At 51.1% G+C, this 71192-nt stretch overlaps 1 protein-coding gene and 1 long non-coding RNA gene across 4 annotated transcripts; one reads left to right on the top strand and one right to left on the bottom strand.

Annotated features, from left to right (window-relative positions):
- Nucleotides 1-23752: 23752 nt before the first annotated feature.
- LOC144314838 (uncharacterized) lies at nucleotides 23753-27656 on the bottom strand. 3 transcript variants are annotated; one of them, XR_013380699.1, is made up of 4 exons: nucleotides 27034-27656; nucleotides 26493-26606; nucleotides 26187-26354; nucleotides 23753-24930 (listed from the first exon to the last, which is right to left on the bottom strand). It is a non-coding gene; the product is annotated as an uncharacterized LOC144314838 (long non-coding RNA). The 3 variants fall into 3 exon arrangements; XR_013380698.1 differs by lacking the exon at nucleotides 26187-26354 and having other exon boundaries at nucleotides 27034-27651; XR_013380697.1 differs by lacking the exons at nucleotides 26187-26354; nucleotides 26493-26606; nucleotides 27034-27656 and adding an exon at nucleotides 25185-26180.
- Nucleotides 27657-34448: 6792 nt separating this feature from the next.
- KLHDC7A (kelch domain containing 7A) lies at nucleotides 34449-41833 on the top strand. Its single transcript, XM_077899406.1, has one exon. The coding sequence runs from the start codon at nucleotides 35947-35949 to the stop codon at nucleotides 38293-38295; it is 2349 nt and encodes a 782-aa protein (XP_077755532.1). The 5' UTR covers nucleotides 34449-35946; the 3' UTR covers nucleotides 38296-41833.
- Nucleotides 41834-71192: the final 29359 nt, after the last annotated feature.

Genomic DNA, 71192 nt, shown 5'->3' with positions numbered 1-71192 from the left:
ATCAGGCTCTTGGGAGATCACTCGCACTTCTCCGGGACCCCACCTACCAGGTTAATGACACCCCAACCCTCCTCCAGGAGGGGTTTCAGGACCGGGGAGGCAGGAGGAGCACCTTGGGGAGGAGGAGGTGACACTTTTGCTCATTGTCAGCTTGCTGAGTGGCCTCTGCAAGAAGTGAGACCCCTCACCTTGGTCACCTGCTCACTGGGTCCCTGCTACTTAGCCTCATCCCGAGGGGCTTGCCAGTTTGCTAAGGGAGCCCACATCTGTTGTCTGCTGGACCCCACGACAGCCTGAGGCTCTGGGAGGCCAGAAACAATTCTCCCCACCTGACCACACCCACAGCTCAAAAAAGTGGCAGAGCTGGGGCTCACGCCGAAGCCACCACAGCCTGTGATCATCCCTGCTCTGCTCTGTGTGAAGGGCAGGGGGCTCCGGCTGGGAGGAGAGGGGGATGCTGAGGAGGAGCCAGTTTTGCTGGAGATTTAAGATGATTGAACCACTTTGACATTGGCCACCTGGCTGCCCAAACAAGATGAGGTCCCAAGGGAAGAGGGGGACCTACCTACCTTGGCCACGTGGCTCACCAGCAGCCAGCATTCAAGTCTCCAAATGAACTGAAACTAAATTTATAGGAAAAGAGGGCCCTCTCCTCCCACGGGCTCCTGTCCTCCGGGGTTTCCAGCGCTTCTCCAGCCTCTTCATGTCCTTTGTCTAGATCCTAGAGCCCAGATTCCTGCGCCTTTGTCCACTACCCCCATCCTGTGTCTCCACCCAGCAGAAAGTTCCCTTCCTTCCTGGAACCCTCCCAGGGCCTCCTGAGGACAATAATCGATTCAGCTCATATACAGCGATAGAGCATTTACCGTGTACCCGACACTAAGCTGTGACCTTTCATACATTTTTACAGTTTTTAGGACAATCCCGTGCACACACTCTGGCACTGAGATGAGACTGAGGCTAAGGGGGATCATAACTTGCCCATCCCAGCCCTTAGTCCCAGGACAAGAGGACCCGATTCTGTTGGTACCAGGTGGGAACCAGGAAATCTACATTTTTAGCAAGGACTCCAGTCAGAAATCAATGTTCATTCCCTTTCACAGCTGGGGAAGCTGAAGTTTAGAGGTGCCAAGAACCTGTCCAAGCTCACCCAGCTCAGAAGCTACAGAGCTGAGATGCAGATACAACGTCCAGGCTCCCGCATCCTTGAGTAACAGGGACACATAGCACAGCCACCGACCACTGTCAGGAACCGGGTTCTCCAGCTGGGGATGAGTGTGGCCCAGACCCCAGCAGCACGGCTCAGGCCAGGGTCCCAGCACCCCATCCCTGGGCCAGGGAGACCAGGGAGGCCCAGGAGGCCGAAGACAAATGCCCAAAGTCCTCCCCCAAGAATAGCCCACCCAGAGGAAGTTTCATTTGCTGGAATTGGAGCAGCACCGTCCACCTGCTCCAGGAGCTGCTGCTGATGGTTGGGCCTTAATGAAGCAAAGTTAGGAGCAACGATGCTGCAGATCTGAGGTGCTTCCGGAATTGAGTGCATCAGCCAGGAGCAGTTCCCAGAGCATCCTTGCCTCGGGGGCAGAAGGGGGTAAGAGACACCAAGGGTGAGTACAGATTGAGGAGTGATCTGAAAGGAATCACTGGGGATGACGGACTTCAGGCTAAAGGAAGCTGCACAGATTACCCACCCTGCACTTGACCTCGAGCCCATCTCCTCCTCTGTGTAAACTCGGGGTAGAGGACAGCGATGACGATCCTCGTGATGGCTGGCATTTCCTGAGCTCTTCCTAGATGCCAGGCACTGCTCTGAGTCCGTTCCATGTACTAATTAATTTAATCCCCACAACAACTCCATGAGGTAAGCACTCATGGCTGTTATAAAACTTGACTGCAAAATAAATAAATAAATAAATAATAAAAATAAAACCTGACTGCAAATTTTTTGACATCCAGACGCCAGCTTGTAACTCCTTCAATTAATAGACAGTGGTGCCACGTGGCTTCCAAAACTCTTGATAGAAAGATAGAAAAGCCAAAGAAAGCCAGCTTCTGCTTCATGGGTGGGAACACTGGCTCCTGGAACTCCGGTCTGCATGTAGGAAATGTAGCTCCGAGGCCGCCATGCTAGGAGGAAGCTCAAGCTACATGGAGAAGCCAGTGGGGGTGTCCTTAAGCGGAGCACCCCCAGATGAGTCAGCCTCCAGCCATTCACGTCTTCCCAGCCACAATCTCAAAGGCAAGCCATCCCCTCTCTGCCCTATCCAAATTCCTCACCTAAAGAACCCAGAGCAATAAAACGGTGGGTATTCAGTGCCACAGAGTCATGGGGCGATGGCTACACAGCAGTAGACAATCAGAACAGTTGTATTATCACCCCCATTCCTAGTTGAGAAACTGAGGCATCACTGGGATGAAGTCCGAGGCGGTCTGGTGCCAGAGGCCATGTGCATGAAAACCCTCAAAAAATGGGAGTAGTTATAATTACTAGGGCCCTGTTACTATTCCCGTTACCTCCCAGGCCTAATCCCCGAGCCACGCTGAACTGCCAAAACTCACGTTTGCCGCCAGAGATAATTAAAAGTAATTATATTGTTGACTGGAGTCTCTCAAGGTATCTTCAAGGTCGCCCCAAAATTTAGTCCTGGAGCTGATGAGCATCCCTGCTCTGCCTCCCACTCGCTCGTAGCCCGCTCTGGCTGTGGCCCCTCTCGCCCCAAATCTCCTCCCCCGTGAAAGCCCTCCAGCCCCTCCGCACCTTACTTCCACGAGTTCTTCCTCAAGAAGAAAGAGGGGCCCGGGGACACCGGCTGACAGTGTGGGGTCCTCTGCTGCGAGCAGGGAAGCGCACAGCCTGGTCATGCTCCCACCTCCCACGTGGGGCATTTTTGTCCCGCCCTGTGGTGGAAAGCCCTCGGCCCTTCCAGGTCCTTCTAGAAGTTCTGATTTATATCAAGAGATTCCCGGAACCACCTGGCGGGCTGAGGAAGCCCCAAGGTTCCAGGAAGGCAGTGGTTTTTGGGAGCCGCCACCTCCACCTGGGTGCTCCCATGGGCCCGTCATAGGCCAACACCTGCCCGCTCCCCCAGGTCCCACCTCAGTCAAAGGCCACTGCTCCGCCAGCAGCAGAGTCCCTCCGGGGGCCTCTCTCTTCCTCACTGCCACGTCCAAGCGACGGCTCCATGGATTCTCCAACCACCACCACCCCCAGGGCCCTGTGCCCTCCCCCCTCTGGCCCAGCCTCAGCGCTCCTTCCCCCATGCCCCAGCCACCAACCTGGGCAGGTTCCTTCTCTTCATCTGCATCCTCCCAGCCCTCCAGCCTCTTCTCTCCGCCCCCACTGTCCCCGCTGTCCCAACTGTCCCTGCTGTCCAGGCCCCGCCCTCTCCGGCTGGCCTCCAAGCCTCTGGCGTCTTCCCTCTCCAGCTCACCTGGCCCAGGGCAGGCAGAGAGTCTTCCTTCAGGCCACTGAGCAGGGAGTCCCACCTGTTCACTGTCATCCTCCAGGCACCTGTCTGTCCTGGAGCTGTGGCCGCACCCAGCTCTGGTCCCCGGGGTGAGCCCGCTGTCCCAGCAGCGCTGTCGTGGTGAGGCGCGGTCCCCGTCCCTGGAGCAGCCCCATCTCTGTGCCCAATCTAAGGAGGCAGAGGGGCATGGGCCCCAGCATCACCCTGATTCTTGTGTTGGAATCTTTGCCGGGAGCCCGCGGTGGCCACCCGGCAGAGGCTTTCCATCTTCGAGGAGATGATGGGCACCCCGCCTCCCCAACTCCACCTCCCCCCGAGCCCCGGTCACCCCAACAATGAGGCCCAGCTGCAGCCCACTGCGCCCAACCAGAGCCAAACATCCGGGACTGGGTGGCTTCCACTCCTCCCCCACGGGGACTCCACATCAGCTCCCCACTTGCCCAGCAGCAAGCCCCTCTGCGGGCAGAGAACCCCTGTTTACAGAGCGCCTTTGCTTGCTTGCTTTTCTTTTCTTTTCTTTTCTTTTTTTTTCCAAAAGAACATTTGTTGAGGCTCTTAGGTGCCAGACGCCGGGCTGTGCGCTCTCTCCTCTGTCCCTCCTACGTCCCTAGCGTTCCCTGGCCAGCTGGGCATTCTGATCCTCATTTACTGATGAGCATCTGAGGCCCTGGAAGTTTCTACGCTAATTAAGGACAAGAGGAAGAGGAAGAGGCCACTGAGTGGCCCGTGCTTTCCGACTGTGCTCTGGGAGGGTGAGAGCCGTTCCGCAGGGGGTTCCTGCTGGTGGCAAAGGCAAGGGCCTCCCCGACCGAGCCTCTCCTGCACCCGCTGCTCTGCTCTTGCTTCCTCTTCTGAGTCGCCGGCTTTGGGTGACCCAGGGAGAGAAGCCACTGGAATTACTGCTACGGCTGCGGTCAGTGTCAGTGCCGGCATGATGACTGTAAGATTCGTGACCCCGGACTGAATGTTCTGTGCCTGGCTGATGCATCACCCCATCTGAGTCTCACTCGACCCCCATCCCGTGATGGCACCGTGGACGTCCAACCCAGCGATCGCCATCTGCACGGCTGACAACGACAGCCGCCCACATCGGCGCGTGTCCACGGTGCGCTTTGTATCCCACATCCACATAAACGGCCTCCTGCACGTGAACTGACGCGATCATCACGACCACGTCTGAGACCGATGCTGTCACCATCCGTATCTTACAGATGACGACATCGAGGCACAGAGTGGTTGCTAAACCTCGCTCACGGTCACCGAGCTAATCGTGGTTGACGTGAGGACAGAACCCGGACAGCCTGGTCCAGACTCCAGAACCACGAGCCCGTCGCCGACCTTGAACGGGACGTGTAGGGAGCCTGAGCCCACAGCCAGGGTCCCGCTGCGCGTGGCTGGAAGGCCTGTGACCTGGTGGGACCAGCAGCTGAGGGCCACTTTGTGCGCTTTCCCTGGCTGCCTGTGCTGCTGCTGCCCGTCCGTGTCCCCATCCACTCAGCCTGATTAATGCTCGAGGAGTGTGACCAGACGATGTGACGTGTTTGACAGGTGTTTCTACAGCACGAACATTTATTTCTCTTCTTTCCTCCTCAAACTCTCCAGACGAGCAAGCACTTCCCGGCTCAGAAAAGTGCATCAGCATTAACTTACTATGTCCTCTAGTTTTCTCCTTCTCTTGATGCTCTGACACCCTGGGGGCCTTCCTGGCAGCAGAGATGCAGGTCCTCCCGGGTCCAGCTCATCCCCGCGCGGAGCGAACATCTGCCCTCCTCAGGGGGTGCCTGTCACGATGCACATGGGCGAACCCAGAGCCATGCCCCCAGCTGCCTCCTGCATGTCACCCCCTGCCCCAGTCACCCAGGTCAGGTGCCTGGCACCCAGGGGTATTCCCTAAGCCCCACAGTCTGATGAAATTTTTCCTACTGGCCAATCCCAAACCTGCTTAGCCTGCCTGGCCTGCCTCAGGCATTCCTCCCTGACCACGACAAAGCCTGTGGCGCAGGATTGCCCCTTGCCCACCTGCACCCTGGCTCACCCTGGTGTTCCCTCCCACGGCCCCGTGGGGCAAGTTCCCTCCTCTGGGAGCCCCGACTGTGCCTGCTAGCAGCAGTCACCCCCTGATCCCTTGGCCTCACCACTCCGAACACCAATAAATCCTACATCTAAAACAAAATGCCCCTGCCCGCCTTCAGGAAGGGGTGGCCTGCTCAGAGGGGGACCTACAATATCCTGGGTCTCTCACTGGGGGCCCCCATCCCCGACCACCTCCAAAGCCCCCTCCTGCCTGGGGGAACCTCATCTCCTCCCATCTGCCCCAGTGAGAGAAGCTCGTGCGGTAGTGGCTGAGTGTGCACTCAAGGCCCAGCCCTGCCGTCCCCAGGCTGTGCACACCTGGGCCAGTCAATTGACCTCTCTCTGCCTCTGTTTCCCCATCTGTAAAAGAGGAAAATAATTCCCACCTCACGTTTTTCCTCACTGATGCCTCGGCCTCCCATTGGTTAGAAACTATTACAAGGACCCCAAGAGGTAGGCGTCAGCACCCCCATTCTGCAGATGGAAAAACCACACTTCTGAGAGGTGTTTGTCTTCCCACAGGTCAGGGGGTATTACACTGTGCCTCTCCTCTCCCACTGGCAGCACCAGGACCAGCAGGGCACATGAGGCATCCAGGATATGAACCTCGGGGAGGCTCTTACCTGCAGGTTCAGACCCCAGAGAGTGGGCACCTGGGGAAACTGCAGAGCCTGGGTGCCTTACGCGCCTCACCCTGGTCCCTGCCCTGCCCATCACACCATATACCCCGCTGCCCTCCTCTCCCCGACCTGCCCCCAGCCTCAGTGGGGGCTCCCTATCTTAACCTACAAGGAAGGAAACGTGTCCTGGCGACAAACTCTTAATAAAAATGGAAAGCCAAGCCTCTCTTTTTTTAAAATTTTATTTTATTTTAGAGAGAGAGCATGTGCATGAGCAGGGGGAGGGCAGAGGGGGAGGGAGAGAGAATCTCAAGCAGGCTCCCCACTGAGCACAGAGCCCGATGAGGGGCTGGATCCCATGACCCTGAGATCATGACCTGAGCCCAAACCAAGAGTCGGATGCTTAACGGACTGAGCCACGCAGGTGCCCCTAAGGCTTTGGGGTGTGTGTGTGTGTGTGTGTGTGTGTGTGTGTGTTAGAGGGGGAGGGTCCTCAACATTTCCCAGACCCAGGTGTGAGGAAGTCAGGGTGTTGCAGAACCGGGTGGACCCCCTTCAGAGTGGTCAGCCCAGACCTCCACCCGCCACTGAGGGTCTAGAGGTGCAGGTTCCCGGGGAGTTGGTTCCGTGCTCCCCCCACCCCACGTGGGGCTGGGAAGAGCCCTTAGCGATCATACCCAGCTTACATATGTCACCCTAATAAAACAGCAGCCACCGGGGGCCCGTCTCACGGCAAGGCCATGGCCAAAGGAACCCAGCCCAGCAACCAGAAATGATTGCAAAAGAATCCCAAGCCCTTTGTGTTTCTCCATCAGCTGGACACGTGGACCACGGCAGCACTCTGGCCTTCTTACCGTCCTCAGGCGCGGAAGGAGTGCTCATCTGGCTTCTCCCCTGTGTCTCCAAGTCCCTAACTTCGAGCCAAGAGGCTCTTCTTCCCCCGTCTCTCTTCTCTTCCCACGCCACAGAAGCCCAAGGAATTGGTCTGGCCCCTGTAGAGCCCACCCCACGGGTGGAACTTAAAGAAACCTGAAGAGGCACAGCCAGGAGTCTCTGCAAACTGAAAGCCTGCAGCACGCAGTCCCCTCGGCCTCACCACACCGAGAGGGCCTCTTCGGGGCTTCTCAGCGGAAAGGAGCCGGTCCCCACCTCCATCCGGTGCTCAGGTCCGAACCCCCGAGGACTCAGTTCATCTCTTTTACTCCCTCCTACGTTCAATCCACCAGGAAATGCGGTGCTTGGGCCTCCAAACACGTCCTGGTGCTTTTATCCTCCTGTGCCTCCTGTGCGGCTGCCGTGAGTTACTGCAGGACCCTCCTGGCTGGCCTCCCTGCCTCTACGGGCTCCCCTCGAGGGCGTGCACGCTCTCCCCACAGCAGCCGGGGCCAACTCCTGCAAATGCAACGGGGAGCATGCCCTTCCTCTGTGCAGAATGTTCCACTGGGCTTCCCAGGGCCCCAGAATGAATATCCAAACCCCTCGCCGGGACCCACAATGGGATTCCTGCAGGCTTCTTCTTGTTCAACTTGCAGCCTGAAAGCTGCTGCCTCTGAGACCTGCTCTGGCAATTGTCTCCGCTGGGGGTGTTTCCCCTGCCTCGATGCTCCTCTGTCTTTCACATGTCGCCCTGTCCTGTGGACTCTGTATTTTCCTGTTCCTTTATTCATTTCCCACCTGCCTTTCCCAGCTAGAGAGTGAGTCCCATGTGGGAGCCCCTTTCATCATTCAAAGCTGTCTCCCCAGTGCCTGGTGCATTGTCTGGTTCTTAATAGATGCTCAACAAATACTTGCTGAATTGAATCAACGCAAAGACAAATGAACAGCCCGGAAAAAATGCATTTGCACTCTTTTTTTTGGCTACAAAACAGAACACAGACTCAGGCTGGCTTAAACAATGACGACTTTTCTATCTTACATAATGGGGTCCAGAGGCAGGGTGGGCTCCCGTAGAGCTTGATCAGGGCTCTGGTTCAGTTTCTCTGTAGTTACCCTCAACCCAGCCCTTCTCCAAGTGTGGGACTTATTCTTTTTCTTTTTTTTTTTTTTTTTTTTTTTTTTGTGGGACTTATTCTTAGACTGGCTTCTCCCATTGACTTGCAACGGCTGCCCACAGCACTAGAGCAAGAGGGTCCCCCTTTCTACCCAGTAGGGGAGAGAGGAATAGAGAATCTCCACCCCCTGTCTTCCACATGAGGTGTCTCCTGCCAGTCTGCCATCCGTTGGAAGGCCATGTGCTAATTAGCTTAAGCCTAGGCTCCCAACCAATTGCCGGAAACCAGGACTGTGCCTGATGGCTCTCATAGGGCCAAGTATGCCTGGTCCTGGGGATGGGGTCTATTCCCCTATAGAAATGGGCCTCATCAGGGAGGGGTGAATGCTTGAACAAAACAGAAGTGTCCTCAAGAAAGAGGAATGGGGAGTGGATTTGGGGAAGGCAGCCAACAAGCTCTACAACAGCATTAGTGTCCCCATGTCACAGACGTTGCTCTGTGAGAGCAGAGGTTAGGTTATGTGCCCAAGATCATAGGACTCATGCATGGGGAAACCCAGCTCAGACCCCAGACCTCTCTCTAACTCCAGGGCTCCTGGGGACCAGGCTGTAAGCCTTCCCAGTCTGCTTAGATCCCAGGACAAGGTTGTGTCCAGTGCTTTCCAGGCCTCAGGACAGTGAAGTGTCAGGACCCTTCTAGTGATACGATACCGGGAGCCCTGACTCAGCCATCCCCCAGCCTGCCCCTGCTTGGGAGAGTGGGCTTCTTTCTCATCTTCTCAGGGGTGCTAAGTCCTCCCCTTCCCTGGAGCTCTGGGCTAGGTCCCCAGGCTCCAGGAAGGGCATTGGCATTCATCCCAGGCCTGGAGACGTCCCACCTCTGTGCTCCTAGACTGCTGTCTTCCCTAAGTAAAGTTCATCCCTGGGACCTCTTCCCCCGGCCTCTCCCAGACTGCCATCCCTTCCAGGTAGGGGCCGTGGGGATCTGCCCCAGCCTTTGGGCTCACGGGACTCCTCCTTGCACTCTCTGTCCCAGCGTGGCACCCCCCACCTCCACAGCTCTGCACCAGCCATCCCCCCCACCCCGCTTCTCTCATCTCTCTCCCCAACCTTCGCCCTTCCTTCAGCATCCCTCACCTCTCAGTTTGTAACCCTGGCAAGTGACCTCCCTTTCCTTCTGCTTTCTCGTCTGAGAAGCAAAGGTAACAATAGAATCATTGTGGAAGTTGAATGAGAAAATGTGTGTGGAGGACTCAGAACACTGTCTGGCACATAGTGAGGGCTCATGGAAATTTCACTGTTATGATCATTATTATCCACATTGTCCCTTAGGTGTGAGGTGTGTTGTTGTGATTTTAGAGAGAGAGTAAGCATGCACATGAGCTAGGGGTAGGGGGCGGGAGGGAGGGGCAGGGGCAGAGGGAGAAAGAGAATCTCAAGCAGACTCCTTGCCCAGCACAGCCCATCTCGGAGCTCTGTCTCACGACCCTGCGTTCCTGACCTGAGCCAAAATCACGAGTCAGACACTTAACTGACTGAGCCGCCTTAGGTGTGAGTTTGAACACTATTTCCTCCAGCCAGCCCTCTCTGGCTGTCTCTCCCGGGTCAGGATTACTCGCCCTGCTGCGTGCCCCCATGTGTCACATTTCGGGTGAGAACCCATCATCACTCTTAACACTGAAGTAGCTATTTCCTCTATTATCCCCGAGAGCAGAGACGACCCTGTCTCTCTTGCTTACTTCTGCGTCTTCATTGCCAAACACATTGCCTGCCACACGGCCACAAATGAGTAGACACTCAAGAGAAAGAGAATGTACCAACCACAGCAAGCGATAGCTCCCTTGTACCCCCTGAGTCATCGGGCCATGGGTAGGTCCCCCACAGTGCTGGCAAGGACTTCCTTCTGCTTGGAGAAGTTTCTGTCCCTCCCCTGCCCGCCCCCTGGTGAGTGCCAGCCCAGAGTTTAGCATTCGCAGCCTGATTAGACGTTCTCTTCTCCCCAGCCTGCCTTTCACAACAGCAGCCCGCCCTTCCAATCAGCCCTCACTGCTGCCACACCTGGAGCTTCATCAAAGGACCCTGATTTCCCTCCTGCTGCCCAAACCCATCAGACACATGCCGGCTGCCAACAGAGGTTGACCCGCCCTGCCCTGGCAGGGAAGCCAAGCTTGGTGTCGCGGCCCCACCCTCCCCAGTCCCAAGAACCACACACACACACACACACACACACACACACCACCGTTCACACAGATACAGATAATCCCTGGGGGCAGATGGGAATCCAGGCAGAGATAATCCAAAACCAGCGGAGGATCCAAAAGTCATTTTTATTTGGCTTCCAAGTGCATTTGATGAACTTAATTTCCACCACCACCGCCACCATCACCCCCACCACAGATTCCACTTTTTAATCCCCTTTTACTTCAGCTAATATTGGAATGGGTTTGCCTTGCCCTGGGCACAGGCTGGGGGCGTGACCCCGAGGTGCATCTGATGGGTTGAACAGCTTCAGGTTTGATTGGGCAACACAAAGAGCCCCGTCGGGAATCCAGGGACCCAGGGACCCAGGGAGCACAGCAACCCCAGATGCAGTCCCTGCGGTGGTCCTCAGGTCGGCTAGGCCGCTGCCCAGCTGTCTGCCATCAGGCCCCTCTGGTTGAGCAGCCCTGTCTCCAGAGAAACAAAGAACAGCTCCTCGCCACCACCCCTATCACACACGGTGCAGCTGCATGCATGTAGGTGAGTGTACACACACACACACACACACACACACACACACGCACATATGCTGGACCAGCATTTCCCAGGAAAAGAAATCAAAATCACTTCTTACAAACCTAGAAGAACTTCTCAGAACCCTGGCTGAGGACAGAAATCCCACTCTCTCTGCCATCCATCCTTTTCTCCGGCCCCTGGGGAATATTCACTCCTTTGGGGTGGAAGAATGAATGGATCTGGAGGCACATTTTTTATCTGCTACTAACTAGCTGGCTCACCAGAAGTACATCACTTAACCTCTCTGAGACTTACTGTCCTCTGGAACATGGGTGACGGTCCCCCCAGTGCCATAATGGTATTTACTGTTAGTTGAGCTCTTACTCTATCTCAGCCTCTGGTTGCAGAGCTTAACATATATTAATTCACCAAATCCTTAAACAACCTTCTACAGCAAGTATTATTATCCCCGTTCTCTTTCTAGAAATTCAGACATGAAGGCTGACCGAGGAGCCCCGAATCTTCCAGAGCCAGGACTCAAACCCAGCTAGGCCCCGGCCTACAGTGGAATATTGCCATTCCCACAGGCCCATGAGTGGCAGGGACACAGGGACGCAGAGAGGGGGAGGGACAAGGAGCCATCCGCTGGCAAGGAAGCCAACCCTGACCTTTGGAAACGAGAGCCGCCAGCTGCTTAGGCCAGCTGGGTGATGCAGCACGGAGTGAACACACGGACCCTAATGACAGGCCTTGAAGGAGGAACTGTACCGACACTAGACGGGCATGGGGGATCTCTGCCTGCCCGAAATTCCCATCTCCATCTGCTTTGAGCAGATGTTCTAGAAACTTCCATTGGAGCCCCACCACATGCCAGGCTCCAAGGTAGGGCCCGGAGACCTGACCCAGGCTCCCCTGAGGGTCCCCTGTCCTCACCCCATTACTACAACCTAGAATGCCCCACTTAAGGCAACACTTCCTGGTGGCCAGTTGGACCCCCGCCCCCCCGACCCAGCTTCCAGGCCTGGGCAAAGCCAGAGGTGTGTGAGGGATGTGAGCATCGTGACCTTCAGTGGGGAACCTCTCGTGGCAATGTCCTCTTAGGAGGGACCCTGCAGCAGACCAGGGCACAAGGCTGGCCTCTAGAACGCAGCCAGGCAGGGAAGCCTCCTGGCGCGTGGAGGGTTCGACGCACAGAAGCATGGGGAGCAAATCTCTGTTGGAGCAAACAAGGAACAGAGTCTCTTTTTTCCAGGAGATGAATCCCTGTCCTGATAACACTCTGTTCTCTCAAATCCCTCCTCAGACAGGATAATGGCGGGTTCTCGGCAATGAAGTCGGAAGATGAGTGTTTAACACTCGAATGTGCCACCTGTTAATTAGCTGCGTGACCTTGAGCAAAGTCCTGTTTGGGGCCTCAATTTCCTCTCCGGGGAAATGCATCCGCACTGGTATGCTCCTCCGCTGCGGTGTCCACGGCAGACAATGGCTAATTCCTTCATTCAATGAAGTATTTATCATCACAGGGTACCACCTGTGTCGCAGGTGGTGTCCCGGGCACTGCCTGGAGAGACAATAATTTACAAGACAGAGCCGCTCTCTGCTCTAATGGAGCTCGTATTCACTTTATTCTTACTCGTTGAGCCCACATGTGGTCTCCGACTCCCTCTCAACACAGCCTTCAAGGCAGCCACTAAATAATCAGATTAGCTTGAGAGATGAGTCCCGCGTCGGTCAGGGCTCTCCAGAGCAACAGAACAAATAAGATATAGGTACAGATATAGACACAGACACAGATTTATAGAGAGATTTATTTTTAAGGAATTGGCTCACGCGATTGCAGAGGCTAGCACAGGTAAAATTTGTAGGGCAGGTCGGCAGGCTGAAAGCCCAGGAGGGATTTGAACGTTATGATCTTGAAGCAGAGATCAAGACAAGACACACTTGTCCACTTTTTCACTCTTAGGGCCTTTAACTGATTGGATGGTGCCCACCTGCAATTACCCCATTATTGTAGGTAATCTCTTTTACTTAAAGATAACTGATCAGAGATGTTAATCACATCTATCAAATACCCTCACAGCAACATCTAGACCGGTGTTTGGCCAAACAACTGGGCGCCGTAGCCTCGCCAAGTTGACACATAAAACCTATCGCAAACCCTATTTCCCATCCCCAGGAATCCTCTCGAAGTGAACGTTCAGCACTGAGTCTCAGGATAGGGTCTTCAGCTGGCAGTAGACGAAGTAATAAGAGCCCATTTAAGTCCCTACAACAGAAGGTGAGGAAGGAGCATTTCTGGTAGGACAGTTTAGACGATCATGTCCATAGAACCCTCTCGGGATGTTTCGTTAAAATGATTGTTATCATCAACCAGGAACAATTTATTCTTCTTTAACCTGGGAACGGACAGGCCTTGTGATTTGCAGAACGTTCCGTTGTAGGGCAACAGGATCTTTCCCAGGTCAGTGAAATCTTTCTCCCCTATACCTGCCCTTTCTGGTGGCATGTGGTTTATGCCTGAGTCACTAAGGGAGGGGACAAGAAAAAACTCTGAGCACCGCCACGGGCCAGGTCCTGTGCTAGGAACTCAAGTAGGCAAGCATTGTCTAAGTTGCATTGCAGTAGTAAATATCCCTGGTCTCTCAGGGACTCGACACAGCAAACGTCTCTTTCTCTCTGTTGTATTGTGTCTAATGCAGGCTAGCAGGTGGCTCTCTGCTTCAGGGTCACTCAGGGACCTGGGCTGATGGAGGTGCCACCACTCGGTGACTCTGCTATCCCAACATGTGGCTTCTGGAGTCTCCATGGTAGGCTAGAGGCAGTGGAGAGAAGAGACACCTGCTTTTGAATGCACTGGCCAGCAGTGGCACATCTACTCACACCCTATTGGCTCAAAGTAGTCACATGACCCTGACTGACTGCGAAGGATGCTGGGAATTGTAGTCTTCTGTGTGTCCAAGAAGGGGCGTTGAAAACCAGATCTGCTGAAGGCCTTTCTGAGCCAGGTGCGGGAACCTTAGTGGGGGGATTTTCAAGGGCTGCTTTTGGCAGCTCCAAAATCTTTTGTAATGCCCTTCCTGGTTCTCCACCTGTGTCCTGGGACACACCTGCCCCCCCCCCCCCCCGGCCCCCGCAGGGGTAGGGTTCTCCAACCTATCAGCTATTAACAAAAGGCAGGGTGTAAAACTTTGCAAGTTAATTGCTCTGCGAAAGAATCTATGAATTAGAGTAAGTTCAAGGTTAACCCCCCAAGAAGGGCCACAGTCTCTGGGAGAGTGGGAACAGGATGGGCGTTAGAGTAGGAACAAATAGGGGTGCCTGGGTGGCTCAGCGGTTGAGCATCTGCCTTCGGTTCAGGGCGTGATCCCGGGGCCCCAAGATCCAGTCCCACATCGGGTCCCTGCAGGGAGCTTGCCTCTGTCTCTGACTCTGTCTCTCTCTCTCTTGTGAATAAATAAATAAAATCTTAAGAAAAAAAAAAAAGAATAAGAACAAACATTGGTGAGACTGTCCCCCCCGCCCCACCCCGGGAATCTGAGTCCTCCCAAGTAGGCTGGAAACCACTGCTCTTAGCACTGAGGTTTCCAGTCAAATGGCCCCACAAAGCAGCAGCATTTTTATGTGACCATCTGAGAGGAGAAGGCAGCAGTCATCCCATCGGGTAGTAGAACTGTGGTCCTCTGGACGCACTCAAGGCAGAACAGGAAGGGGTGGAGAGAGAGTCGGGCAGGCTTCAAATCCTGGCTTGAGTCAGCTCAAAGACTGTCATCCTGCCCCTCAACGTCCTGAGCCCTGGTTTCCCCCACAATGAAATGGGGAGAAGAGTGTCTACCTCCCAAAACCGTGGAAAATGCTAGGGAAGCTCCTAGCACGTGCGTGGTTGTCCCTCTGCCTTCCCCCTCTCTGTCTGGTGGCCCTTTGGTGGAGGCAGATGTGTTGACCTCTAAACGTGCCTCCTTAGAAACCCGGGGAGGGGTGGGGAGCTGCTGCAGCCACCTTACCTGTTGGGGGATTTTTGAAACGCTGTATTGGAAGAAAAAAAATGAGAATGACTTTAAATATCCGAGAACAGGAGATGGGTTAAGTAAACTCATTCAGATTGATGAAGATTGTGTTGCCAAATGTTTCCAGGGAAGTTGAAGTAGCAAAGGAAATGTTTATGATACAATTTCGAGAAGAAAAAATCAGGGCACAATATGGTATATGCAAGATGGTATCAACTCGGCAAACACAGGGGTTCTGTGGCCCCCACGGGAAAAATGTGCTGTGGGTCTTCCAATGAGTCATTATCCTTTTCCTTGCACTGTGTTTTGTTTCAGGTTTATTATATGTTGCAGTTTCAACTTTTCTGGTATTTACTTTCATATTTTAGAATTTAACAAATTACAATGAGCAAAGTGTACCTTTCTTTCAAAATGTGAATGTGGGGGCACCTGGCTGGCTCAGTTGGTGGAGCATGTGACTCTTGATCTCAGGGTTGTGGGTTTGAGCCCCTCATGGGGTGTAGAGGTTACTTAAAAAATAAACTAAAATTTTTTTAAACATGTGAATGTGTTGAATCCAGGGTCCCGGGGTGGAGCCCCATGTTGGGCTCCTTGCTCATCAGGGAGTCTGCTTCTCCCTCCACCCCTCCCCCTGCCTGTGTTCTCTCTCGTTCATTCTCTAATAAATAAATAACATCTTAAAATAAAATAAAAGATGTGGCATTTCCATAGGTGCCTGTTACACCAGTGTGTCCCTGAGGTGGCTGTCAGATGCTGGATGACGTTGGACAAAGGTGGAGTGGAAGGGGAAGCAGCAGGCACCATGGGAACCTGACCTCTTCCCGACCCCTCTAACCTTGGGCTAGTCACTGAAATTCTGGGAGCTCCAGGGTGAGCGTGGGTCAAATGGAGATGAGCACCCCCACCTCCCCGCAGAGCTGCATAAACCACTTAGCAAAATCTTTGGCACAAAGGAGATGCCTACAGCCGGGGCTCCAGAGGTGTTAATGCTTTTCCTTCTCTCTGTCCCATGGGTCTCTGTGGGGTGGGGTGGGGACTGCCTGCCACCCAGGTCAGGACACTGGCAGCTGCTGCGGAGGCCTTTCACCCAGGTTCGAGAGGCAGAATTTCTCTAGCCCGTGTTTACTTCCCACCAATGTGGATCCGGCCCCTGTGTGCGTCATGAGCACTTCCCCGAGACCCCTGGCACCTGAAGCTGCATCGCAGCCCTCTGGGCGAGTCACGGGGTGTTGCTGTCGACAGCTTCACCCTCAAAGCGAGGTCGAGGACCAGCAGCTTCCTTCGCTGGAGCCTTGAAGCACAGGCCCAGCAAGCACGGTGATTGGACAAGATGACCTTGAAAGGTCCCTTCTGGCCCGAGGATCTGAGATGCCCTTGATGCTTTCATCACACTCTGCGGGAGGTCACATGCGCTGAGCAGGGCCACACGAGCTCCTGCTGCCGCGGGGATGCCCACCCCTCCTCTAACTCTGGTATTTCCTGAGGTTCCACGCAAACATCGCCCGTCTAGGAGCCTTCCCTGACCTCCCTGCTGGCTGGGCTGAGCCCTCTCCCTCAGTTCTCTTCTACATCCTCCATAGTAGAAGTGCCTTGCATGGGACTGTCACCCCCACAGACCTCCTGAAGGCAGGGACTGAGACCTGCTCACCTTCACATTCCTGAACCCAAGGTAGGATCTGGCACAGGTGATGAGTTGATGAGTAAGCTGATCCCATTCCCTCCCCTCCAGACACAGTATCTCACCAGCAGGGCCAAGGCTTAGCTGTGGCTCCCCTAAAAGGGACCAGAGTATATGACCTTATATCTCTGTGCTGTGCACCTGCTAAACCTTTCATTACCCCTTTCAATTCCCCTAAATTGCCTTAGGAGGTAGGTGTCATCATCCCTATTTTACAGATGAGGACACTGAGGCTGGGAGAGCTTAAAAGACTTGCCACATGTGTTTCAGAATGGGGAGTCAGCCTGGGGCCGTGGCCCTAAGATTGGGCTCTTCGGCGTTCCTCTCTGTCACCTCCCTGGGAGCCCTGGAGCCTCTTGCCTAAGAATTTCTTAATGATTTCCCTTTGGAGACTAGGGCTTAAAACATATCTAGTATTTAACAACTTTATTGAAGTATAATTGACATATCACAAAATTCACCCATTTTAAGTACAGAATTCAATGATGTTTCAGTAAATTTGATAGGTTTACTCCACAGTCTCCACAATCAGACTTTAGAATATTTTTTTAAGATTTTATTTATTTATTCATGAGAGACAGAGAGAGAGGCAGAGACACAGGCAGAGGGAGAAGCAGGCTCCCTGTGAGGACTCGATCCCAGGACCCTGGGATCACGATCTGAGTCAAAGGCAGACAATCAACCACTGAGCCACTCATGCATACTCTAACTTTAGAATATTTCTGGCAAAAAAAAAAAAAAAAGAATACTTCTGGCAAAAGAAATATTTCTAAATCTTTGGCACAAAGGAGATGCCTATGCATCTATGCCTATGTGCCCACGCATATTTCTAAAATGAAACCTTGTGCCCGTGATCGGTCACTACGTGTTCCCACTACCAGCCCCAAGCAGCCACTAATCTGCTTCCTGTCCCTATCGATTTGCCTTTTTTTAGGACCTTTCATATAAATGGAATCTGACCACATATAGTCCTTTGTATGGGCTTGTCTCAGTATCTCAAACGGTGTTTCGAGGTCCCTCCAAATTGTCGCACATGCCGGCACCGTGCTCCTTCTCATCGACAGAAAGCGTGCTGTCGTGGGTGTAGACTGTATTTTGCTATCCATCCACCCCTGGACGGACGTTCATGTTGTGTCCAACTTGGGGCAATTACGAATGATGCTGTTGCTCTCGATGTTCACACGCAAGTCTCTGAGTGAGTGTGATCTTTCATTTCTCATGGGCGGGTTCCTAAGAGTGGAATTTTTAGGTCAAGTGGTAAAGCCACACTTCACCTTTTAAGAAACCGACAAACTGTTTTCCAAAGTGGTTGCACCATTGTTAGTTCCCAGCAGCAGTGAATGAGGGTTCCGGGTTCTCACAGCCTCGCCAGCACTTGGTGTTACCTGCCTTTTTGTTTTTGTTGTTTTTGGTTTTGGGGTTTTGGTTTCTTATTCTAGCCATTCTCCGGGGTGTGAAGTGGTGTTTTGTTGTGGTTTTAATTTCCCTTTCTTTAATGTCGGATGGTATTGAGCATCTTTTCTCATGTCTAGTGGCCATTTGTACATCTTCTTTGGTTTGGTGAAATATCTCTTAAAAACCTTCTGCCCATTTTTAATTGGGAAGTTTTTCTTGTTGTTGGGTTGTGAGAGTCTGAGGGTTTTTTTTTTTTCCCCTATTAAAGCCACATTCCAATAGCTGCTGTGGGGAGAAGAAGAGAGGAGCTTATTTGGTAGGAAAACAGATCTGAGTTTAATCTTGGCTCTGCCACTTTCAGGATCGAGGATTTCAGACGAGCGCCTGCATTCCCTCTGTTTCAATCTCTTCTGTGGCAGCACAGTAATAACGCTCTTGAAGGGCCGTGGAGCACGTCAGCTGCAATAATGCAAACAAAACATCAGCACAACGTAGGGGCTCATCTTCTATTCACTCAAAAGTGTTTACAGACTGCAGCTCTGCTGAGCACAGTGCTGAGGCTGGGTCTAGGGCAGGGGACAAGGCAAACAGACAAGTCCCTGCCTGCATGGAGCTCGCATCCCAGAGAGGGAAACCAACAATAAATGAATTCACAAAATACATGCATAACATAAAGTCAGGGAGGGATAAGTGACAGGCGAGGGGACACAGCATGGCCAGGACTGACCTGGCACCTTCTCAGATTAAGTAGTTATTAGAATACAGATTTGTCTGAATGTATCATCCATGGTCCAACGTAATAGTGATTTCAACAGAATAAATGTTTCTTGTCTCTCACCCATCACCAGGGCGGTTCGATGGCTCCACTCCCTGAGCTCAACCAGGCACCCTGACTCCTTCTACATTGTGGCTCTGCCTTCCCTAGAGCAGAGCCCTCTTCCAAACAATCCACAGTGGCTGATCTCCTCGTCCACACTGCATGATGCCAGAAGGAAGCAAGGAGAAGGGGCATACACTGTCCCTCCAAGAAATGCCTGAAAGTTTCTCGCTCACACACCCTGCCCTGCCATTCCATCGACCAGCTCTTAGTCATATGGCCACACCTACCTTGGACTGGGAAGAGGGAGTAGGAAATAGAATCTTTATTCTGGTGCCCAGCCAGGTGTCCAGCTAAAGGCATTCTATCACCTTGAGTTAAGAGGACAGAAGATATTAGAGGATATCAGACCATCTCTGCCATGGATGGTCAGGGAAGACCCCTCTGAGGAGGAGGCAGTTGAGCGAAAATGCAAGTGAAGTGAGTGAGGGAGCGAGGGAGCCATGCAAGGTTCTGGGGGAAGAGAGTTCCATAGCAGAGCCAACAGTAGTCGCAAGAGTTGGGAACAAGTTTGAGCACTGGAAGGAAACCAAGAAGGCAACAGTGGCTGGAATGGAGGAAGCAAGGAGTAGCTTGGTAGAAACATGAGTATGAAGAAGTGGTCGGGCCAGATAATGGAGATCATGGTGAGAAGCATGGACTGCACTTCAGGGGAAGGAACCCTCTGGAGAACTGTGAGTCTCCATGACGTGGCATGGTCTGCATGATGTCATTTTACAAGGACCACTAAGGCGAGAGCTTGCACTGGGGTGGAAGGTGAGACGTGGTCTGTGTGGGGAGAGTCTACAGGGCTTGCTGAGATGAGCTGGATGTGGAATATGCGGAAGCAAGAAGAATCAAGGGTGACTCCTATTTTTCCAACTGAGCATTATAGGTCTGGCTGTGACCAACTGTGATGACACTGAGCACTACAGAATCCAAAAGTCAGGGGCACCTGGGTGGCTCAGTGGTTGAGCGTCTGTCTTTAGCTCAGGGCGTGATCCTGGAGTCCTGGGATCAAGTTCCACATCGGACTTTCTGCATGGAGCCTGCTTCTGCCTCTGCCTGTGTCTTTGCCTCTTTCTCTGTCTCTCATGAATAAGTAAAATATTAAAAAAAAAAAAAAAAGAATCCAAAAGTCAAACCATGGCACTCCTCTCCAAACCTCAAGGCATTCCCATCTGTACCAAGCCCTAGACCATGTGCCAGGCCCTCCCACCAGGTCCTCAAAACCTCCTGGGGGCAGATGCTGCTCCCCCACACCCCACTGTGGTGGATGACAAGACCAAGCTAGGAGGGTGAAGTGGAACCCAAAGTACCACACCCCGTGAGTGGTGGATCCAGGATTTGGGACAGACTTACGGTCCCACCTCTGACTTTCTAAGCCAAGCTGAGTGGGACCTTATCCCCCGTGAGGCTCAGCAGGTATCGATGGAATCGTGCTCCTCCCTAGGCTGGGTCTGGTTTTCCAACAACCATCCAGCCTCCGCCTCCACACACACGCATGCACTCATGCACACCTGCACACGGACCCACACATACATGCACATGCACAGACATGCCTTCACACGCACATGTGCTGTGTATACATGCACCCACGCACATGGAGACATATACACCTCTGTGTACGTAGTGTGCACACATGCACACAGAGGCACAGACATGTGCGTGCTGTCGTGCATCCGTGTGATGAACATGCCCGCACGCACACACATCTTCACGTGCACATACACATGCGTGTGTGCACATGCACACAGACACACCTTCGCATGCACACGTGCTGCATACAGACACGTGCACAGGACACATGCACATAGGCACACAGGCACCACACTTTCATGCACATGAATGTTGTTGTGCACACGTATGGGGCATACACAGGCTTGCATACACGCACATGTGCACAAACACACACACACCAACCTCTGGCCCCTTTCCTCTGCTGCTTCCTCATCTTTTACTCTAAGCCCAGCAGGGGGTTCAGCACGCCAGGCTAAAACAGGCCCAACTTCATCACCTTCCAAGGCACATCGGACTCCTCTCTTAGTGGCGCACAGACATCCGGAACTGCTTTTGCACGGCAGGTTTTCTCTGAGCCCTCTGCAGGGGCTGCAGTGTTCCCAAGATCCCTCGGATGGGGTCTTGCGGATCTCTGGGCCCTTCCTAAGGCTCCTTGCATGGCGCCTGGCCATTGGAGATGCGCGGTAAACACAGCGGGGGGCGGGGTGCCAAGGATCTTTCTCAGGCTGCCACCTTCGCCCGGTGGGCCCCTCTGCTGGGTAGCTAACAGTGAGGGCCCTAGAACCACACTGCCTGAGTTCGAGTCCCAGCTTGACCACTTGCTAGCTGTGTACCGTCTGGGCGAGAAGCTGAGTTCCGTAAGCCTCAATTTCTTCCATAGACCACCGAGCATAGACCCCCCAGCACAAGGGATTCTCGAGAGAATTAAGCGTTTGGATTAGTGCCCAGCACATAGAATAAGCGCTAGATCATTATTATTGTTATACTGATGAACTCTTTCTGAGGCTGATCCTGACAAAACCTCCCTCCACTCCCGTGCAAGGCAGACAAAATAATTCTTAGTTTATGGCCGTGTCTCCTCTCCTTTATCCATTGTTCTGCTTTAAAGCTTACCATGACCTACTTTGCCTTCCATCCTCAGCGTTAACCTCACTTCTTTCTTTCCACCCTCCAGCCACTCTGGCTTGCCTGCCTGCCTAAATTATATTCCTGCCTCAGGGCCTTTGCGCATCCCTCTAAGTGAGAAACTCTGGGTCCAGGAATAAGGCATCTCGAGTACGAGGGTCAGGATTTGAACCCAAGCCCCCTGGTTACAGAGACTGAACACTAAGCCACTATACCAGCAGCCTTCCTCCTCCCTCCGGCTCTCCCATGGTGCCATGGATCCCACCTCCAGGGCATGTCCTTTGGTTATATAACTATCTGATGAAGGCCTGTTCCCCTGGCCTGAGAGCCAGCTCCATGCAGGCTGGGCTGACGTGCATTTCGCCCCTGCGGCCTCCCTGGTGCCCAGCACTTAGCGCTTAGTTCAGATTTGTGAACAATGAACGTCCACCTGCCCTGCTACACACGAGCTCCCCAGGGCCAGAGACCGTGTCTTCATCTCCGCACCCCCAGCGTTCAGCCAAGCGGCCAGGCCTGGAGGTCACGACTGTGCTCGGGGGTGAATTGAAACTGTCCAGTTTCCGGCGTGTTCACCGTGTTCACGCTATCTCACTCGCGTGTGAGTAGGGCACCTCTGCCCCCCAAACACACACACATGTTCATGTCTCCACACCGTGTTCATTTTGTCCCTTCTTTCCTCTTGCTCCTTCGGCTGGAAACTTCTTCACATCTTTCAAGGCCTTGGGTAAAAAAGCCCTCCTCCACCCTCCCCTCCAGGGCAGAGTTTGGGCTCTCTCTCCTCTGCAGGCCCCCAGCACGTTGTGCCTTTTGTTTTGTTTCGTTTTCCTGCTAAACCATGAGCCTCCTGAGGGCAGAGCCTGTCTTATTCCTTTCTAACCCCAACCTGGGGGCCTTTCACCAGGGACTCCCAGAGAAGAGTGATGTGCAAGAGATGCATAGAGATGCATAGATGAACAGTGACTCAGGCTGCCTCCCCCCCCCCCCCCCCGCCCCAGGTCCTCCTTGGAGGCAGGCGTGCTTCTCAAGTCCTCACACATAGAGCTGGGGGGGTGCAGGGACCAGCTGTCAGTCCCATTTTCAGGGTGGGGGATGGAGGAGCTGACATTTCTCAGCACCAAAGCCTGCCCTTGTTGGTGGCAACCAGGCAAATTCCAGAAGGTGCAGGGGGCAGGATGGGGGATGGGGACAGGGGGCGTCCTAGGGCAGGGATTTAGAGCAGCCAAGAGGGCAGGAGAAGGGCTCTGGGTCAGTGGGTCGAGGGGAGCCCAGGTGACAGGTCACCTCCTGTCCTCATGGGGGTGCCAAGTCCCACAAAGCTCACCGCGCCAGGTTTATTTACAGGCTCGGGTGGTGAGGCATGAGGGCCTGTGCTACTTTCCAGAATCTGAGCAGCTTCAGGAGAAGCTACTTTTCTGCTGAACGAGGCAGGGCTTGGGGGGATGGGGTGGGCAGGGGCCAGGACATTCGGACACAGGGGTTGGCATCGCCGAGTCGAGCCTCGGCTTCCCTAAAGAACATGAGCCTGGAGACAAACGGAGGGACACGGTAAACCAGGAGCAACAACACAGGAGCAGCTTTGCCTGGGGCCTCCCTTGGCCCTCAGACCCCCCACGACTCCCTGCCACCTTCCATGCCAGGCCTGGAGGCGGCTCCTCCCCAGAGGGGGTGCTGTGCAAGGGCGGGGTGCCGTGCAAGGGCGGGGTGCCGTGCAAGGTGGGAACTGCACACAGACAGGCAGGGGTCTCCGTTGGGGCCCCGGGCCTCCCGCGCTCACTATTTCTCTGCATTCATGTCCTATTGCTCCTGCCCCTGAACCACGGAAGACAAAGTGGCTTTATCAATGCGGAGGTACAATCCTCTGGTCCTGGTTGTCGGAGCTCTGACACGGGTCTACTGGGCTAAATTCCAGGTGTCTGCAGCCCCCAGGGACAATCTGAGCCACAATTTTTATTCCATCTGCAGACCCAATACCCCTTTGCCGTGTCAACTATGGTCCCAGGTTCCAGGGATCAGGATGGGGACATCTTTGGGGGGCCGTCACTCTGCTGACACACCTCTCACCCAGATCCAGCCAGTATTTGGGGGGGCAGCTCCGGTGTGGCAGGCGAGCTTCACACGACGATCTCATTTCTGCCTCCTGACAGCCCTGGGAGGTGAGGACTATCACAGAAGCGACCCTGGGAGACCACCCTAGGAGACGGGGGCCGCCTGTGACTTTCAGGAGCCTGGGGGCACTCCTGCCTTCTTTCATAAAAAAAGGCTTTAAAAGCCTGTTGTATGGCTGCACTGGTATAGACACGAATATAACCAGGGTAGATTATATTCTTTTATTTCTGATTTTAGAAAGAAATTAAAACATTTCAAGAGCTCCTAAAAGTGCCATGGGCTCTCAGCACTGTGCCCAGTGTGCCAGATGGATAAGTGAACCCTGGGGACCGGCAAGGGAATGCCCAGGGTCACATGGCCAGCAGGAGGCAGAGCCAGGGGTCACGCCCAGGGTTCCCCTGACCCCAGGACAATACTCACTTCTCCAATCAGCCCCAGCACTCCATTAGTATCCAAACAACTCTGAGGAATTAGACTCCGAGCCACAGCAGCGCTAAAGATTATTGGGCCAGAGGCTCTCAGATGATGGAGACCCATGTGCCCAGAGAGGGGCTGCAGAGTTCTCAGGGACACACAGCAAGTCAGCGCTGTAGCCAGGATGAGGGCCCGGTCTCCCGGCTGCCCATCAGGGGCTTTTCCCCACATGCCTCTTTCTTCCATGTGCCCGCCTCCCTGACCTGAGAAGGGCCCAGGTCCTCCCCTATCCCACACACGCATACACTTACACACACACACCTCTCCCCGTTATCACACGCGCAATGTCAGTGTAACTCTTGACCACGGCTGTGTCGACTGTTCTTTATCCCTGAGCTGTTTAGGATCTGCCCAATGTCCTCATTTCACAGATGGAGAAACTGAGTCTGGAACAGGCGGGGCCTGGCCCAAAGCCACTCAGCAGATCCCCGGGAGAGCTAGCACTCCAGCCCAGGCCCCGACCCCAGTCCCGTGCTCTCTGCCCTGCGGCCACCTCGCCCACACGAACTCTCCGCAGCTGGTCACAGAGGCCAGGCTCCAGCCCCAGGCCCCTCCCTTGGCCCTCGCCCGGCCCACAGGAGCAAAAGAAGATCGTGTGACCAGAAGGTCCTGAAAGAGCAGTTGCTAAGTCCTCAGCGTCCAGACTTGGCACAGTGGCTGCCTCCAGCCCAGACCCAGAGCAAGAAAAACCAGTTCCCGGAGGCCGCCCTCTGGCCCAGACTTCACCTCCGCCGCGGTTGGTTGCCCCGGCTCAGGGGGGTGGAGGCCTCGCGCTGCCCCCTCTCCGGATACCTCTGGTCTCCAGTCCACGTCATTTGTCCCTTCTGAGCCTCAGTTTCTCCACCTAGGAGTGGCCATAGTGCCTACTTCTCGGGGTTGCTGTTGTTCGGGATGGGTGCCTGGCACCTGGTGAAAGCAAAATAAATGTTTCGGCTTTCGTTGTGATCGCTAGCGATGGTCAGGGGTGACACAGGGAGGAGCCAGTGCCTAAGCTGGACCCTGAAGGTACCAGGTACCCGTGGGCCGGCGAAGGACGGCGCAGCTCCCTGGTGGAAAGGCGCGGGGGGCAGAAGCCAAGGCCAGAGAAGAAGCAGGGGTGCAGGCCCCGACCGGAGACCCCCTGTGACCCCCCAGCACACAGGGAGTCTCCGATTCCCCACCTGCTGCCTCTGCGTTGGGCGAACGCACTCTCGGGACCACGACGATGCCAGGACTCGTACCCAGAGCAACCTGACTTTTGAAGGCAGTGACTGACCACAGGCCTTCCACTCAGCTCTCCTAGGAATGGTTTTTTCTTCTCTTTTGCATTATTTCCAAGTCCTCGCTGACATCGAACTCAACACAACGGACTTGTCCCTGCAGCCCCGAGGACAGCTCCAGGAGAGAACGGATGTGAGCTCGGAGATGCCCCCGCGGCCCTCAGGTCACCCCGCACAGGCCCCTGCTCCGGCTGCGGTCGTGCACCTGGCTCCCACCCCGGCCGCTCACTCCTACCTCCGAGCCTTTGCACAAGCTCTGCTGCCTCCCAGAATGCCTCACTCCGGCAATCGCTCTGTGAAGCCTCCTCCCAGCGGCAGCCCCTCCCGACGGTTCTCGGTCGGAGGATACCAGCTCGTCGCCCCTCAGGATGTCAACCAACGAAAGGCTCAATCTGGGCTGTACTCATTTGCTTTTATCAACGTGGCAGCTTGTCTGTTCCCATGTATCCATTTGTGTCCAACAAATGTTTATGGAGGACCAAGTAGGAGCCAGACACCCCCACCGCCTCCAGACACAAACCTTCTCTTGGGGGGGGGTGTCCTTCGGGACCTCCCTGTCTGTTAGGTCCGGGCGTCACCAGGGGTTGAACAGGGGCCCTGTCTCCATCTCAGGGTGGCTTCCTGGCCAGGCACCTCCCATCCCTACCCTCACTGCTTGGAGATGATGAGGACGCTGGATTTCCCGGGCCATCTGGCGTCCCCTCCTGGGCGGCCACGGGGCTCAGGGGACCACAGTCCCAACTCTGTCAGCTTTGAGCTGAGGGATTTGGGCAGAGTCTCCTCTCCTTTGGGCCTCGGTTTCTCTTTCGTGAACAGCACGAGGGGCCCCTCGCTCTTCGGTTTGCTGCGGGATGAGGGCACAGCCTGCAAGTGTGCATGGCAGGGGGGGGTCCCTGAGCTCACCTCAGTGCCAAAGCCGTGGCACTGACACGTGGCTCCCCTCTGCATGGATTTGGGGGCATCACCTCCCTCGGTGTCACCTCCGGGTAGCACGAGAGGGTGGGACCTCCAGCCTCCGAGGTCCCTCTCCACTCTGGGAAGCTCTGATCACCGACAAAGCCAGCCTGCTGCCTAGAAACCGTGGACTTTGAGGCTCTGCCCCAAGAGGTTTGTGCTTTGTCCGCCCCCCACCCTGCCAGGCTCTCGGGCAGCAGTGAGAGTGAAAACAAAACACCTCCGAAGACGGAGAATAAAATAAGCAGCGTTCACCTGTCGCCGACTAGAGGAATGTGAAGCGAAACCATTCGGCAAGCGGCCCCACCACCTTGCATCTGGGGGCGCAGAGTAGGGCTGGGCCACCGTCTTGTCTTTACATTACAGCACCTGGGAAGTGCGAACGCAGATGGAAAAGCACAGTGCTGCTGGGGGGTGGTGACAAGGGGGGGCACCCCCGGGGCACGTGGACAAGGAAACACCATGTACGCTCCCCTTTCCCTAAATTGAAACCATCCCCTCTCCTTTCCACCCTCCGTCCTGGGTGACAGCTGATGGGGGACGCCCCACACCTTACAGCATCAAGGGAAGGCCTGTCTTGGCTCCTAGCTCCATCTTTCTGGCTATAAGGCCCAAAACTCATTTGGTCTCTGTGTCATTCCCCCCCAGTTGGAGACAGCTGGTACGTCAACCCCCCCATATGCTTAGAACCACCCCCATACCTAGAACCCCTGATTATGCCCCCCCCCAACCCCAGGGCCTTTGCACCTATGGGATACTAGGATCCTCTGTTCCAACTGTCCTTTCCCTACCTTACCTGTCAAATCCCTCAAGACTCAGCTCTGGGAAGCCCTGCTCCCCCAAAGCCTTGGCTCCTTCCTTCTTGTTTCCATAGAATTGCACAATTTGCTCCGATATTATTCTCTGCCACTCGACCAAGGTGAGCTTAAAAGGGCAGACGGGAGGATACATGTCGGGGTGAGGCTGAGCCTGCTGGCTGGGGAGGTGAGTCTGTTTAAACTTCAGTCTCCATGTCTGCAAAGTGAGAACAATCCCTAGACCAGTGGACTTTACATTGGCCCAGGGAACGGACACGGACTTCTGGAACCAGCCAACCCTGAAGCCTTTGTGGCTCAACCAAATACCAGTTCACTGTCCCAATCCTAGAGGGGCTGGGGGAGGGGCAGGCTGGGACACGTGGCCTCTGAGGTCACCACTGCAGGGGTAGCAAGGAGGGGGTAAAGCACACTAGTTCTTCCCTGACTCAAGCCAGCAGCCACTGGGGCAGCTCAGCTTGCCCTTCCTAGGCCATGCTCCATTCGATGCCCCCCCACACCCATTGCAGGGGTGTCTGGGAAATGTCATTTCCCTAGGTGCCCAGAAAGATGAACCCAGATTTGGTGGAAACCATAGCCTTGTCTCAGCCACGGGGTTGTATGAAGATTAAATCATGAAGAATATAGACTTCTTTGCCCGGTGGCTGGCACATAGTAGGTGCTCAGTGAAGCTGTTCATTCTCCATTTGTTTCTCCCTCCCCAGAGCCAGGCTTGGGTGCATCCTATGGATGCTTGGTGCAGAGTCTCCAGCCCCTGGCCCTGGCTGCCCTGGGTGCTCTCTCTGCAGCATCACCCCCACCCCCTACCCCCCACCCCAGCTCTCTGCAGCTTGGCTGGGACCATTCTCTCCACCTTCTGCACCTGGGCGGCTGTCTCTTTGCAGAGCATTGATTTGCAATCAGCCCCAGCAGCTCTAATGGGCCAGTGAGGCCCCTGGCTGCGCTGAGTTAGCTCCATTTAGAGGCTCAGGACTGTGGAACACAAACCTGTCCTGCCTCTCAGGGGTCAGCACCAGCTCTCTAGTGTCTGGGAGAGACAGGAGTCAGCTGGGGACTCGGGGCTGCAGCAGCTGGTCTCCCAGACAGGTCTACCGCCCTCCCACAGCCCCTCCCTGCTGGCTCAGGGCACAGCCACACCCTGGGGGCTCCCAGCCCCTCCAGCCCCACTCTCCCCTAGGCCTGCATGAGAGGCGATCTCTGCTTCTCTCCTTCCTGGTGGTCTCTTGAGAAGAACACAGGATGTTGGGGCCCAAAGAAAAGGTTGTCCCCCATGCACTGTAACTCATCTGATTACCACGACAATTTATATAGGAGTAGGTTTTATTGGCCCCATTTTACAAAGGAAGAAATTGAGCTCAGAGGTCACACAGCAGTGCTTTCTAAACTTATCTGGCCAGGAAATCTTTTTTTTTTCCATGGAGTAACCCAAAGCACACATTTCAAAACATACCTTGAGCTGGCATATTTCTTTTTTCTTTCTTTTTTCTTTTTTTTTTCTTTTTTTTTTTTTTTTTTTTTTGAGCTGGCTTATTTCTTATCCCCGAAACCAATCCAACACATACTTCCAAAAGCTCAGGATGTGCCTTCCCCTAACTCAGGGATATCCTAACCAGGGCTCCAAGAGCCCAGAGACTTCCAGAATTTGCATACATATACATATATGCATTTATCGAATGAGGGTCTGTAACCCCAGAGGAGTCTCAGAGGGACCTGAGACCCAGAAAGAGTAAATAACTGTTGCCCTGGCTTGAGTCCCTGTGGAGAAGGCCCAATTTTGATCTGGGGTTTTGCAAAAGTGAACAGAATAGCAGAGGCGTAGGAAAGCACGCCATGAGTGGGAGAAATGGCCCGTGTGACAGCAGGGACGAGGGGACAGTAAACGGATGAGCTTGGCTGGAGCAGAACGGGTGTTTGGGAACAGTGACAGACGAGGTTGGACCATCAAAGGGACCTTGGAGAACAGGCTGAGGTGTTTAGAGTTGATAAGGGAGGCCATGGGGAGCCTGCAAGTAGAGAGAGTGGAGGGGAGTCACGGGCTGCTAGGGTGGGGCTCTGGGGACGGCTGCACCCAGAATGCCAGCTGCCCCTGATAGGGCACGCCAGGCTGGCGACTGTCAGGAATGTCCCAGGAGGAGGAGGAGGGACCAATGACAAGAAAGCATGACAACCTGGCTGAGAGCAAGGCCCTTCCTTAGACATAAGTTACCTGGTTGGAAGCTCAGGTCCATCATTTCCTAGCTGTGTGGCTTTGGGAAAATAGCTGAACCCTTCTGGGCTCCTTCCTTGTACAATGGGGATGACCCACCTGCTCAGGAAGGTGATGGAAATTTGCTTAGACGAGTACCTGCCTCTGAAGCACTTGAGAGCAAGTCACACCTCCAGGCCTCGACCAGGATGGGCTCTCTTCTGATCCATCAATATATTCTATAGACATTTACCAATCCCTGCTAGGCACCTGCACCAGGTGCCCTCCTTGGGCATCCTAACGTGTTTTCAGAAGATAATCCCATGGATGGATGGATGGCATCGCACCTATATGGGAGAAAAGGAAGCAGAGGCACAGAGATGTTGACAATCAGAAACCATGGCGATGTCTCTTTAAGTTATTACAAGAGTTCCAGCGTCAGAGGGTCAGTGACAAAGCTGGGACCTCTCTCTGACCCCGGGTGGGAGAAGCCATGTTCTCTTGAGGTCATTCAAGGTCATACAGTTGGGATCCGGTTGGCAAGAGGATTCTAGGCTGGGGAGGGGCCCGAGATCCTGCGCGCTAACGAGGGTTTCTGGAAAATGTCTTTGGGGGTAAAACAGACTTAGCCTCAGGCAGGAAACTGGGCCTCGGTGTTCTCACGTCTAGAATGGGTCTTACCCCTGCTGCAGGGCAGGTGCCGAGATGCAAGGAGACGGCGCCTGCAGCCTCAGCAGAGCCCAGGGCCGGACACAGAGTGGGCGCCCCGAGATATTGGCTTAGTGCTCCTACTGTTATTTCTGGCTCTGGGCCTCTGTGAGAGCTCTCTCACTGCTCGCAGGCAGCATATTCCAACCTCAGGATGCTCCCCCCCCCCCCCCCCCGCCTCCACTCCACCCTACCCCTGGAGCAAAAATCAGGATTCACTGTGTCATCTCAAACGGCACCCATGAATCGTTTCACGTTCAATTTCCCCATCAAATTCACAGGCACGTATCACATGCCATTATTTCACTTCCTAATGGTCTATGCAGTGGAATTGTAAGTAGGACATTTCTTCATGCCCTTGGCATTCCCGACTCTTTGAAACTCCCTTTCCTGGTGACTACAGCACTCCTTGTCATCTCCAAAATCCTGGCAGCGCCCGGCCCTGACCTCTGCTTGTCCCAGGACATAAGTGAACAACAGCGACAATGTCTCCCTAGAAAGCAGTGTCAGCCTCCCTCGGGTTTCTGTGGAGGCAAAAACTCTGGCAGCCGACAGCAGGGTAGGCTGTGGGGGGGGGGGGCAGGGCCAAGGGCAAAGACTTGACCTGAGCCTCACCTGCATACTAGTTGCAAGCTGTGGGACCTGGGCCAAGATCATCACTTCACCTCTTGGGGGCCCCGGTGCCCCCACCTACAAAATAACGGTGACAAGGCGGCCCACGCAGCATGGTCCAATCAGAAGTGCCGCTCACAGGCTGTGCCCGCCACGGCTCTTTGGAGGTCATGTGAGTAGAAGGCTTGACGGGACGTGCTGGAAGGGTCAGCAGGTAGCGTTCACCACGGCGGGTCCAGCGGGGTCCCTGTTTGGCCTCACCTTTGCCAGCTCGGATTCCTACTGTGCCCGCATCCCTAGACGGAGCTCAACACCAGAGCCCAGCAGCATAGTCTATATTTTATTGCCTGCTAAGGCGCGGCGCTGCCCGCAGCAGAGTGATGCAGGGTCGAAAGGCCCTTGCGATATTAAGCATCTGGTTACCAAGTGGCAGACAGGACAGGAGGGTCCTGGAGGAATGGCAGCCAGGCTGGTAGGGTTGGGGAAGTGGCTAGAATGGGAAGATTTCAGCATTTAGCAACCCATGTGGAGGTGGCGGTGCACGCCGGCTGGGAGCGCGAGCCTGGGGATCCTGCATCTAAGGAAGCCCATCCGGAGGTCAAGGAGAGCTTGTGGAGGACAGACCCCTGAGTAAGGGGGGGTCCACCAATACACCGCCAGATACTTCCCGTACTCCCTCGGGTTGAGCAGGAATTTGTCCTTGGCTTGAGGACAAGCCTCCTCCTGCCGAGGCCGACCCAGATGCCCTGTGCTCTGGTCCCAGCTACGCAGACTTTCCCTCACTAGGCCTGGCCTCCTCATCGAGCAGACCAGGATCCTCTTATCGCTGTGTGCGCATGTGTATGCACGTATGTGCCCACGGGTGTGTGCGTGCACGTGTACGCGTGTAAAAGGGCATAGTCCTCTCCGTCTCCCTCCTTGGGAAATGCAGACCGTTGAGCAGGCCGGCGGAGGGACCAGCACCACCGAATTGGAGGTAACACTGGCGGACGGGCCTGTTTATTTGCATGGCAGGCGGTTAGCTCTATGTCATCCACCCCGAGCCCACCCGAGACGCCTCTGCTTGTCCCACCAGCGCGGAGAAGCCAGATTGGCGGCGCGCACGCGCACGCACAGCAGCCGGATACAGACTTCCAATTATCTTTTAATTTCGCTCCCGTCTTCATCTGCTCATTTCACTTTTTCCAAACAGACGGGGGTGAGGGGTGTTGGGGGGACGCCGTAATTTACGGAGCTTCAAGCAGCTGGTGGAGTGTGGTGCTCACCTGCAGGATGCCCCGAGACCTCGAGGTAGAGCCGAGAGCTCACTCCCAGCCGCCCTGCATTGCCACCGCTTAGAGGCCCCCACGTCCCGGCTCTTTGTCTTCAGGTCTTCTGACTCCGGAGAGGCTATATCCTCTTGTTTTCTGTGTGGTGGACACGGGCAGCAGCAACCGGCTGAGCTAACGGTGAACTCCCAGGATTAGCTCGGTTTGGTCCCCGCAGGCGGCAAATGACTCACCCAGGAGCGCACCTTTCATATGCAAATGAGCTAACCCAAAGCAGAGCCACAACCACCTGCTTTATCAGACTCTCTCGAGGCACCTGTACACCAGGGCCCACAGTCCCCTGGGAATTACTCCAGGACCAGGGATGAGACAAATGAAAGACAGCCCTGGGGCCCCCTGAAATTATTCAGAGTAGCCGATCCTAAATCTCTTCACCTTGTCTTGCCCACTCCTTCCCATGAAAACCACAGTAATGTTCCCATTCTGTCCTCTTGCCCTGTCTGCCTCCTTCCTGACCCCAGTGCCTTCCCGCGAGGCCCTGCGTGGCCCTGCGTGGTGTGGCGTGGGGGACCCTCCTGGGAATTGTGAGTACCAACTCTCTCTTCTCTGGCAGGTGTCTCCCGGAAGGCAGGCTGCACCCTGGGGAAGCCCCATTGCCTGCAGGCCCGGCTCACCGTGCTCCCCATGCTCGCCGTGCTCGCCGTGCTCGGCATGTGTTACTTCGGCCCTCCAACAGGGAAGGTCTCGGGAAATGCCAGCCCAAGAGTCAAACCAGTGCCACCTGACACAGCGCCCACCCCCTCCCTCCACACACAGCCTGCATCTGCCCCACGCCCCAATCTGGAGATGTCCAGGCCCCGTCATGGTGGCCACCCCCCTGTGTACTCAGACCTGCTATTTCTCTCCCCTTGGTCTTCCCTGTTCTGGCCACATCCACGCTCTGCGCTGTCCCGGTGCCTCCTCCCACGGAAACCCTCACCAACGAGCACCACCCCCAACCATCCTCCTGCTCAGCATCGGCTCCCCGAGCTCGCAGCCCGCCGGGGTGCCCTGTGTAACCCGTGTCATCCTACCAGCAAGGGGCCTGTCCATGCTGAGCCTCTGCTGAATATTTGTTCAATCACTCCATCTGCACCCCCCTCCTTCCTTTATCAATACTCGATGCTCAACACCTGTTTCTGGAATACTCCTTTGACCTCTCTTCTGATGCCCCTGGCTCTGGCCTCCCTGGCCGTGGTACTTTGTCAATGAGCACCCGTTGACAAGTCATCTCATTAACTTTTCCTCCGTGATACAGTGTGGCTTGTCATATTTCAGGGCCCTGTGCCATCTTATGAGTCAGGATATAAGGCCCCTCAGGGCTGGGACTGTGTTTTCTGCTCCCAGGGGCCCTTCCTCCACTCCCCTGCCACCCCAGGGGACCCGTTTGGCCACACCCAGTGCCCGGGATCAAGTTTCCAAACAGAAAGAGTGATTGTCTGACTCAAAAGGTTTAAGCTGGAGTCACAGAGAGAGTGCTCCCCGCGCAGTGGAGTCTTTATTGGGTGGGAAGCAGCATGCTGAAGGGGCCGACCCCCTGCTCACTTGGTGGCATCTGGAGAGGACAAGGCCAGGTCACAGCGTTGTCACCCAAGGGGCATCCCAGAAGTCTGTCCCTCTCCAAGGGTATGGGAGTCCCAAAGCTGCCCCTACCGCTGAAATGGTAGCTTGGCCAGTGGAGGGGAGGGGGCAAATCCTGGATTCACCACTGGACAAATCATTAGTATGACCCTTTATACCTTTCCCACCTGGTCCTCCCATTCCCAGAGGAAGAAGAATGATCCACGCAGCCAGAGACCTGTTTATACGTCAAGACTCTTCCACTCACAGTCTACGTGACGTTGGCAGACGCCTGTGAGCCCATGTCCTCACCTGGAGGATGAGGGCAATGATAGTATCTGCCTCCCCCCCACATTGCCAGGAAGATGAAATGATCTTACATATGCAAAGTAACCCCACTCCCCATTTCTGGTCACTGGCCCTGATGAAACAAAGTGCTCACCCACCCACCTGCACCCCCGGTGATAAAAGGAATTCTCAGCAGCCAAGTAGCAAAGTGGGCTTACTTTTCATTCCTAGACTCAGGGAAGTGAGGTGGTTGTCAGACAGATTTCCTGGGAGACACCCCAAAACTATGAAATCAGAAAGCCCGGGAGCAGAGCATGGAGATGTGCATTCCTGACAAGCACCCCAGGGGCTCGCATGCCCATTATATTCCATCTGAATCACTATTTTGACCATAAGGAAAAGGAAAGGGGGGGGACCCCACTTCCAGTCGCCTGCAGAACAGGATGCGGAGGGCTGACTCCCCGGGAAAACCATACCTGGTGAGTGAAGTCTGTAAAACCCTGGACTCTGGACTCTGGAAACAGGGATGTGAGTCCCCATTTGCAAGCCAAGGGACGTGAGCTTGGAGCTGCCATAAAACGGGGGTGACAACTGCATCTCTCCCCAACGGGATGGTAGGCATCCGATGAGACTCATCCAGAGTGCCCACCTCCATTCTACCCGCGAAAAGGCACGGTGCACGCTGGCAGTTGTCCCAACTGTGCTCGGCCCAGCAGATCAGATTGCACTTTGACCCCCGGCCTGTATGACAAAGGCTGAAGGAGGCACGCCAGAGAGAACAAGAGACCCAGAGAAGGGGAAGCCAGCTCTGGAAGGATCGAGGCGCTGGGGAAGAAGGCTTGGGAAGCACAGCCTCGGACCCGACTCTGAAGAGCCAGAGGAATGAGGACCAGCGGGCACCAGGGAGGTCGGCCTGGGTCAGCGCTCAGATGAGCTCAAAGGGTAAGCTGAGGGTGGACGTGGAGGCTCTGAACACCGGTGTGGACAGTCAGGAGTTTCTCTGCAAGTCAAGGTTTTGGGGTCAAATTCCTCCCAGATATGTGTGTCCTTTGGCCCACAGAGTGGTGGGTTTTTGTTGTTGTTGTTGTTTTTCCTCCTTTTTAAAATTAGATACCAGCATTTAGACTCCAAGAGTGATCTGGGTACGACCTAGACTCTAAGGGTCTCCAACACAGGGGGGATGAGGCCCTGTGGGGCACGTCAGCCACTCTATGTGCTGGCCTCATAGGCAGCACGAGTCTGAGAGCCCTGCCCTGGCCTCTGGGTGCCTGGAGAGGACCTTGTTCTGGAGAGGTGCAGAATTAGAGCTGTGCTCCAGGTCCAGCTGGTGACCATTAATATGAGTGATAATGACCCCAAGAAGGAGGAGAAAGAGGAGAGGAAGAGGATTGGCTGATGTTTCCTGAGCTTTCACGAGGTGGAGGTAGTCTAGATCTGGAACCCACAGCCCTGGTGAGATGGGGGCGAGTGACTCTCCCTTGGCCTCTCACCAGAGGACGTTGTCTGTCTTCGAGGGCAAGGAGGTGCCACACGTCTAGCCCTGATCTGGGCACTAATGCCCGGTGCTTTCCCCATCTGCTCTCAGGAGGGCCAGAGGGAGGGCAGAGGCACTCACAGGCAGGCCAGGTGGCTTGGCTGCGGTCCCGGGCTCAGCCTTCCCTGCTGCTAATCTCGGACCTCCCCGCCGGGACAAGCAGACCCCATCAGGAAGGAAACAGACGGGGAGGATCTCATGCCACACCTGCCACGGCTCCACCTGTCTCGCAGCTCACCACACCCAACACTCGGAGCCCAGTGGATTTGCAAAAGAGAAAATAAAACACACACACATGTAATAACCAACCCCGTGCATTTCCTGGCATCGGGTGACTATTTGGTCAAGAGCTTCCTCCCTCTTTGTGTACCTGCTGGACACTCCTAACATCCTCCAGCTGCTGCCGGCTAGGAGGCCGATCACAAGCTCAGCCCTGGGGCACAACCCCCACTCCCACCCCCAGGAAAAGCATCGAAGCATCCGAGGAGGCCAGCGCCGAGATCTGTTGGCCCTGAGCCCGGTGGCCACCCGCTGCCAGCTCAAAGTCACCTTTGCTCCACCACCCACCGGCCACTGGCTGACCAGAGCCAGCCCAGAACCCCCTCCAGCTCGGCTCGGCAGGAACCAGGAACCGGGCCCTATTGGGCAATCATTAATAGGATTCTTGACATTCTTCAGCCCCGGGTCTGCTTTGGGAAGCATGCTCCCCGGAAGAGGAGGAGCGGAGGCCCAGGACTGGCATTTGGACATGCAGCTGGCAGGCAAGGTGGTGCTGTCCGCCGCTGCCCTGCTCCTGCTGACCATAGCCTACAGGCTGTACAAGTCGAGGCCTGCCCAGGCCCCGCCGCGGGGCAGGAACACCAAGGCCGAGGCCAAGGAGGAGGCCGAGGGCTCCGGGCAGCCTGCAGCCCAGGGAGCTGCTCCCGGGGCACCGCACGGTGCGCTGAGACGCCGGAGGGGAAGCGAGGGAGCCAGAGCAGCGCAGGGCCAAGGCTGGGAGAAGCAGGGGGACTCCCGAGTCCCGGCAGCAGGACCCTCTCCCGAAGACTCAGAGGCCCAAGAGGTTCGGGAGCCCGAGAAGGACGGCGCTGGTGAGGAAGGGGGTGGGCAGCGCCCGGACTCTGGGCTGGCACCTCCTCGCTGCAGTGGCCCGGAGGTCGGAACAGGTGCTGGCGGTAAGCCCGAGCCACCCCGGCACCCCCATTTGGGCCGCGAATCCCAAAGCTCCCCCGCAGCAGACAGCAGCGGTGCGGGTGGCAAGCCTGCCCCTTGGCAGGACGGCGGCCCCCCCGGGCAACTGGGACCCGGGCAGCAGGACCCCACCCCCGCCAACTGGGCGGCCCACGTGGAAGGCAAGACTGACATGAGCAAGAGTTGGATCTTCACCCACAGGGAAGAGGCCGGGGCCCTCCGGGCCGCCGGGGACCTGGGCCTGACCCTGCATCAGCGCGAGGGGGCCACCAGCGCCTCCTACACCTACTGGTCAGTGGCCCGGGTGCGTGTGGAGGAGGAGGTGGAGGGGATCGGGCCCAGGCTGAAGGGCAAGGTATACGATTACTATGTGGAATCCACCTCCCGCGCCAGCTCCAAGGGCAGGCTGGCCCCCAGATCGGTTGCCGGGGCTGAGGCCCCGCCCCCTGTGCCCCTGCCAGGCCCCTCGGGGACAGGGGCGGTGTCAGGAGGCCACGCCGATGACCAGGAAGGTGGAGCCCACACACCCACCGCCCCCCAGCCTGGGCCGTCACCCTCCACGCAAGGCTTCAGCAGGAAGGACAGCCTGCTCCAGATCACGGAGAACCCGGAGCTCCAGCTACGGCTCGATGGCTTTGGGGCCACCAGGCCGTCCTGCCCAGATGGGAGCAACCGGCCCGGCTGCCCCCTGCCCCCCACGTATCTCGGGGCCGGCTCGGCCGGAAGCAGCGGGGAGCCCTGCGTGCAGCTCGTGGCGGGGACCAATTTCTTCCATCTGCCGCTGGCCCCTGGCTCGGCTCCGGATGTGCACCTGGATCTGGGCAACTGCTACCAGGTACTGACCTTGGCCAAGAGGCAGAAGCTGGAGGCGCTGAAGGAGGCGGCCTACAAGGTGATGAGCGACAACTATCTCCAGGTCCTGCGCAGCCCGGACATCTACGGCTGCCTGAGCGGGACGGAGCGGGAGCTGATCCTCCGGCGGCGGCTGCGGGGCCACAGGCACCTGGTGGTGGCCGATGTGTGCCCCCCGGGGGACTCGGGCCGTCTCTGCTGCTACGATGAGGAGCGGGACGTCTGGCGCCCACTGGCCTGCCTGCCCCCCGAGGCTGTGTCCCGGGGCTGTGCCCTCTGCAGTCTCTTCAACTATCTCTTCGTGGTGTCCGGCTGCCAGGGGTCTGGGCCCCAGCCCTCCAACCGCGTCTTCTGCTACAACCCGCTGACGGGGATCTGGAGCGAGGTGTGCCCGCTGAACCAGGCCCGGCCGCACTGCCGGCTGGTGGCCCTGGACGGCCGCCTGTACGCCATCGGGGGCGAGTGTCTGAACACGGTGGAATGCTACGACCCCCGCCAGGATCGCTGGACCTTCGTCCCACCGCTCCCCAACGACACCTTCGCGCTGGCGCACACGGCCACAGCCTGCGCCGGCGACATCTTCGTCACGGGCGGGACCCTGCGCTACCTGCTGCTGCGCTTCTCGGCCCGGGAGCAGCGCTGGCAGGCCGGCCCCACGGGCGGCGGCAAGGACCGCACGGCCGAGATGGTGGCGGTCAACGGCTTTCTCTACCGTTTTGACCTCAACCGCAGCCTGGGCATCAGCGTGTACCGCTGCAGCGCCAGCGCCCGCCTCTGGTACGAGTGCGCCACGTACCGGACGCCCTACCCCGACGCCTTCCAGTGCGCGGTGGTGGGCGACCTCGTGTACTGCGTGGGGCGCCAGCGCACGCTCTGCTTCCTGGCAGACCACATCTCACCCAGGTTCCTGCCCAAGGAGCTGCAGAGCTTCCCCTCCCCGCGGGGCACCCTCCTGCCCGCCGTCCTGACCCTGCCCGGCCCCGACGTGCCGCAGACCAGGGTCTAGCCACCCCCCTGCCGCACCTCTGCTGCCAAACCGGGAAGCGGAAAGCACCCCCGACCTGCCGCTCCGTGGGCCATTTCTGGGAGAGCAGGCCGCTCAGGCGTTTGGCCAGCAAGGGGTGGATTCTAATCCTACATGCTCCACTGGCCGGGGCCCTCGGATGCGGCTTTGCTGTCGGTGGGATGCAGAGGTGCAGCATGAAAATGGAACCAGGGCCTGGTGCCCTGAGGCTGAGGGCAGCCACGTGTGCAGGGATGAGTCCCCCCTTGCTTCAAATCTAAATTGTTGGGGGAAGGGCTGTCAGAACCTCGCCAAAGTTCAGGGGTGCAACCCAATCCCAACCACAGTTCCTAGTGCCAGGTGATCCTCAATAACCTCCTCGAGCCAACCCTGCTGGAGGTGGGCCAGCTCCCTATATACCACTACGGTGCCTTCCTAAACACTGGCCACTGAGCCCCTAACTCCAGAGTTCCAGAAACACCTGGGACACACAGGGAGGTGGTTCTGGGTTGTGCCAAGAGCCCTGGGGAGCCCCGGAGGGGGCCCGGCCAGAGGAGAGATGGTTGGAGAAGTAGAACAGCTGCAGTGGGAGCTGCCCATGGGACCCTTGCCTGCAGAGTAAATTGACCCTTACCCATTTGACTTTCTCTTATTACCTGGAATTCTAGTCTACTAGGAGGAGACGCCTCCAATTAGCAGCCATTTGAAAACATACATCTTGGGACACCTGGGTGGATCCCAGGGTCCCGGGATCGAGTCCTGCATCAGGCTCCCTGCATGGAGCCTGCTTCTCCCTCTGCCTGTGTCTCTGCCTCTCTCTCTGTCTCTCATGAATAGATAGATAAAATCCTTCCAAAAAAAAAAAAGAAAGAAAGAAAAGAAAAGAAAAGAAAAGAAAAGAAAAAGAAAAAGATGCATCTTGTAGTGGTCCATGAAGAACCCAAGGGATTCCACATCTGAGGTCTCCGGAGAGGGAGGAGGAGATATGATCTGAGGGCACCATCCCCCCCCCCCCCCCCGTCCTCCTCTGAGCTCCCCTGCTTGGACGCGGTGATAAGTGACCACAGACTCCCGCCCCAGATCTCAGAGCCTGCACGAAACAGCTGTCCAAACAACACAGCCCTCACCTCGGGGAGCAGGGGCAGCCACCACCAGGCACCCGTCCCGGGCTGGTGAGAGATGATGGCATAATTTCTCCTCCCTGCCTGTGCCACGTGGTCACCTGGTCTGCCTGGTTGGACAGGAGAGCAGGGAAGGGCAGGTCCATGCAGGAGCTGAGGACCTAGAATAGTCCAGTTGCCCATTCTTCCTGGAGGGAAGGGAGAGAGACTGGTCAGATCTACTGCCACAGCCCCGTCTCCTCGCTGAGGACGACGCACACACAGATAGAAGCGCAGCGATGTTCCTGGGGCCAGCAGGAAGCCAGGGCAGCTGGGACCCCTCCTAAAGTGACAAACAGCCTGGAGGAAAATGGTAGAGATGAGGGTGCAGCAGGGCAGGCCTGGCAAGTGGGGAGCTGAGGATGCTTTGGATGTCAGCGTTCCTACCTTGAAAATGGGAAGGACGATTGGCGGCCTTCTCTGCTAGAGAAATGAGAACGCCCAGAATAAATCCTTCCCAAATTCCCCTGGGGGTCTGGACAGGCGCTCTCGTTCACTGCAGCTGCCAGGGCTGAGCCAGGGTCTTCCTGGAAAGTGTATGATTAGAGCAAGGAATACTGGGGAGGTTGGCGTGGAGACGAGAACTGTTATTGGACCACTCAAGGCCACTGTCCCCATTCTAGGGCCTAGAAGGTGAGGCTGCCTACTTTACTTCTAAATTGGAGCCTGGTGACCCCACAGCCCCTGCCAAGGCCATGCTCAAGCTCAGAGCCAACACTCAGGCAAGAGCCTCCAAGGGACCCTTGGCGGGGAAGCGAGGTAACTCAATGACAGGACTGAGAGGCGGCGTTGGCATCATGATGCTAGGCTGGGGGTTGTTTGGGAGGTGAACCCCAAGTGGGAGCTGGGGGCAGATGGAGCCAGATCCAGCCCCCAAGGGCAGGCCTCCAGCGAGGAGCCAGGCAATGGACTAGACTGCAACCAAGCAGGGAGACCATGAGGGCGGAGGGGGTGCTCCAAGCCCAGGGTGAACTAGGGATCACTCCAGAAAACTTTTCAGAGCCCCCCTGCCTGGGCCATGGTCCTGTGGTCGGGAACAGGGAAACAGCGGAATTCGTTCCAGACCCAGTGATGGTGGATATGGTCTTCAGGATGAAGGGAGGGTTGAGATGGAAAGTACGGGCACATCTCATCCACCTCCCTGTGGTCCTGGGCAGACATCACTAATCGATCACCTTATCTTTTCATGTTGAGCCTCAGAACCGGTCTGACCCAGGTGAGAGCTGGTGCGTTTCTCATCACCAGCCTGGGTGTCCAGAGCTAGCATCAGGGCCATCATGGTAGATAGAGCAAGGTAGTTCGGGGGGCCTGCAAAGACCACCTGGGCCGACAGTCAGGATTCACTCGTGGAACATTTAGGCCAGGCACTGTTCCAGGTGCTGGGTATGCGGAAGGTCCCTGCCCTAACAGGGCCCACGTCCTGGTGGAGGAAAATAGGTAATTTTTATAAACAAATGCCTAAACAAATGAATGGAACCTATGCTGCACACATGCTAGGAAGGCAGGGGAGGCAGGGAGGTAGCATAATGCCATCAAGGGCAGGGCTGCCTCCGAGGAGCTCCACCTCTGCGTGAAGAGGACAGGAAGCCAGCTATCCTGCTCTAGCCATTCCCGCAAGGGAGAGAATCCCGTTCTGCCAAAGATTAGGAAGGAGGCTCCTCGCAGGGAGGTAAGCCACCTTCACAGGAGAGAAGCAGAGAGCACGCGTTTAAGGGGAGAGTCCAGATCACACGCCACCGCCACCCCTGAGTGTGTCCGGGTGTCAGCCTGCCTGTGGTCCTCCACGGGGTCAGAGTCTAGGATCGGCACTCGGCCTCGTGTGATAGCCCTGTCTGGCCACCTCAAGCCCTCAGCCTCCCGGGGGGCCTTGTCCCTTGGCTTCTCCTTGGGTCATCCGTCCTGCTTCCCCATGAAGTTTTTGTTCTTTATAATACAACAACAAAAAAAAACCCCAACCCTTCAGTTTGGGTTGCTTTCCACATTAGGCCAACCACGACATTGTAGGAAAGAAATTTGGAAAATACAGAAGTACAAAAAAAAAAAAAAAATCTCCCTAGTTTCACCACCCAGAGACAACCCCCTCTGCAGTGTGTGTCCCTCCAGCCTGGGCATCCTTTTCTGTGGCTTGATTTTTGCCTACGTGTGATTATGCCCAAGTTACAATTCAGCTGCTTCCTTTTTTTCACTCAGCTTTCTAGTATATGCATTTCCCGTGTTGCTACAAACCCTCGGTAAACATCATTTCAATAGGAGCAGGATGCTCCATCGAGTGGCTGTACCACGGTTTATTTAAACACTCTCTCCTGTCAGGCCTGTGGATTTTTTTTCCCCCTGTTGGTTTCTTTTTCCATCATAAATAAATCGTCCTTTGTTTTCCTGTTCCTCTCTGTCTGGGGCCTCCATCAATATTTACAAGAGAAGCCCAGTCTAGGGCTGGTCTGGAATACAGGGCTGCAGAAGCGAGCTTAGAAGCCACAGCATCTGCCCGGGGCTGGGCCCGGCCGCACTCCGAATGTAGGGCATGGGGCTGCTCTTGGCAATGCCCCGCCAGGAAGGAAGGCTGCCTGAAGGGGCCGTCCCTGGTGCCCCACAGCTTGCTGGAGTCAGGATATAGGATAGGGACCGTGTTTCTAGAGCGCCTGCTCAGTATATGCCAAACACTGGACTAGATGAGAATTTTCTACACATCACTTCGCTGACCCTGATGACAACCCCATTGTACAGGAGACAAAATTGAGGCTCGTGGAGTTCAAGGAGACTCACCTTCATGGCAAAGATCCAAGACCCTCAGTTTCCTTCAAAACACTCTTGAACCTGACCTGCCCACTCATGCATTCATCCATTCCCCTCTCTTGAAGCCCAGGGGCCAAGGGCTTGGTGGGCATCAGCCATCCCCTGGGCCTCTCCCGACCCCTCCCCAACTCACACTGATCACGGATGCTCCATCCTTGACCTTTGAACTCTAAGAAAATATTCCTCTTTTTTTTTTTTTTTTTTTTTTTTTTAGGATTTATGTATTTCTTTTAGAAGGCAGGGAGGGGCAGGGGGAGAGGGAGAGAGAGTCTCAAGCAGACTCCACGCTAAGCATGGAACCCAACACGGAGTTTGATCTCACGACCCTGAGAGATCAGACCTGCGCTGAAATCAAGGCTCGGATGCTTAGCCAACTGAGCCATCCAGGTGCCCCTCAAAGAAAATATCCTTAAACTCTCCGATCCTCAATGTCTGCATCTGCAAAATAGGTTTGCCCCCACCAGCCTCAAGACGATGCTGTGTGAACTCACAAGCGAATGTGCATGAAGCACCCCGCCCAGGGACTGCTCCAGGGTGGTCTCAGAAGTACCACCGGCTTCTGCAGGGGCCAGCTGGGGGGGGGGGGGGTCTGCTGGTTCCTCCCACTCCCCTTTCTCAGCATCCCAGCTCCAGAGGAAGGTTGTCTAATATTTAACCTGCAGGAGTCCTGTCTGGCTTGACAATATCTGGGGGCTTGAGGGAGGAGGGGGCAGCGCTCAAGTTACTCATGCCTTACCCCATTCGGGTTTTGAGGCCCTGTACCTGTTCCCTCCCCTTCCACAGCAGCTGACAGCCTGATTGGAGTCTCCCCAGGCTCAAAGCCCTAAGCGTTTTCCCAGTGCGCTGGGCAGCACAGGGGAGCCTCGGGAGCTGCTCAGAGCTCCCTGGAGATCTTGAGGAGGTGCAGCGGGGAGGGGGCTCCTTTCTTTTACAGATGGGATGAGGGTCCCTCAGAGCCACCGGAGCCCCGCGTTGTGTCTGGCCTGCGGGTACTTAGAGTCATGACAGGTACACCTCACTTCAGGCCTTTGGCATCCTTGCCTGGAAGAGCCTCATGTCCCCAGGGCTCCCCTGCAACCCCCTGAAGCTGTGGCTCCAGCCCGGAGGAGCCTCCGAGGCAGACAGACGTGAGGCTGGAGTGGAGGAAGGGAACGAACACAAGGGAGGAGGTGCCCTGGGGGAGCAGGTGATTAGGCGGAGAGGCTCCAGCAGCCGGAGGAAAGGACAGCTCCAGGCAGTGTCTACAAAACAGCTCTCTTGGAAAGTGGGATGTGGGTCAAAATATGAACAAACCTGAAAAGGCAATCAAGTCTGGCTTGCATTTTGGTGTGCGAAGAAGAGGTGGAGACAGATCTCACATGGGTAATAGGATAACAACACCGGCATCCGGGCACCATCCTTCCCTCCCTCATCAAACCCTTACAAAGGGCATCGCTGCCTGAAAGTGGTTATCCTCGTGGTGTGGGGGAGGAAACAAAGACAAGACATTCCACAAAATTAAAAATCACTGAACATCTAGAAGAGAGAGGAGCGCCTGGCTGGCTCAGTCGGAAGAGCATGCAACTCTTGATCTTGGGGTCGTGAGGTCAGGCCCCATGTTGTTGTAGAGTTTACTTTAAAAAAAAAATCAGAGGAGAGAAATCTAATCTCTGTCAATGCATTTATTGAGCACTCACAATGCTAACAGGCACCTGACCCGGATGATCTTGTTTTATCCTCAAAACAACCCAGTAGATGGTATAGTTAAAGTCTCCCCTTCCATTGACTCCTCCACCCCTTGAATCTGGCTGTGGGACTTTCTCCAAAGACCTTAGGCATTGGGTTTCCTCCCTTGGGGCTCTTAGGAACCCTGTGACCGTCCCCACGTGAGCAAGCCCAGGTTAGCCTGCCAGACGATGAGACACGTGGCCCCGTTACCAGTTCCCTCAGTCAACAGCCCCAGAGACTGGCCCCCAGCCGACCCCAGGTGCCTGAATGAGCCCAAACAAGACCAGCAGACCCCCTGCCCAAACCCAGTCCAAAGTGCCAATCCACTGACTCATGAGCAAAATAGAGGGTTGTGGCTTTAAGCCACTACGTTTGGGGTTTGCAACTCCCAAGTGAGTGAGTGACACAACCGTCATGTGCTCTATCACGATTACCACCACTTTGTGCTTCCGGAAAGTAGGATTCAAGAAAGTGAAGCGACTCTCCCAGGATCCTGCAGCTACGAGGTGGAGAGGCTGGGACGCTCCCCCAGGTCTGCCTGGCTCCAAATTCCATGCTCATCATTCAGCAACACGGTCCTCACTCCATTCTAGCCAGAACCAGAGCACTGGGGTTCCTCCCAAAGGCTTGGCCATGGGGCTTGGGGCTCAGCCTTCTGCCATTCCCGGAAGGGCTAGGTCCCCACCAGGACCCAAGACCCAAGGTCTTTCGGGGAATGGTTCTGAACAATCAGATCAGCTCCTTGAAAAATAGCCACCGATACCTACTGAGGGCCAGGGCCTATGCTAGGCACCTGCCTGCCAGGAATTCTTTAAATCTAAAAACAACCCTGTGTGTGAGATACTTTATCGTTTCACGGATGAGAAAGCTAAGGCACAGAGAGGTTAGGTAGCCTGCCCGCGGTTGCACAGCCAATAATTGAGAGAGCCCGTGCAACCCAGGGCTGCTCCAGGGTCGTCGGGAGATAAATACACTGTGAAAACAGGGAGAGCTTTGCTTCCTGCCCCCCCTGCAACAGCCTCCCACCGGAACACTGCGGTCAGAGGCCTTGCCCACCTTGCTCACTGGATCTTGTTCATACAGTGGATGGACAAGGGCAGGAGCTCAGTGAACCAGAGAAAGGATAAGAGTGGCAGGGACCTCTCCATGAGGCCGCCTGCTTCCCGGCTGCTTGGACCCCCTGCTGGTGATTTTTGTGGTCACCCTGGAGCATCCTGGCATGAGTTTGGTCCCTGGGGGTGAGGGTTGGCAATCCGAAATCCTGAGGCCACTCTGCTCATCGCATTACCCAACACTTGCATTCACTGAGAAATCCCTACAGAGATTTCAAATCTATCATCGTCCCATTTCACAGACGGACTAAGGCTCAGAGAGATCTCGCAGCTGCGACAGGAGTACTCATCCTTCGGTCTTGAGCGTGTGGTATTGATGAAGTTTTGGAATATAGGTGAGGTTTGGTGGGGTGAGGTCAGAGCCAACGACCAAGAAAGAATTCTTGAAACATCTTTGGTGCAAAATGGTGGTTTTGTTAAAGCTTGGGGACAGGACCCCGGGGCAGGAAGAGCTGCTGTCCCAGGCCTGTGAGGGGTGGCTGATTATATACCTGGGGGTTGGGAGGGGGTTAGGGAGAGCATAAGTCTCTAAGGAATTTTGGAAGCGAGGTTTCCAGGACCTTGAGGGGGCTATTGTTGGGGAAAGGTCACTTATTACTGTCTAATAAAACCTGAGTCATCGGTGGGTCACTTATTAGTCATCTAATAAAACAGATGTCTATCAGTGGGTCATGTGCTTGGGAGATGATTGCCAACATGGATCTTGGGGGGTTTAGAGATAAAGGATGTTTCTAAAGGAATTTTTATATGGTAAAGTAGACTCACAGGATCCTGGGGGTCGGGCTAATATTGCCTCTTGCCCTTAGAAAAGTCTGAACCTCAAGGCAGTTGAGTCCCTAGAGGAATGTCCCTCTGCCTGTTGTCAGTGTGTGGCCCTGGGCTCGAGCTTTGTCCTCAGCTAGCCTTCTGTTCCCCCATCAGTATCAGCCCACCACCACCACCGACATTGCCCACTCCTCCATCAGGCACCCCACACTGCACACATATGTCCCCCTCATCTCACTCCTTGGCCTGCAGGTCTGCAGCCCCCGTGAAGTCTCCATGACTAGCAAGGAGGTCTCGTCTGCCCCTGTCTCGCATGCCAGCACACAGCAGCCACACAGCATGGCTCAGAGGCAGCGGAAGCTGAGCTATGTCCTTATTCAAAATGCACTGTCAAGGGGCCCCTGGGTGGCTCGGCGGTTGAGCATCTGCCTTTGGCTCAAGGTGTGATCCCGGGGTCCTGGGATCAAGTCCCACATCGGGCTCCCTGCAGGGAGCCTGCTTCTCCCTCTGCTTGTGTCTCTGCCTCTCTCTGTGTGTCTCTCATGAATGAATAAATAAAATCTTTAAAAAAAAAAAATGCACCGTCAAGTGGGGTGTTTGGGACTGCCCAGCTGAGTTGCTCTCTCATCTCCGAGGGGGGCTGTTTTACACCTTCTGTCCTCCCTGCAAACACCGCCCTTACCCTGGGGCACAATATTGAGGCACAAAGAGTCCTCCAGTCCTTGCAGCGCTGAGCACACCTGCTCTGCCACAATTGTCAGCCCCTCCATGCTGCCCAAGAGCCTTCCGACGCCCATGCTAGAGGCCAGCTGGCACTGCCCAGGGAGGTGTCACCCCTGGAGGAGCCTCACTGGCAGGAATTGGTGTATAAATACCCCAGCTCCCTTGGCCCTCGTGGATAAAGGCCTCATGAGGCCCCTTTAACAAAGTCACTGCAATCCTCCCTGCCTATCCTCCCACCTGCTCCTCCTTCCTTTTAGAAGCTGCAGAAGAGGCACACCCTCTTTTCCCCTATAGCCCATCCCCTCTTACCTTCTTTAGGACTTCACACCAGGGAGGGCCCTGCTCTGGCACCAATGACCTCCCCCTATCTGCTGGGTAGTTCCAGGCAGTGAACAAATGGGCTCCGGCATCTCCCATCTTAATAGAAGGGCCACTTTCACATGATTTGCCTGATAACACAATAAATAAAAACCACAAATACACTTTAGAAGGTTAAAAACATCACACACATATAACACATCTTTATTTGTAATGAGTGTCAAAGCGATGTGGTATCTTTGTGTTCCTGAAAACAGTTCAGCCTCTAAAGATTTGTGATTGTTTTTCCTGCAATCATGGTTATGCTATCACAGTCAACAATCCCTGCTTTGTAGAAAATATGAGGGTTAGCTTTAACCTGGCCTCAATTTGAATCATAATAAATCCTGAGTGAACTCAAAAAAAAAAAAAAAAAAAAGCTTCCTGTTACAGAATGCTTTTCATCTGATCTGAAGAGGCCAAAATCTTGGATTGTACCTAGAAACATTTAAACCCATACCTGGTATCTTTTAGCTTCTCGATTTCACGTCCCATGCCTGGTCTCGCTCCCCTGGACCACGCAGTGGAGCAGGACCAGGGGGTGATGGCAAATTAGGGCAGGATCAACCCCAAGAAACCCCAGGTAGGTAGCGTCTTTAGTACAAGTTGCCTTTGCGTTTTTAAGCACGTTTGTATGTGTTAAAATATACACAACAAGATATTGGCCATCACGGCCACGTTAAAGTATACAACTCAGTGGCATCAAGTACATTGACAATGCTGTGTGTCCACGCTTAATCTGACTGCAAAAGATACACAAGCATTGACCATAGAATATCCAACTGGAAAAATACAGAGAAGCCCAAAAGAAGACTGTAGATATCGCTCCCACTCAGAAATAATCAATTATGTGCTTTGACATTTTTTATTTCCAGCCTCTTATTTATTATGCATAATTTTATTTTTTTAAAGATTTATTTATTTATTCATGAGAGAGAGAGAGAGAGAGGCAGAGACACAGGCAGAGGGAAAAGCAGGCTCCCTGCAGCAGCCCGATGTGGGACTCGATCCTGGGACTCCAGGATCATGCCCTGAGCCACAGGCAGATGCTCAATCACTGAGCAACCCAGGTGTCCCTGCATAATTTTAAAATAAAATTTTTAAAAAGTGGGATCTTACTCTGTGTTTGCTGCATAACTGACCTTTTCTCCTATCAAAGTACTGTGCCTACTTTCCAGTAAAATATGTCACTGGGCTTCTTTTTATTGTAGTAGAGATACACAACATAAAAGTTACCTTTTTAACCATTTTTAAGTGTGCAGTTCAGAGGAAGCAGGTGCATCCCCATTGTTATGCAACCATCACCACCAACCATCTCCTGAGCTTGCTCATCCTCCCAACCTGACGCTCTGTACCCACTAAACACTAACTCCCCATTTCCCTCACCCCCCACTTCCCCCACCCTTCTGTTGCCTTTAACTTTGGAAAATATCTCTTACGAGGATGAGGGAGTTCTCTGCTCCATCAGCACAAATAACTGGGAATGTGCCTTAAGCACAAACACACACTGGTTCCCATTCATTCTAGAAAATTCAGCAAACAACACAGAGCCGGGCTCAGGGGGGATGCTTTGGTGCTAAAGAATCAATAGCGTCTTTCTCAAAGGTGCCAGGCATTCCCTCCTCATTACCACGTGGAAAGACAAAGGGGAGACTGCTTGCTCTGTTCTCTAGAAACTTCCTCCATCCTCACGCTAAACTAATTACTTGGGGTGCTTTAACAAAAATTTAGTTTGGAAGAGGCCAAGGTATAAAACATGTTAATGATTGTGTTACATTATGGGTCCTAATTATGCAATTATGGGCACTTATAGTAACGCGCAACTGAGTAGCATTAATTGCATAGTAATGATCTCCACGGGGTGCGCACACCCAGGACAAGGCTGTATTTACAGGGCCTGACACTGCAGGTGTAAGGGAATGAGGACAGGGAGTATGGAAGGTTGGAAGATCGAGGCTGGAGGTGGGTAAAGGGAGGTGTCCCTTCCGGAGGTGGGGAGGTCAGGGCACGGAGTGACAAGGCTAGCAAGTCAGCAGAGACGGGCAGACGTGAATTCTGCTCCACTCATCGGGTGTTTATTAAACTACCTCCCACGAGGCCCTAGGGTTATGGCTGTGAGTGGGTTGGGCACATTCTCCTGGGGTGGTCAGGAGTACACAGGTGAACAGCTTACGTAAAATAATGGTAGGCTGACATCAGTGCCAGAAACCGATGTAGTGTGATGGAGAGGGATGCAGGTGGGGGGGACATGCGTCATTGTTCTCAAGGTGGCTTCTTGGAGGAGGTGGCATTTAAACTGGGATATGACAGTTGAGAAGGATTCGACCAGAGGATAGGAGGGGGGAAGAGGGAGAGGGAGGGAGGAAGAGGGAGGTCGGGTGGGGCAAGAGAGAGCAAGCTCTGGCAAGAGCAGGAGCATTCTGGGAGAAGGGGACGCAGGAGCAAAGGCCCCCGTGTCCTTGCCTGAGACAAGGCCAGAATGGTCAGAAAGGTGGTGGGAGACAGAGACCAACCGGGTCCCGCAGAGCAATGTCAACTGTCCACTAGGATAAGAAATTTAGATTTTATTCTCAGCCCAACCAGAAGCCCTCAGAGGATTTTGTTTTGCTTTGTTTGCTAATAAATCTTTTCTCTCAGAAGAGTTTTAGATGCATGGAAGAGTTGCGACGTGACAGAGAGCCCCCCAGAGACCACACACCCCGTGTCCCCGGTGGTTAACATCTTATGTTAATACAATACATTTGTCATAACTAAGGAACCAACGCGGACATGTCATCATTAACTGAAGTCCATGCTGGATTCAGATTTCCCAAATTTTTACTCCATGTCCGTTTTCCGTTCCAGAATTCCATCCAAGATACCACATTACTTTTAGAGGTCAGATCTCTCGAGGCTCCTCTTGGTGATGATGGGTTCCCAGACTTTTCTTGTTTTTGATGACCTGGACTGTTTTGTTTTGTTTAAAGATTTTATTTATTTATTTATTTATTCATGAGAGAGACACAGAGAGAGAGAGAGGCAGAGACACAGGCAGAGGGAGAAGCAGGCTCCGTGCAGGGAGCCCGATGCGGGACTCGATCTCAGGACCCGCAAGCCAAAGGCAGATGCTCAGCCACTGAGCCCCCCGGGGTGCCCCAATGACCCGGACAGTTTTGAGGAGTACTGGTCAGGTACTTTGTAGCTCATCCTTCAGTTTGGTTTTGGCTCGTGGGTTATGAGTTCCTCGACTGGGATCCCGGGAGAAAGAGCACAGAAGTACAGGGTGCCTCTCATCACATCATAGCAAGGGTACATGACTTATCAAGTGTTGGCTTTGACCTTGAGCACCTACCTGGCTGAGGGTGCATTTGTCGGACTCTCTGCTGTAACATTACCTCCTTCTCCCTCTTCCCATGTCCTACCCCCCAGAAGAAGTCTCCATGAGTTCCCCCTCCTAAGGGACAAGAAGCTCTGCTCTGCCACCTTCATGCGGGAGCATCTTCATAAATAGTTGAAATTCTTCTGTACAGGTGGTTGATCTCTTCCTCCCTGTTTATCTGAATAATGACCCGAAAAATTATCTGTGAACATCAGTACAGACTCATAGATACTAATGTGGTACTTTGGGTTATATTCCAATACTATATTGTTTCTTTTTTTACCTACATTATTGCTGCTTCGGCTACTAGGACCTCCTTCAGGTGACTCCTGTGTCCCTTGAGACATGTCCCCATCATTTTGTTTCTTGAGCACTTTGTTATTCTCTGGCACTGCAAGATGCTCCAGGCTCAGCTATACTTTCCCTGCCCCGTCCTACAATCCATCATTTCTTTAAGGAGCCCTAGCTCTTTTTATTAGACAACAGTATTCGAAGCCAAGATCTGAGCGCTGGGTCTGCAGAGGTGTTTAAGCGCAGGATGGCATTATCTGATTCTGGTTTTAAAGACATCCCTCTGGCTGCTGCTGGGAGAACGTATGGGCTGGAAGCCAGAGTGGAATTGGGGAAACCAGCTAGGAGGGTATTGTGGTTATTCAGGGGAGAGGTGTGGGTACCCACGTGGACACTCAGAGTTAATATGAAGATTGTTTTAAACTGAAGACATCTGAGATTCACAGATGCAGAAAGAAGCCTTCTGTGAGCTTGCTTTATCTCGCTAAAAGCAAAAACTTCTGGGACTGAAACTATCATAAACTCCATCCTCTGGGGGAGCTTTACGGCCATGAAAAAGATGGAAAAGACCACTCACACTTGCATAAACAAACATTATCACAGATTTCCTTATCTCCTGTTTGTTCCCTTTGAAACCCGTTTGTTTTTTTCCCATAGAAGCCTCTTCTCTCCCTTCTCTTTTCCAAACTTCAGCCACTTAGAGAGCTACTTTTTCTGGAAGCTCCTGTATTACACATGAATACATTTGAGGGTTTTTTTTTTTCCTTGCTAATTTTTTTTTTGTCCATTTAATTTGCATGCTCCCAGGTACTGAGACTATGAGGTTCTTCTACCCCGACAGAGGCCACAGGCCTGAGCAACACAAGGACACAAGGTCAGCTAGAAATGAGTCCTTTTGATGGCAATCAACCCACCAGATTATTACTCTGTCAGCCCTCTTTGCCTTCCTGCTCAGCCTACCTCCAACCTTTGACCCCTTCACTACATTCCCTTTCTCTCCACTTAACCCTGAATTGACTTTTGTTGCTTACAACCCCGAATCCTAACTGATACAGTTTAGCAACCGCACATTTGACCTCAATGATGGAGCCCTAGAAGACAAAGTCTGCACCTGGTTCATCTCACCTCCCCACCTCCCAACTTCACCATGGAGCTCAGCACCAGGGCCCTGCTCCAGAAGTGCTTGTTGAGCTGGATTTGTGCTATTCAGTGAACACAACAGTTGGCTGTCCAATGGAGCACCATCGAACAAGCTACAGGGGGCACCTTGGTAACCCACTTAAGAAAATAAACTGTTTGCAAGTTCTTTCCCCATATTCATTTGCATGGAAACAATTAGTGTGCTAATTAAAATTGAGTCTTATCTGTTCCTTAAAGTAAGCCCGGCAGGACCACCAGTTGGCAAGATTTTGTTGGCAGAAAGTTCGAGGTTCTCCAGTAGTAGAAAGGAAGGGATTTTCATTTCTCATCAAATATTTCATAATCAGGTGGCTGCCACATTTGGCTGACCCTCTCTTCAATGGGCTCACACGAGTGAGGTCGGCGGGCTCGCATCGATTGACACCCCATCCCAGTTCAAATGAGTGAAAATTTGTAATCCTTCTCCCAGCCTGGCCTGGCTGCAGTTGCCATGCACCATAAAGGAAGAGTTTGTTGCCCAAATTAATAGTATAAACAAGATTTCAGAAGGGAATGTTTAACCTACTTAAGAGAACACACTATTTTCAAGCAATTAGTACCGTTTGCACACAATGAAGGAACTAATTGCAGATAAGCCTTATTTCTGCTTTGAAGAAGGATCCAGCAGGACTGGTACTTGGCAACACTTTGCCAACAGTTAGTTAGCATCACCACATGTTCTGAAAGGAATAATGTTGCAATTCACTGAAAGCAATCCCCTATATTCAGGTTTCTAAGTAATTCTCAGTAATTCTCGTTAGGCCTTAATATCGGCATCTATAAAATGGGGGTAATACCCAACTCATAGAGCTGTTGTGAGGAGTTAATGAATATGTTCATGGCCATAAATGGCAAGTAAATCCACTCTGGCCTTCCCCCAGATTTGGTCATATGAGGGGACAGATTCTGGGCTCCGCTGCTGATGGGGACTACTAGATAGCCCACTGAGGCTGAGCTAGCAGCCTCTGTTTTCCTGGAGAACAGCACACCAGCCTTCACCCAGGCTATGCCACCAACTAGCTGGGCACCTTGAAGCCACCCTGCTGTCCTTCCAACAAACGAGCCCAGTGAATTAGCTGTGTGGTTTTTAAACTCTTCTTAAAAAGAAATTTCTTTGCTCGTTTCTATTCCATTTGGGAGGAAGAATGTTTCCCCCACCTTCTCAGGGGCGTGTCGGGGGGGCCCTGTGAATTAAATTAACAAAAGACATATTAGCTGGAGAAAAAGAACAGAATTGTTATTAATAGGTACCTGCTGGGAGTTCACAGAACAGAAGAGAAAAATCAAAGAAGCTCTTAGACTCAGGGGCTTCTATATTCTTTTAACAAAGGAAAAAGGGCTTGGGCTTCAAGGGACAATAAATTGTAGGTAAGTGACTAGGACATATATGGGAGGAGCTAACAGAAGATAAGGGTTATTTTAATAAGGTCTGTTTATGCAAATTGATCTCGGTGTCCGTTCCCAGTCTTCTATGATAAAAGCTGCTCTTCTCTCCCTGGTCCTGGAGGTGAGAGGGGCGGAGGGCGGGGGGCATCTTCCTCCCAGGGAAATTTCTGTCCTGCTCTTAGGCAGATAAGGGGAGCGCAGAAAACTCTTCCTGCATCTGTGGAGTCTCAATTGCCTTCAGCTCAAAATAATCCTTATGCAAAGTGGCATGTTTTGGGGTGACATTCGGATCCTCTTCGAGGCCAAGGAACCACCATAGGTGTGACCCAGAATTTTCCTGAGCTGAGAAGCTCCAGCCCAGAAAGTCCTCCAGTTGAGTCTCTCTCTCTCTCTCTCTGTCTCTCCCATGAAGTGTAATGTGAACCTGGATGGAAAACATTCCTCTCCTCTGTCTTCATTCCACAAATACCTGCATTGATACTTTTTGGCAGAATTAGTTATTACGACGAAGGTTCTAATTCCATCATCCCATCTCCATTTAATTGACTTTCTACGGTAAGACCTTTCTCTTTTCCTCATTCCTTCATTTATTTTTATCAGTATAGACTCAGGGATTCCTATTTTAGTCAATGCATTTTAATCTGCTACTAACATCATTTATTTTGATACTCAAAATGTCCCAGATCAGGCCAGTGGTGCCCTTTCAAGATGGCTTCTATGTCCTGTTTGACATTTTCTCCTCATATTTGAGCGTGTCCTTACTTTCTAGCATAGAAAGTTGTTCTACCTCGTCCTTCACCTCCTCTGCCCCAGCTTTGAAGTCAGCTGTTTCTCCAGGGGGGTCCTAATTCCTTTTAGTAGAGAAAGGCATTTTGAAACAAAGATCTGGGTGCTAGGGTGCTCATTGCTTTTGGGGTGTTGGAACTGCCAAGCTTCTGTGACCACATGCATTTAATTCTATATTTATCTATACCTCTATGTGTTGAAAACGCAAGTTATACTGATACCTCCAATTCCAATCCAATACCAGAGAGTTTATTCTAGTTTTTCCCCCTTTCCATATTTATAACCCCTCAGACAATGAGAAACCTCCTATTATTCTCAATATATTTAACTACTGGGTCACCTCTCCTGTACACAACAATCTGCCGTTACCACTGCTGCTCACATGTGCAGTCACTACCGTCATCCTGCCAGGGCACTGTTATCCCAAGTCAAGCCCCCACGACCCGCCCCCATGCAAACACCTTCTTCTCTGCTCAGGCTCCAAAACCTCCCACCAGCTGCCAGACCATGGACCCCCATCCCTCTTGCAGACATCAACCTGATGGCTGGCACTCTAATTCTGACAATGCATTCTGCCCTAAGTTGGATTCTCTAGAAGTAGCACCTGTGAGCAGAATGCATATGTATGTGAGTTATTGAGAAGGTGTCTCAGGAGAAATCAGCAAAAGGGTAAGAGATGCAGGAGGCAAGAAAAACAAAGAGCCACACAAGAGAAGAAAAAGCTGCAGTTGGATTCATTCAGAGAAGCAGTGTAGGACCTGGGGGTGGGCAACCTAATTGCAAAAGGGATTCCAGGTGGGGCGCCAATAACCTCTACTACACATCCATTTCCTCTTATACTAAAGACAGCGAAGATTTCCACTCTGCACACACTAGGACTATGTGTCCAGAGTTAACAGAGTGTTCTCTAAAGGGCCAGATTGTAAACATGTTAGGCTTTGAAGACTATACGGTTTCAGTCACAATGACTTATCTCTGTTCTTGTAGCTCTCAGGTGGGCAGAGATAGTATGTAGGTGAACACGTGTGGCCGTGTTCCTCCATAACCATATCGACAAAAATAGGTAGAGGCCCATATCTGGCCCATGGGACATAGTTTATGAATCTCTACAGCCTCTCCTGCCAGGTACTTTGTGGTGACCCGTTGATGAATGCTGTCTCCCAAACACCAAGGTTAACCTGTCCCAGCCCTTCCCGCTATTTTTCAAGGCCTACGCAGGACCACCAAACAGAAAGTGACTTGGGGAAATGAACTCAAGAGTTCTAAGTTTTCTCCCAGTTTGGGATCTGGAACTGGATTAAGGGGCAAATTGGTTGGCCAAATGTGCCCAAAGTCTTCAAGGAGCCTGAACTTACTGAAATAGTAAGACAATGGGGGAAAATTAATCTGAGAGTAGCTCATGAAGGTGACAACAACGGATGCAAAAGAACACATGGGACTCCGGCCTCATGCCATATGCAGAATCTGACTTGAAAGGGATCAAAAACTTAAATGTAAGAGCTAAAACTATTAAAATCTCCTAAGAAAACATAGGTGTGAATCTTTGTGACCTTGGAGGAAGCAATGCTCTCTTATACATGACACCTAAAACACGAGCACTCAAAGAAAAACATTGATAAATTGGATTTCATCAACTCTAATACTTTTTTTGTGTTAAATGACAATATAATGGTTAACTTTATGTGTCAACATGGCTAGGCTATGGTATCCAGTTATCTCTGCAAATACCAGCCTAGATGTTGTTGTGAAGGTGTTTTGTAGATGTACTTAACATCAATAGTCACTTGACTGTAAGTAAAGGACATGACCTTCCACACTGTAGGTGAACCTCATCCAATCACTTGAAAGCTATAAAGGCAAAGCCTGAGGTTTCTGGGAAGGGAGAAATTCTGCCCCAAAAATACATCATCAATTTTGTCTAAGCTTTCAGCCTGCAGCCCACCCTACAAATGTCAGACTTGTTAGCCTCCATGTTTGTGTGAACCAATTTCTTAAAATACATCTGTTTTGTATTGTTTACATTGCTTGTATTTCTCTGGAAAACTCTGACACAGATATTATGAGGATAGTGAAAAAGCAATTTGCAGAATGGGACGAAATCACATATCTGATAAGGGTCTAGAATCCAGAATATGTAAATAACTCTTATAAGTCAACAAGAAAAAGACAACCCAATTAAAAACGGGCAAAGGGTTTGGACAGACATTTCTCCAACAAACATGTGCAAATGACCAATAAGCATATGAAGTGATGCTCAGCATCATCAGTCATCAGGGGAATGTGTATCTTTTTGGGAAAGTTCATTGAGCTTCTTGAGTCTGTGGGTTTCTAGTTCTCATCAAATATGAAAGCCTTTTGGCCATATTTAAGTTTTTTGCACCCTCTTCCCCTCCTCCTGGGTCTCATGTGTTAGGTCACTTGTCCTATGGGTCCTAGAGCTCGATAATTTCCTCTTAAGTCTTTTTTCTCTGTGTATTTTGTTATAAAGACTTTAAATTGCTATGTTTTCACAGTCACTAAGCTTTTCTTCTGTCATCTGATCTGCTTTTAATGCCATCTAGTGTTCTTTTTCATTTCAGATAGCCTAAGATTCACCTCCTTGATGTCCTGTCTCTCAAGGCCATCTGTGCTCCCTGTTTCCAGTACCTGAAAAAACTGAATAAATTTTGTCTGATTTTCTAGTTGTTTCAGGTGGGCAGGGTGACTCTGGCCCCTGCTTCTTCATTATGGCCAGAAGCAGCATACAGACATGTCTTAAAACCACCACAGGAAGCTAGGTAGGTTGGCGAATGAGGACCCAAGAAGTAGCTACTGGCTAATGAGCTGGCCACTAACCAACTTCAAGGGGATGGGCTCTGTTCACTGCAGGAGTCTTGCTTTGTTGAATGGGGTGCGCAAATGTAAGGCTCTGAGCAGATTTCTCAGAACAAAGACTGAGTGCCACCACCAGGAATCTTCCTCTGCCTACCTGCAGAGTTCAAATTCTCTTTGAAAGAAAGATTGGACGGGTACAGAAATAATCACCTATAAAGGGTCACCGAACTATTAGCCTGCCCAGAACATGACTGTGTCTCTATCTGGTCTGTTAGAATAGGATCCCGGGAAAGCCTGGCTTGTAGGCAACCAAAAATGATCTTTTTTTTTTTTTTTTAATCTTTCTTGAATGCCAATCTGATCATGTCACTGATAACTGTAGCCATACTCCGGGTATGCTTCAAGCTTCTGCACGGCCTACAGGAAACGCCCTTGGACATCTGGCACACCTTTGGTTCCAGCCGCACCAGACCTCCCATGCCCTCTCACCTACCACTAGTCCTGTTTGAGCAGTGTCTGCTTGCATGACTTCTTCCTTGTTCAGAGGAATTGCCCTTTATATAGCTAACCCAAATGAAAGTAACTACGCCCACTTCTGTGTCATTAAAATAAGGGGATTAGGGAGGGGAGATCAGATTTAATAACAAGGATGCTATTGCAAGAGGGACCAGGGTCATTCACAACTAAAGCATTCTGATCTGCTGATGTGGCCTTGTGGGCCTTGCTCCCTGCCATTGCATTGAGTTGAGCCAGACTGCTTGGATCCTTGACCCTAAAATCCTACTGGAAGATTGATCAGAAGTTAAGTCTCAGCTAGAAAAGGATATTATTTATGAGCCTTGATCTTTCAGAGACTTAACTCTTAACTCCTAAAATAATTAGTACAGGGGATCCCTGGGTGGCGCAGTGGTTTGGCGCCTGCCTTTGGCCCAGGGCACGATCCTGGAGACCTGGGATCGAATCCCACATCGGGTTCCCAGTGCATGGAGCCTGCTTCTCCCTCTGCCTGTGTCTCTGCCTCTCTCTCTCTCTGTGACTATAATAAATAAATAAATAAATAAATAAATAAATAAATAAATAAATATAATTAGTACAGTATAGGAGGAGTCAGAGAAAACCTGGATTCAAATTTTGAATTCCCTATTCACCAGCTTTGTGACTTCAGGTAAGTTCTCTCTCTCTCTCTCTCTCTCTCTCTGTGTGTGTGTGTGTGTGTGTGTGTGTGTGTGTGTCTCAGCCTTGGAGATTTGCCTTGGACATAAATGAAGATGACTTTAGCCACCTCACAAAGTTCTTGTAAGATTAAATGAGACAGTGGGTGTGAAGCACTCAACCCAGTATCTGGCACATGAAAACCACTTACTGAATATTAGCTGTTGTAGAAACGGGAACGGCCAGTCCACACCGGTCACAAGGCTGCAGGGTTTTATTGCTGATGTGTCCAAGAGCCTGTCATCAGATAAGACCTCAGCGGGACCTCTGTCTTCAGCCTCTCAGCACAGTTTATATAAAAAGACAAACAAATTCAAGTTTCTCTTGGGCACCTAGCACATGAATTAGTTCCTACATGGACTCCACAACATGGAACACTTTCTCTGATTAAATAAAGGAAGGGAAACTCATCTGGCTAACTGGCTGGCTGGCTGTTTCCTGAAAGTAACTCGTGCAAACAAGGAGAAGGGAAAATCTATATCTGAACTGACTTCTATCTACTGCTGCCAGCCGGGACACTGGCCAAATTTCCTGAGCTGGAAATAAAAAAAAAGGAATGTTTTTTCTCTTGTCTGCAAGAACCGGTCTGCCTTCAGGCCTGTATATTTCGCCAGGGTCAGCACTGGTCCCGAGCTTTATTGGTTTGGAGGAGTTGCAATCCTAACTCCAAATCTTTTTCTCAAGATTAACACATTGTCTATGTGAATGAAGATTTATTTTATGGCTCCCTGTTGAGGTGAGCATCTCAGACGACAATTGCCCCTCACCACTAGCTCGTCTGGGTTTGTGATATGTCCCTCTTCCCCCAAAAGTCTGATTAGCAAGAAGTTAAATGATGTTGGGAACTGGTGGTTTTGCAATTCCTGGCAAGAAAAAAAGAAAAAAAAAAAGCAGAATGTTTACAGCTGATTTCTCTTTGTAGCTGTGGTTGGACCAAGAATAAAAAAGATTTTTGGAAGTTAGAAGTGGAAGAGTGAAGAGTGATCATTATTTCCTCTCCTGTTGGCTGGGACATGCCCTGGGTGATCAAGGGGCTGGTGTGCACATAAGCCTCTCGGCTATTTCTTTGGTCAGCTGTGCACCTGGCCGATATGGGGCCAGTATGAGGACCACTGGTGACCGAGGTGTGAATGCTCCTGGCAAAGGACAAAGGCTTACCTGCTCAGAAGTAGAATCAGAAAGCCTAGAAAATGGTCTCAGGTTTGTTTCTGTATATGCTGTGTAGAGCTCTTATCTCCTAAAAGGCTGCACACTTCCCCACTTTAAGAATCTGGTAAGCAAGACCCCTCTCAGAATCAGAGTAGCCAATGCCAGTTAGCATGGCTCCTGGGCTTGGAGCTCAGCTTGAGCACTGCGTTGAGGAATTTGTAAGCAGTTTGTTCATAAGATCAGCTACCATGCCCCTGCCTTTGGTCCATGCCACTGCTGCATAAATGGTGCAGGTTCACTTCCATATACTCTGCCTAACAGGCTCCATATCTAGGGCTGGATGGACAGCATGTATGTGCGTCTGTCTGTCTCTGGTAGGAGGTGAGGTACATGGGTAATAAATAAGATGTAAAAAATAAATAAATAAATAAATAAATAAATAAATAAATAAATAAATAAGATGTAGAGACTGCCCTCCAAAACTTATCTCTGGAGACCATGAGTTGTCTTTAAGATACTCAAGGCTGAGATGACTAATAAATTAATACCAGATTCTTCCCTGGCATCCCTAGGGGGCTTAGTGCCCTCTTATGGAAGCATAGGAGACATGGAGGGAAGAAGAGATGTAGTTTGGGGGCCTGTTTGAGATGTCATCCACATCTTCCACTTCCTCCCCCCACCTCTTTTCCTATGTCATCAGGGTAATCAACACATCACCCGCAACCCCCAAAGGTACAGCAGCCAGTCGGCCGGAAGGTCCACGCTAATGAAAGATGCTATCTGGAAAACCAGTGCCAAGCCAAGCTGACATAATTAACTGTATTCATGGTCCTTGAAGTTTGGCAAGTGAAGGTGGGATGAGAGGAGATTTGGGGAGGGGGAAGGTCCTCTTCCGAAGCTTCTGGAACAAAAAGAGCCATTTGGATGGCTTCCAGTTAACGACAGCATCTTTGCGAATGGCTATCTAATTAGTGCCTGCCCAGCTTCCGAGAGATGGCCGCACATGGCAAATAAGCAGGGATGCTCGACTTCCCTTAGGTCCAGCTTGTGAACTTTCAGGATGTCGACAGCTTCAGATTCAGCCTTTGTTGCTGCTATTCCAATGCCGGAGGGTGTTTTTCCCCAAAAAAGTGCCACTTGCATCATGGCATTTGGAGTGCAGCTTAATAATGTTGTTGACATCCCAAATACCCCCAGAGCCACTTAAGAAGAGTCATTAGTTCTCTGAAGTTGATGGGGAAAGGAGGAACATGTATGCAACAATAAACATCCTTTTTATCTGGCTTTTAACTTTCCAGTGAGTCAAGTTTAGTTCTGTATGGTCTTGAGCAAGGAGATTAACCCGGGCTAGACTTGACTTCCTGTAAAAGAAGGTTAATAATACACACGTCCAAAAGGACCGTTGTGAGACTCTATGGCAGGGGTGTAGCTCGGTAGATGCTCAAGAAGCAGTATGTGATGATGGTGACATTAACAATGACACTGCTGCTTCTGATGATGATGAAGAGGAAGATGGTGGTGATGATGAAGGTGATGGTGATGGTATTTGCTTTCCCCTCAGTGATCTTGTCTCCCAGAGTGGGATGAACTCAACCACGTAACATAAAGAGGGGCTGTTGGTTGATGGGCCCATGCGCTGGTGTTCATTATACAGGGAGGCATAATAACAGTAATTATCACGTGTAAAGAATACATTTTCAAAGTACTTTCACATGTATTACCTCGCTTGTATCATTCCGTTGCTCGGTGAGGAAGTTACTATTATTGCCCTCAGTTTACAGATGAAAAAAAGGAAAGAAAAGAAAAGAAAAGAAAGAAAGAAAGAAAGAAAGAAAGAAAGAAAGAAAGAAAGAAAGAAAGAAGAAAGAAAGAAAGAAAGAAAGAAAGAAAGAAAGAAAGAAAGAAAGAAAGAAACAAGACTCCAAAGATTAAGAACCTTGCCTGAGGTCCCACACTTGGTAAGTAAAATAGCCAGGTCTTGAGTGGAAGCCTTGAAGCCACCAATCTGATATTCTTCTTGAGGCACACATATTGCCTGGCAAGCATTTCGGGGAGTACAGAGAGAAGCTTAGCTACATTGATTGAGGTCCCAGCATATGGACTTTATCAATAAAGGAGCTCAAGAGACAGAGACCTGTGACAGAGTGGGCCTCGATGGCCAATGACGTCAGCCTACAAGGGGAGGTGTGGAGCAGATACGAAGGCAGAGAAAACCAGAATTCCAAAACATTTAAAGAAATTGTTTTCATTATCTCTTACTGCATAATGTAGTGGCTCATAATAACAACTATTTTATGTTGCCTCACAGTTTTGGGAGCTGAGTGGACCTAAGTGGTTCTACTCCACGTGTGTTAACTAGGCTGCGATCATGGTGGGGGGTAGACTAAGCAGAAACACTCAAGATGGTGACTCCATACAGGCAGATGGTGATGCCTATTGGCTGAGGTCTCAGCTGGGGAGCCCTGGTGCTCCTCCCCATGGCTTGGGCTTGTCACACCTAGATGGCTCGTTTCTGAACGCGAGGACCTCGAGGGCAAGAATTACCAAAGAGAGGAAAGAGAAGCTGCCAGTTTTCTTAAGACCTGGGCTCAGAAGTCTCAGAACATCACGTCTAGCACATTCTACTGATCAAAGCAGTCACAGGGCCAGCCTGCCTTCAAAGAGAAAGGAAATAAGCTCCACCTCTTGATGCGAGGGAAAGCTTGTGTGTACGGGGAGGGGAGGAATTCATGACAGCGGTCTCTGAGACTAGAAGCCAAATCCTTTTTGAGTATAAATCATACTGAAATTGGGCTGACATAGTATTACCTCATTAGAGTAATAGAAACAATGATGGCTAATTACTGAGTGAATGCCACACACAGGTGATTTACACGTCATGTCTGTTCTCACCAAAGGTAGGAATTGTAGAGATTAAGTGATTTGTCCAAGGCATTACACACAGACATAACATGACATTCAGAGGAAGGAAAGGGCCATCTCTGGGGGCCCTTTCTAGAAGACGGAAGACTTTCCCTGGAAGCCTCCTCCCTTCCCCAGAAGATTTCCCCTCACTCCTCTTTGGTCAAGATTGAATTGCATGTTCGTCCCTAATCAAATGAGTAGTAAGGGGACAGAAGTTATCAGGAATGTTGTAAGCAAGTGCTTCCCCACACAAAAATTGATTATTTGTGCACCTCTCTGGGAGTACCTATCCCAGGAGGTTCCAACCACCCCATCCCACACCTAGTTATCTTGAGGGCTAAAGGGGTTCATCTCTCAACTTAGAAAATCACTTGGGGGTGGGGGTGGTGGAAGAATGGACACTGGGGAGTCAACCACAAAATGCCCTGGCTAGTAAGGGGCAAAACTAGAACCAAACCCCCAATTCTTCCCATCCTCAAGCCCATATCCCTTCTATCCTCTCTGCACCATCTCAGAACAGATGTGATGAGGAAGGAAGCTCCAGCTTCCTGCCTCTGCTGTCCATGCTGATGATTTGACAATCCCCATCAGGCACTTGAGTGGCATGTGTTCTTCATGCCTTTGTCTCCAAAGCTCTCCTGTACCACAGTGGGTAATTGAGACTAACATTCAGAACATAGCCTCCCAGGAGGCTGGGAGAAACTGCTCTCCTGCTGGCCTGGGCTTTGTGTGGGTATAGACTACATAGGCAGGTGGACTCTGACAAGCCCATGGGGTTCTGAATCCCCCTGGCCAGCCTTCAGAATCCAGCCCATCCATAGATTTTCTCCGCAGGGTCTGAGCAATGGTACATCTTGTGTAAGGACATATCTTGTCCCTCCATTAAACCAAACCCAGGCCTCCAAATTGTAGCTCTTGGGAAAGAAGTCTCAGGATTAGGCAGAGGCATTGGATAACCAAAAAGCCCAACAGAGTGGGTTGTAACATCCAAGCTGGCCTCTTCATTCACATGTGTGGTGTCTCATGCTCCTCAGCATGACTTCTTTTGCCAGTAGGTTAGTTGAATATATTACTTAGGGTTCAAAAGAATACAAAAATGGAAGCTTCCTGGCCTTCACTTCTACTCCATTCTATTAGCTAAAGTGAGTCACTGGGCTGACCCCAGTCCAGTGTGAGATGAAATTATCTAGAAATGTGAAGGCAAGGAATGATAGTCATGGTGGTCATCTTCAAAGGACATCGACCACACAAGCAAACAGTAAAAACTTCCAGCTGCCCAGGCTAACACACTGAATTCAAATTCTCTGGTAAGTTCACCTAGATCCATCTATCCAAGATTAAATCAGAAATGTGGTTTCAAATTACATTTTTCCCTCCCTGGTTTAATGCCTTCAGAGTCCACGCATATCCATCTCTCACTTGCTGCTAATGTGACTTAGCAAAAAATTACCATTCTTTAGATGCATGGGATGCTTGAATCTGACTTTAGTCACAACTCTAGAGGCAGCAGTGTAGTAGAAGTGGTCAGGAGGAAGCATGGCTTCCTGTTGTAAGGTGAAGGTCACTACAGGATTTCCAAACAAGGCAGGATTTGCTGACAGGGGATGCTCAGCAAATTTCAGGATTGGTGGTATTTTAGTCATTAAAAACCACCAAACATCTCAATTCCAAGACTCAGAGTCACATTCTTGTAATGCGTGCCCAAGCTCTCACTTAAGAGGCCTATTGAGGCTAATGATTTCAACCTATATTATAGTTCAGAACCTATAGTTTCAAGTAATGTAACTGATTTTCAGCTGTCAGACTTGTAGTCAACAGAGATAACTTTTAAGGAAGACATAGAAGTTCCCTGGTCCTCTTACCTGGAGACATGAATGAAAAATCCTGAGTTCATTGTTTTCTTTGTTTAAACTCTAAGGTACAGTTAGAGATATCAACAAACCCCACAGTGCTTATATTTTCATTCTTGCACTAGTAGATTGTCACAGAAAATGATTGGTCTACCAAGACTCGCCTTTAATAGAGCATTCATGCTAGATCCTACCGTCTCTGCCAACTGGATCCTCACTGCCTTCAAGTATAACCAGGCTGGATGATCAACCACGGATTTCTGTTTTCTTAGAAATCTTAGTCTACACCCTCTTAAGATTCAGTTACAGATAGTAGGCAGAAGTTAGGCAGAAGGGGATCTACCATCAAGTAGATCATTATGGATCATTGGAAGAGCAAGAGAAACAGGCTTTGAGTGGAGCTCAGAGGCAAAATATCCAGTCTTTCCTGTGATCAGAAAGCCCCTCTCCCTTTGTCAAAGAAACCAACAGTTCAAGAAACTGCTTAGGAACATTGTCTCTTCACTACCCATGCCAGCAAAACAGGGCTGCCTTGTGTCCTGCCTGTTTCCATTATCAGCTCAGTCCAAATCTTGTGCAGGGGATTTTGACTGATGGAATGCAGAGCATGCCTGAAACACTGGCTGCAAAGGACTCTGGGAAATTAATTTTTATTTTCCAGCCTCCATAGTACAGGAAGGCATACTAGAAGGAGGTCAGAATAGCTGAACATTTATAGCATCCACTGCATAGCCAATTTCTTCAGATCTAAATAATTCTTTTCCTGAAAGCCTCGCTCAGAAATACACTTTCAACTCATTGAGGGAACTTTTATCTCCATCTTCATTCAGTTCCACCAAGGGCTAAGAGAGAACCTGTTTAGTGCCAGGCCCCATGCTAAGAGCTGCAGGCATGGAAATGAATAAAGCCAGGTTCTAGGCCTCTCAGAGTTCAGTCTAAAGAGGAATACAAAGAAACAGAAGATAAGCTGAGGAAAGCATAGAGCAGAGGCAGTGGGAATGAAGTTGACTCCATGTCATGGGTTGTATGGCATGCTACAGTTCTATGTCTTGATAAATAAGATAATATTTTTCAAGTCTCTAGCCTGCTGGGTAAGGAGAAAATACAATCTCAACCATTACTGGGACTCCCCTATTTGTCCCCAAGGTCCCAGGGTCTTAACATCCCAAAACATTAGAGAAGGCAACCAATTGCATACACATACTCCCATCCACTCAAAGTGGTCTTTGAGTTCAGGTGGCTGCACTGCTTCCAAGCCAAACCCGAATATGGTGGCTTTGATGAAGCGGGTTAAGACTGATGCTCCACCCATGCAGTTATTCTCTACATGTCTTCCATCTTGCTGGAGTGACTACAAGAGTTTAGGGTTCTGCGACTCACTTAGTGAGATTCCACAATGACTTCTGTGTCATTCCTAGTCCTGAGAGAGGTTTTCAGGCCTCCTTCCCCTATGCCACTCCCATCACCTCTAAGGTCCATCCATCCCCTTTCCTGTACTAACTTCTCCACAATGGGTATTAGGGATACAGTGCACCCAACTTGGTTTTCTGAGGCCAGAATAACCCTGACACCAAAACTGGATAAGGACAATTACAGGTAGAAATTTTAAACCAATCCCACATTTATGATCATGGATACAAAAAAATCTAAATAAAACATTGGTGAATATAATCTAGCAGTTCATTTAAAAGCAATATAGCATGACTAAGTATGCTTTATCCCTGGAATGTAGAGACAATAATAAAAGCTGACCTTCATCAAAGGTTCACTACATGCCAGATACTGTTCTAAATTCCTTTCTAAAACTTAGAATCGATGAGAGTATATGCTGATATTCTCAATTTTGAAAATGAGGAAATTAAAATACAGAGAAGTTAAGTAACTCACCCTAGAAACTCAGCTGGGCACTTCAACATCAAAAATTTATCAAGTGATCTCTCACAGTACCGTTTAAGAAGAATAACCATTTTTCTTATTCCAAAAGATGCAGAAAATAACCTTAAAATTTTATATTTCATTCATGATTTCTTTATAAATCCATAGTTCTAACCTTTAAGGAGCTACCTCTCCATAAAAGCAATGATAACACTGGCAAAATTCATTGTGATCAACTTTTTCAGAACTATAAAGTAACCAATAGCTAACAATAATACAAAGAGCATTTGTCAAGAAAATAGCAGAATCTTGGGAAGATCAGTGAGGTTTGTGCTATTTTAACTTCCTCTGTTCTCATTCTTTTCTTCCTAGTTTCATGTCCTTGAAAACCAACAGCCACAAAACCACAGAAGCTGTGAAAAAGAGTCACTGAAGGGGACAGATTGGGTTTGGAGCTCCTCAAATAGCTTCATCCCCAGAGAAGTGTCACTTTTTGACTTTTGGCAGCTCCCTGGAAAAGCCCTATTTGCAAGGCTTGTCATTATTTGATCTGACTCAGAGCCTGCTCAGTGGAAAAAGCCCCAAGCCAGAGTATTTGTCAAAAAAAAAATCCACAAAAATACAAAAACAAATTAGTGGCAATTGTTCAACATCACAGCTCCCTGAGGTGGTGACACCAATTGGAGCAAATAAGAACCTGGCCAAAAACCTTAGAAGGAAAATCTGGAGAATGTGATGCCCCCAAAGGGTTTTAAAAATCTACAAATATATTCTACAATGTAGAATATATAATTCTACAATGTAATATCTACAAATCTAGAAGACCACATACATGTGCATCCTGTGGACATGCCTCCCAAAAAAGGTCAGAGAAGATCCTAATATCTCACTTTGGGTGACCCTGAGACCCTGAACAAGGAGAAAATGAAGGCAAAAGCAGAGCTTTAGTGAATGCACACACTGAGACTGTTGGCAAAAGGTAAATGATTTATTGGTTCAAGGCACTTAAGAAGATATCTGTCCAATAAGCGGATGCCCGGGCGGCTCAGTGGTTGAGCCTCTGCTTTTGGCTCAGATTGTGATCCCGGGGTCCTGGGACCAAGTCCTGCATCAGGCTCCCCACAAGGAGCCTGCTTATGCCTCTGCCTATGTCTCTGCCTCTCTCTGTGTCTCTCATGAATAAACAAATAAAATCTTTTTTTAAAAAATATCTGTCCAATAAGCTAAAAAAAAAAAAAAATCTGACCATGAGGCAGAACAAGCAGAGACTTCGGTGGCCTCATAAGACAGGGAACATTTACATCATTAGCCCAGAAAAGTTGCTAAACAAACAAATGCTGGGGGTTGGGGGGGCAGCAACAACAGATTCTAGGAAGGAGAGAGAGTCTTGAGTTCCAGAGTTGCCACATTTTATTATTAAAAACATCCAGTATTCAACCAACAACTTCAAAACACACAAAGTGACAGACATGCATGGTCTTTACACAGGAAAAACAATTCAATAGAAGACTTTGCCAAAGATATCTAGTTGTTGGACTTAATAAAAAAAATGAAAATTTAGAAACAAAGTCTTTAAATCAGCTCTTATAAATATGTTCAGATAATTAAATAAAAGCATTTCTAAAAAAATTAAAGTGTGAGAATTGTTTCCTGAAACACAAAACATCAAAAAAGAGGTAAAAATTATAAAACAGGACTAAATAAGAATTCTGGAGTTGAGAATTATAACTGAAAGGAAGAATTTAATTGAGGACCAGTAGCAGATCTGCAGTGACAGAAGAAAGAATCTGCAAACTTGAAGATCAGTTAATTGACTATATCCTGTTTGTGGAACGGAAAGGAGAAAGGATAAAGATAAATAAGCAGAGCATCAGAAACCTATGAGACATCATTGAGCACACCAACATATGAATAATGGGAGTCCAAAAAGAGAGGAGAGAGAAAGGGACAGGAAGACTATTTACAAAAATAATGGTAGAAAACTTCCCAAATTTGATTTAAAAAATTTAAAACCCCAGTTATCTACACATCTAAGAAGTTCAGCAATTACTCGCAGCAATCAAAATACAGAGACCAAATGTCTTGAAAGCAGCAGAAAGAGAGAAGTGACTCTTCACAGACAAGGGAACCTAATAAGCTGACTTCTCATTAGAAACCATGGAGGCCAGAAGACAGTGGGATGACATATCCTAAACACTGGCCGGAAAAGACTGTCAACCTAGACTTTTATATCCAGAAAAAAATATTTTTCAAAAAATGAAAGAGAAATCCTAGACAAATTACTCATTCATTTGGGGAATATAAAAAATAGTGAAAGGGAATAAAAGGGAAAGGAGAAAAAAATGAGTGGGAAATATCAGAAAGGCAGACAGAACATGAGAGACTTCTAATTCTGGGAAACGAACAAGGGGTGATAGAAAGGGAGGTGGGCAGGGGTAGGAGTGATTGGGTGATGGGCACTGAAGGGGGCACTTGATGGGATGAGCACTGGGTGTTATGCTATTTGTTGGCAAATTGAACTCCAATAATAAATAAGTAAGTAAGTAAGTAAGTAAGTAAATAAATAAATAAATAAATAAATAAATGAAATCCTAGACAAATTAGGACAGAGTATTTGTCACTAGTAGAACAAAGAAATACTAGAGAGAGTGCTTTGGGCTAAAATAAAAGGATACTAAGGGCACCTGGCTAGTTCAATCAGTGGAGCATGTGACTCTTGATCTTGAGATTGTGAGTTTGAGCCCCACGTTGGGTATAGAGATTACCTAAAATCTTAAAAAAAAAAAAAAAAATTGCCGAGCACCCTGGGTGGCTCAACAATTTAATGCCGCCTTCAGCCCGGGGCGTGATTCTGGAGACCCGGGATTGAGTCCCACATTGGGCTCCCTGCATGGAGCCTGCTTCTCCCTCTGCCTGTGTCTCTGCCTCTCTCTCTCTCTCTCTGTCTGTCATGAGTAAATAAATAAAATCTTTAAAAAAAAAATAACCAAAGCAATCTTGATAAAGAACAAAGTTGGAAGACACACTTTCCAATCTCAACACTTATTACAAAGCTACAGTCATCAAGATAGGTGATATTGGCATAAGAACAGAAATATAGATCAATAGAATAGAATTGAGAGTCCAAAAATAAACATATGTAGTCAATTGATTTTTGATGAGAATGCTAAGACAGCACAATGGGGAATAACAGTCTTTACAACAAATGGTGCTGGGATACCTGAGCATCTACATATAAAAATAAATAAATAAATAAATAAATAAATAAATAAATAAATAAATAATAACAAAAACAAAAAGAATTTGGACTCACACCACATACAGAATTAGCTCAAAATTAATCAAAGCCCCAAATGTAAAAGCCAAATCTATGCACCTCTTAGGAGGAAACAGGTGTCAAACTTCATGACCCTGGATTGGGCAATGGTTTCTTATATGTTATGCTTAAAGCACAAGAAAAAAAAAGATAAAAGGACCTTATCAAAATTAAAATTCTTATGCATCAAAGGATACCATTGGAGCACCTGGGTGGCTCAGTCAGTTGAACATCTGCCTTTAGCTCAGGTCATATTCCTGGAGTCCCAGGATGGAGCCCCACATCGGGCTCCCTGCTCAGTTGGGAGTCTACCTCCCCAATGCCACTCTCCCTCACTCATGCTCTCTCTCTCTCCCTCACTCTCTCTCTCTCTCTCAAATAAATGAATAAAATCTTTTTTAAAAAATGACATTGTAAGAAAGTGAAAAGATAATCCTCAGACTGGGAGATAATATTTGCAAATCATATGTCTAACAAGGGACTTACATCCAGATTACACAAAGAACACTTCCTACTTAAAAATAAAAAGACAAATGACCAGTATTTTTTTTTAACGGGAAAAGGATTTGAATAGACATTTCTCCAAAACAGATATAGATGTGGACAAAAAGCACGTGAAAAGATGTCCAACATCACTGATCATCAGGGAAATGCAAATCAAAACCACAATGAGATACCACCTCCCACCCACTAGGAGGGCTGTAATTTTTTTAAAAAGACAATAACGAGTATTGGCAAGGATGTAGAGGCATTAAAGCCCTCATGCACTGCAGGTGGGAATGTAAAATTGCGTGGTCATTTTGGAAAACTGTTCAGCTGTTCTTCGAAAACTTAGTATAGAAAATATATGTTTACACAAAGGCTTGCAAGCAAATGACAACACTATTCACAAGAGCCAAAAAGTGGAAACAACCCAATGTCCATCAACAGGTAAATGCATAAACCAAAAGTAATATATCCAAGGGATGCTATACGACTCAGTAATAAGGAATGAGGTACTGACACATGCCACAGCATGGAAAAAATTAAAAACATTACAGTAAATGAAAGAAGACAGGCACAAAAGACCACACATCTCATATGATTCCATTTACAGGAGGTCCAGAAGCGACAACTCCATAGAGTCAGAAAATAAATTAGTGGTTTCCAGATGCTGGAAAGAGGGGATGTATGGAATTTCTTTGGGGAGTAATGCAGATGTTCTAAGATTAGATAATGGTGATGGTTATACAACTCTGTGGGTGTATTAAAAACCCCACCGAACTGCACTCTTTAAAATGGTGGATTTTTGGGGCACCTGGCTGACTCAGAGGAGTGTGTGACTCTTGATCTCAGGGTCATGGGTTTGACCCCCATGTTGGGCATAGAGATTACTAAAAAGTAAATGAATTTTTTAAAAAAGAAAGTTATTTTTTAAAATAAATAAAATGGGTTTTAAGTATATGAATTTTATCATAATAAAACTGTTACTTAAAAATAGTAAGCTAGAAATAGGAAAGTTTCTTTACTGTGTAATATGGATCTACCTATGGTGTATAACATTAACCTAAAGTAAACATCATATATAATATATATAAACATCATATATAATGGGCAAAATTATAAAGACACTATAACTAGAGTGAAAAATAAAATAACTATGCTTGCTATATCTGTTTAAGCAGCAGTGTACTAGAGATCCTAGCTAGCAATATAAAGCAAGAAAAATCAGATAAGGAATAGGAAGGAAGGAAGGAAGAGTGGAAGGAAAGAAGGAAGGAAGGAATCATTATTGGTGGGTGGTATGATTGTTTAAATAGGAAATTCAAGATAATCTACAAATAATTAGAACCAGCAGGACAGTCATTAGAAGTTTTTGGATACAAAACCCCATAGTGTTCTTATAAGCCCACAACAATTAGAAAATATAACCGAAAGAAAGTTCTCAGTCATAAAAGCAGGAATAACTCTGTTACTTGAAAATAAATCTAACAAAAGATATGAGAGACCTTTATGGAGAAAATTATAAAAAGTTACAGAAAGACATAAGAGAAGACCTGAAAAAAATGGAGAAATATAACAAGTTCATGCATGGGAAGGTTCAGTATTATACAGATGTCAGTTCTCCCCAAAGTTAATCAATAAATTCATTGCAATTCCAATCCAAATCCCAGTGGAGCTTTT

This window comes from Canis aureus, chromosome 5 (assembly GCF_053574225.1).
Source record: "Canis aureus isolate CA01 chromosome 5, VMU_Caureus_v.1.0, whole genome shotgun sequence".
Taxonomy (NCBI): Eukaryota; Metazoa; Chordata; class Mammalia; order Carnivora; family Canidae; genus Canis; species Canis aureus.
This window is presented reverse-complemented; position numbering and strand designations above follow the sequence as displayed.

Coding starts and splice junctions, on each gene's coding strand:
- KLHDC7A (XM_077899406.1), top strand. CDS start 35,947: ATGCTCCCCGGAAGAGGAGGAGCGGAGGCCCAGGACTGGCATTTGGAC.